The sequence below is a fragment of the Pelophylax lessonae genome, assembly GCF_965119305.1.
Source record: "Pelophylax lessonae genome assembly, chromosome: 1".
NCBI classification, from domain to species: Eukaryota; Metazoa; Chordata; class Amphibia; order Anura; family Ranidae; genus Pelophylax; species Pelophylax lessonae.
In genome coordinates this window covers 210,540,516-210,608,353 of record NC_138768.1, presented here as the reverse complement: position 1 = coordinate 210,608,353, position 67,838 = coordinate 210,540,516, and the positions used below count along the sequence as shown (strand labels likewise).

The 67,838-nt window shown below is 45.4% G+C and overlaps 1 protein-coding gene across 2 annotated transcripts; it reads left to right on the top strand.

The window, feature by feature from the left end:
• Positions 1 to 17,314: 17,314 nt before the first annotated feature.
• On the top strand, positions 17,315 to 58,646 carry LOC309567907 (synergin gamma-like). 2 transcript variants are annotated; one of them, XM_082273438.1, is made up of 6 exons: positions 17,315 to 17,524; positions 20,893 to 20,943; positions 29,532 to 29,628; positions 34,091 to 34,251; positions 43,821 to 43,928; positions 58,316 to 58,646. In XM_082273438.1, exons 1-6 carry the CDS (start codon positions 17,504 to 17,506, stop codon positions 58,475 to 58,477), a joined length of 600 nt encoding a protein of 199 aa, XP_082129564.1. In that variant the 5' UTR covers positions 17,315 to 17,503; the 3' UTR covers positions 58,478 to 58,646. The 2 variants fall into 2 exon arrangements, with proteins under 2 accessions (XP_082129564.1, XP_082129565.1); XM_082273439.1 differs by lacking the exon at positions 43,821 to 43,928.
• The last annotated feature ends 9,192 nt before the right edge of the window (positions 58,647 to 67,838 follow it).

Genomic DNA, 67,838 nt, shown 5'->3' with positions numbered 1-67,838 from the left:
TTTAGTTGCCCACACCTGAGATGGCAGCGCTGGACAAGAAATTTTCAAGGTAAGTATTTATTCTAAAAGGTAAGTGCAACCTGGGACAGTTCAGAGGCTATCCATTCTGAAATGCACTAGCCCTGACTGTCCCGGGGGTATTTTTATCTAAAAAAATGTTTTCAGGCCGGAACTCCGCTTTGGCATATTTACATACACCAAGCATTCACCATTGGTGAATTAATCAGTCATTGAAACACATGCACATGAAGATCTACCTGCAGTGAATGTTTGGTGAATGTCTGATTAACTTTTGTGGTATCAAGAAATATATAGCAAAATCATAACAGAAAAAAAAAAAAAGTTCCTGTCTGCTTTTTCATGGATTGTGATGTATTGGCAGAACATTCAAAATGTTGTCTCAATGCCATGCATAATAACTTACGGTAAGGCAATGTAGAGCATCGCATAAGTGGGAATAGGTACCATACCCTTTAGAATTCTGATGTGCCTCTGCATGGCAAATGTCAGTACTTGTGACAGATCCATGTACCAGTTGGAAACATGTACATGAATTTGAGACCAACAAGACATTTGCTGTGGGAACTTGCACTGAGCAGGACTGGATCTAACAGGACTGATATGAGGGTGCAGTAAAAGATTTTAGGGGAGCAGAGGATGGGAGGTTAGCAGGGCAGTGTACAGAAACAGGATCAGTACAGCAGTATACATGGGGTGGTAGGCAGGGCAGAGGATAGGGGTCATCAGAGCAGAGGACAGGGGCCAGAAGTTCATAGGGCAGTGTACAGTGGGTTACATTGAGACCAGACTGTATGCTCTGCCCCTCGGTGAAGCTGAGCTGCCCCCTACCGTTGCACTTAGCACACAGTCAGTCCAATGAGTTTTGTAACTGGGTGGACAGACCCTACTTAACCACCAGGTCTACTACCCTTATAAATAACAGCTGGTAGTAGTTAGATTCCACAGCCAATAGATAGCTTGATATTGGTTATGGAATCTGCTCACTGTTGCTGTAAATCACAAAGAGAGAGCGCACTTGATGGGGAACTAGTGTCACAGTTCCCCCATCAGGCTCTGCTCACTTACAGTGTCGCTGGCCTCTAGGCAGGGCTTTTTTTCTCAGAAAATAGATGCAGGAACTCAACCACCACCACCCCAAAACCTCTCCCCAGACACACACCCTCCAAACCGCATCAAATTGTGGATGTGGTCAAATTTCATTACCAGTGCAAGGGTCTTGAAGGGGCATTAAATACCAGGAGTGCATTACATACAGAGTTCTGGGGTGTGCTATGTACACAGTGCAGAGTTCAGGGGTGCACTGCATACAGAGTGCAGAGTTCAGGGGTGCATTACACACAGAGTGCAGTGTTTAGCCTTCTTCCACAGTTGCTTACCTCTGTATCCCCTATCCACATCTCACGTTCACCCCTCTTTAGCTCTGACCTCTGCATGCAACCCCACTTCAACTCTCCCCATTTTCTCCCTCCTTCCTTAAAAGCTCCACTAACTTGCAGATATCTTACTTGTGTTACTGTAAAAAAAAAAGGAAGCACCCAGCTGGCTCTAGTACCTTCCCGCACACTGTAGGTGGCTTTTCCTCTCTCAGTTGCAGGGAGATCATCCAGTAGGGGTGTCGGAATCTGCTCTGCGCCTGCCTCTCCTATGTCCGCTCAGGAGATCAGATTTGTGGGAGCCATTGGGAGACAAGCTGTATCTTGTAAACACAGAAGACAGACGTCTGGACAAGTGATAGTGGTGAGCAGCGAGCAGAGGGCCAATGCCGGAGGTATTGGAACTGAGTTTCACCAAGTTCCAGCTGAAAAAAAAACCCTGCTGCTAGGAGTCTGTTGATTGAGAAGACGTCAACATTCTTTTTTAGGAGGAATCGGGTGACGTCACTTCGGGTCTACGGCCGTGACTGGAAGTACATCTTTTATCTGCCACCGCGACTTTACGGAGCTGAACTATCAACTTTTAAAGTGTAAGTCTATATTTTTTTCAATAAGATGCTTTAATAATACTACACTATGAGGTCCCTTCTTATATCTTTATGAGGGAGAGTGACAGGCGGACCACTGAATTATCAGGAGCCATTTCTCTGCTACTTGGATTGGAGCCACATTAGAGACAGTGTCTCTATACCATTCCTAATACCATCACCTTTAAGGTAGAGTAACAGGCCGACCCCTGATGTAATAGGAGCCACCATCTATCCACCTTTCTGCAATTTTGGAGTGGAGCTATATTGGAGACAGTATCTCTTTACCATGTCTACTACCATCTATTTAGAGGTGAACGGCCATTTCACTCAGTGTCGGATTCACTGCGGAAATTGCTCACATCGGTGACACGTTTAGAATTGATCACACGTCACATCTATGCATATCACTATTATTTATTGCTGCATTAGCACTATTTACACATGAACTTGATTATAAACTTTTTATGATTGCTTTATATGAATATTCACGCCAGCACTTCACGGACATATTTTATTATTTATTATTAATTTTATGCTTGGACTAATTGTGATTTAATAATGTGTCACCCATTTTTACCAGCATTTTATGGATATAGTATATTTCGGCATCTAAGTAGTTCACGGATCACTTTATCTTGCACAATCAGCACTTTATTGATTATTTGCATAATTGCAGCTGATTCACTTTGCACTATTTTGTTCATTGAATTACTGTATTTATTTGTGATTTATTGTTTTTATTTCATATTTTGCACTTTATTCAGATTCTCATATTTGCACATCATTTATATGTTCACTTATGCACTGAATCTATTTATTCATTTATCCACTTTGAATTGAGCGCCGATTCTATTTAATACTTATTCCAGCATTGACAAAAATGCCGCCAGCTACACAATGTGCATTAGGCAGGCACTCTGCCTAGCTCTGTATTCCAACTTAGAGTTTGTCTTAATTACCTCCAGTATTATTATCTACAATTGGTGCACTATTACAGACTACCTGAATCTGACGCACTTTTCAAATTGGAAGTAGGACTATTTGAATCTGACAAAGGAATTTTTCAGAAAAGTGGGGCTGATGCTTTACCTAATTCAACCTATTTTTATATTTTAAATACACCACAGCCATGTCTAAGATGTATATCTGTTTGAAAATAAATATTACAAATACAACGTAATATAATCACAAGTGTATGCAAAATGTATCAGATGGGATTTTCATAAAATGTGGTAGACACAAAATAAAACAGGCAGCTCCTTTATGTCACTGTGACTTTGGAACTACTTAGATGGCTGATTTATTTATATATCTTGTTAGCTCTCAATGGGCAGCTTTACAGTTCCTGACTTGTTGGCATTTGTAGACCCTCTCTGTCATCATCATACAGTATGTCAAGGGACTGTTTGTCTGAAGGATTGCTGTTTGGGATTAGTACGGACCTGCCCTGGAACATTCCACAGAGAGTGCACAGAATACAGCAGCTGAGCTCCTCTTTTAGTGTCATGGCTGGCAGCTGTCCCTGACTTCCAGGTAACATCCCAAGCATTAAAGGTTAGTCCTTAGAAATGTCCCTGTTTTTCAAAACTGGCAAACTGACAGGTGCCTTATGTTTTCTTAAATCTTTGCTTTTTACATAATTATTTTACATTTCTGTTTATGACCTCACTGGGGGTATTGGGGGTGTGGTGGCCAATGGGACCGGAAACAGACAAAAAAAAAAAAAAAAAAACTGTCAGAGGTTCTAAACATAGTAAAAGTGTTTAGGCCCATTCATACTGATCTGGTACAATGTGGGGTGAGTGTAGTAAAAGTGGATTCCATGCAGTGGCGTAACTAGAACCTTCAGGGCCCCGATGCAAGAAACCATAAAGGGCCCCTTGGGCGGGGCCCCTCCCTCCCAGCCTGGTTAGGAAACGCCAGGGCCAGTCACAAGTGCAATGTTTGTGTGTTAGTTCTGCCATTGGTGTCAGAAGTTTTTTATTTTAATTAATTTTTTCTAGCGTTTGCTTTATTCATTTTTTTTTTATTTACAATATGGATGGTAGGAAGATGACAGGGGGTGGGATGGTAGGAAGATGACAGTGGGATGAAGATGACAGGGGGTGGGATGGTAGGAAGATGACAGGGGGGATGAAGATGACAGGGGGTGGGATGGTAGGAAGATGACAGGGGGATGAAGATGACAGGGGGTGGGATGGTAGGAAGATGACAGTGGGGATGAAGATGACAGGGGGTGGGATGGTAGGAAGATGACAGGGGGGATGAAGATGACGGGGTGGGATGGTAAGAAGGTGACAGGGGGGATGAAGATGACAGGGGGTGTGATGGTAGGAAGATGACAGTGGGGATGAAGATGACAGGGGGTGGGATGGTAGGAAGATGACAGGGGGGATGAAGATGACGGGGTGGGATGGTAGGAAGATGACAGGGGGGATGAAGATGACAGGGGGTGGGATGGTAGGAAGATGACAGGGGGGATGAAGATGACAGGGGTGGGATGGTAGGAAGATGACAGGGGGGATGAAGATGACGGGGTGGGATGGTAGGAAGGTAACATGGGGGATGAAGATGACAGGGGGTGGGATGGTAGGAAGATGACAGTGGGGGTGAAGATGACAGGGGGTGGGATGGTAGGAAGATGACAGGGGGATGAAGATGACAGGGGTGGGATGGTAGGAAGAGGACAGTGGGGATGAAGATGACAGGGGTGGAATGGTAGGAAGAGGACAGTGGGGATGAAGATGACAGGGGGTGGGATGGTTGGAAGAGGACAGTGGGGATGAAGATGACGGGGTGGGATGGTAAGAAGGTGACAGTGGGGGTGAAGATGACAGGGGGTGGGATGGTAGGAAGATGACAGGGGGGATGAAGATGACAGGGGTGGGATGGTAGGAAGATGACAGGGGGGATGAAGATGACGGGGTGGGATGGTAAGAAGGTGACAGGGGGGATGAAGATGACAGGGGTGGGATGGTAGGAAGATGACAGTGGGGGTGAAGATGACAGGGGGTGGGATGGTAGGAAGATGACAGGGGGGATGAAGATGACAGGGGTAGGATGGTAAGAAGAGGACAGTGGGGATGAAGATGACAGGGGTGGGATGGTAGGAAGAGGACAGTGGGGATGAAGATGACAGGGGTGGGATGGTAGGAAGAGGACAGTGAGGATGAAGATGACAGGGGGTGGGATGGTAGGGAGAGGACAGTGGGGATGAAGATGACAAGGGTGGGATGGTAGGAAGAGGACAGTGGGGATGAAGATGACAGGGGGTGGGATGGTAGGAAGAGGACAGTGGGAATGAAGATGACAGGGGTGGGATGGTAGGAAGAGGACAGTGGGGATGAAGATGACAGGGGTGGGATGGTAGGAAGATGACAGGGGGGATGAAGATGACAGGGGGTGGGATGGTAGGAAGACGACAGGGGGGATGAAGATGACAGGGGGTGGGGTGGTAGGAATTTTACATACATCCCCCCCCCAGCTTCACACACCCCTCCATCTCCATACACCCTCCCCCCCCCCGCTTTACACACCCCTCCATCTCCATACACACCCCACCCCCCCAGCTTTACACACCCCTCCATCTCCATACACACCCCCCCAGCTTTACACTCCCCTCCATCTCCATACACACCCCCCCAGCTTTACACACCCCTCCATCTCCATATACACCCCCCAGCTTTACACACCCCCCCTTGCAACTTAGTATTATATTAGTTATAAACATCACAGACCTAAGATCAGAGCGATGTTGCAGAGTGGAGAGAGCTGGTCCCACCTCCTCTCCTCTGTGTACTGTACAGGAAACACACAGGAAGGGGGAGGGACGGGTTCAGTGCTCGTCTCTGCTCTCTGCACTCACCACACAGGCAGCTGGGGAGAGAGACCAGCTGCCGTGTGTGTGTAACTCGCTGAGGATCGGGGAGCTCCGGTCTCAGCTGCGCTTGCCGCTCATCCTTTCTATACATACAGGGGGCCCTCTCAGGCCCCCTGCAGCATGGGGCCCAGTCGCCATGGCGACCCCTGTATGTCCGCCCCTGATTCCAGGTATAGCAATTTTTACAAAGTTCCATCTTGGATCAATGTAAGTACATTATATTACCAAAATTATTGGGATGCCTGCGTTACACGCACATTAAATTTAATGGAATCCCAGTCTTAGCCCGTACGGTTCAATAGTGAGCTGGCCCATCCTTTGCAGCTTTAACTCTTCTGAGAAGGCTGTCCACAAGATTTAGGAGTGGGTCTATGGGAATGTTTGACCATTCTTCCAGAAGTGCATTTGTGAGGTCAGGCACTGATGTTGGAGAGAAGGCCTGGCTCGCAGTCTGCGCTCTAATTCATCCTAAAGGTGTTCTATAGGGTTGAGGCCAGTTAAGTTCCTACACCTTAAACTCATTCATCCATGTCTTTATGGGCCTTGCTTTGTGCACTGGTGCGCAGTCATGTTGGAACATGTAGGGCCAACCCCAAACTGTTCCCACAAAGTTGGGCATGACATTGTCCAAAATGTCTTAGTATGCTGATGCCTTAAGAGTTCCCTTCACTGGAACTAAGGGGCCAAGCCCAACCCCTGAAAAACAACCCCACAGCATAATCCCCCCTCCACCAAATAATTTGGACCAGTGCACAAAGCAAGGTCCATAAAGATATGGATGAGTGAGCTTGGGGTGGAGGAACTTCACTTGAGTCCTGACCGTGACCCAAAAGAACACCTTTGGGATAAATTAGAGTGCAGACTGCGAGCCAGGCCTTCTCTCCAAAATCAGTGCCTGACCCCATAAATGTGCTTTTGGAAGAATGGTCAAACATTCCCATAGACACACTCCTAAACCTTGTGGACAGCCTTCCCAGAAGAGTTGAAGCTGTTATAGCTGCAAAGGGTGGGCCGACTCAATAGTGAACCCTACAGACTAAGACTGGGATGCATTAAAGTTCATGTGTGTGTAAAGGTAGGCATCCCAATACTTTTGGTAATTCAGTGTATGTATGTGCCGTACCCTCATGTCATGGATCCCTGTGGAAGCTAAAAATCAGTTTCCAGTTTTTACAGCACCACACTAGTGTGAAGGGGCCTTTTGTCCTTTTAAGAAGATTTCCCATTATTCCTTGTCCTTATAGAAATGAGGGTAATCTCAAAAAAAGACACAGAATGCAATGAAAACCTGACTGAGGATCTAACCCTCTACTGCACTATCCCCCCCCCCCCCCAAAAAAAAAAAAAAATTGAAGTTGGGCTTTTATAAAGAGCAAGGTTAAAAATGCAAATATTTCAATGCAATAAACATGGCATACATTATTTGGTAGTAAACTGTCTTTTGTAAAAAACTGCAGACAGGCAGAGTTCTTATTACAGAAGAGACCCTAGAGGGCTCTATTATGTACAAAGAGCAAATGACTCCTGCGCTTGAGGGGTGGCCTTGCGGCTGGTATCCTAAAAATGCGATTCAGGTCGAATTGTAGTAAATTCAGGCTGTGCTGCCACTCTCAGCGGGTCGTGGTAACCCAAAGCAGATACTGGAAAAGAGAAATGGACAGAGGGCGCACCAGCCTAGCACATTATCTTTAAAACAATTTATTGTAATAGACATGTATACACATTATACTCACAAAACAGTTATGGAACACGGGCAATAAGCAGTGAGGGACCACCAGGGGTCTCTACTGGGCATCCTCCGCTGCGGCAGGCCGTGGAAGGATGTAGACCTCCAAAAGACCACTTATGCGTTTTGGGGTGTTGCCCCTTCATCAGAGCTAGTTGGAGGAATGAGTGGTAGGGCTTTTGTATATTCCAAATGGTCACAATGACCCCCCTGCCTGTAAGTGGGTAATGCAATTTGAGCCGTGTATGCGCAGCTCAGACTGCATTTACGGCCCGCTCTGCATGCTGTGGCGAAGTGACTCATGTGTAGGAGTGATGTTATCTCACTCTGGCCATTCAAGAAACTGAAGATTTGGAACCCGAAAGGAAGACCAGGTTAAAATGGAAGTGCCATGGACCAGAGAGCGCCGTGACAGCCCAGCCCATATGGCTCTGTCTGCAGGTAAGCCTCTCATAATGTACTAGTATGCCATGCATACTAGTACATTATGACTTAAACCTGCAGGTGGGCACATTTTTTTACTCTCTTAATCAGAATTTACTACCACATTAATATTAGTAATAAGAGGTGGGAAATGTAATGAAATCTATGACAAAGGCAACACGGGATCTCCTAACTTTAACCAAACCTTTATTTAAAGTGGTTGTTGTTTTAAATATAATAGGTGACAGAAGCACTATCTATCAGTGACTTTTTTCGTGTCCCTTCATTTTCTGCCCTGGTGAAGGAAGTAAAAGGAAACCCGGAGAAATTTCCCCAATGGGGTTACATACAGTGGTAAAACATTTTTTTACAGTGGCAAAGGGTTAGCATCCCTGTCATATTTTACCTTTATTACAAATAAATTCATGACAGCGCGGCTGCTCTGTGTCCAATAAAGTGAAATAAACTAAAAAAATAACTAGACTAAATATGTGAATAAATAAATAAAAACTTGAAAAAAAAGTGTGCTTTAAACTTTAAATAATTTAAAGTGGTGTGCTTAATTCATATATAGAGTACAACAATCAATATAATCATAAATGTCAAAATTAATCTGAAACTACAACGTGACATCAAAAATCCATAAATGTTTTTATTATTATAGGTACTTATAAATCGCTGTCAATTTACACAGTGCTTTACATATCTATTGTACATTCACATCAGTCCCTGCCCTCAAGGAGCTTACAATCTAAGGTCCCTAACTCACATTCATATATAGGGTATATACTAGAGTCAATTAACCTACCAGCATGTCTTTGGAGTGTCGGAGGAAACCAAAGTACCTGGAGGAAACCCATCCTGGTACAGGGAGATCATGCAAACTTTTAAAGTGTCCAGTGCATGAAATGTCCATCAAAGTGACCTGTGCTCCAATTAGGAACATAAATCTTCTTCTTCCAAAATGAATCTTCCTCCAAAGTGCTCATACCTCTTGTGTGTCCTCCACCTTCCAAACTAGCAACTTACTCGAGAAAATGATCAACAGCTTTTATCTAGTATTACTTCATGGGATCAAGATCAGTTTTTTTACAACCTCTGCAGGATTAAGGCTGGGTACACACTGGCCAAATATCATCAGAAAACGATTGGTTCGGCAGGAACCATGTGACCTTCGGCCTGAGTGTACGTCTCCCTGTCCGACAGAATCCGATCTCACGATAATGGCTGCGAGCGTTTATCAGTGTGTTCTGGCAAGGGGGCAGTGCCCCAGTCAAAATACAATAGCTCAGTGGGCAAGATAGATGCACTAAAGTCACTTGTGTTAGTATGGTGATCTGTAGGTTTTTTTTTTCGTTCAGGATGCTGGGTCGAACAAAAAAACTTGTAGTGTGTACCCCGCATAATACACATCCCAAATTCCCCCTTATTGCTCCTTACTGAGCAAGTAGAACTGGCTGTGATACACTTTCACAGCCCACACTACCTCTGGCCACCACTAGAGGAAGGCTCCATTCCAATCCATCTGGCTGACCACACACAAGCCTTTACGAATCTTACATACAATCTGGTGCACTCAAAGAATTGGGGAGCAGTTTAGCACACACTTCTAGGGTTCCTCCAGCTGTCCTACAAGCTAGAACCCCGGTGTTAATCACTCTTCCCACTGTCCACACACCAGACACACAACACGCTATAGCCTGCTACCACCCAACAGTGTGTCCTCATACCGGTCTGCTGGGCCACCACACACACACACATCTCCATCTGGCATATCTGCTAGTTTACAATCTGCCAACATGCAGTGCAATTACATACAGATTGGCAATGAACTTAGACTGAGCACATAGACACTAAGGCCTCATGCACACGGGGTGTCAGGAAAAAACGAGCTGCAGAGCCACCTCTAACGCCAGGAAAAAGCAGCTGTAAAAACATGCTTTTTGTAGCTTTTTCCATTTGCGTTATTGCAAATTTGGCCACGTCGCTTTTAGCAGCATTTTTTCTGCTTCCATTCAAAATCAATTGTTCCCTATGGGAGCCTATTGATTTGAATGGAAGGCGCATCGCAAGTTGGATCAGGATGATCCGACTTGCAGTGCGACTTGCGCTCTGAGAAAATGGCAAAAAAAATGGCGTGGGGTTCCCCCCAGGTTCCAAACCAGGCCCTTCGAGTCTGGAGTGGATTTAGAGGGCAGCCCCACGCCAGAAAAAAAACTGCGTGGGGTTCCCTCGATATCCATACCAAACCCTTATCCGAGCATGCAGCCCGGTAGGACAGGAAGGGGGAGGGGACGAGCGAGCGGCCATACCAGGCCACATGCCCTCAACATGGGGGTTGTTGTTGCTTTGGGGCAGGGGGAGCTCTGCACCCCCCACCCCAAAGCACCTTGCCCCCATGTTGATGAGGACAAGGGCCTCATCCCCACAACCCTGGCCGGTGGTTGTGGGGGTCTGCGGGCAGGGGGCTTATCGGTACCTGGAAGCCCCCTTTAACAAGGGGGGCCCCCCAGATCCCGGACCCCCTCCCTATGTGAATGGGTATGGGGTACATTGTACCAGGCCACATGCCCTCAACATGGGGGTTGTTGGTGCTGGGCCCAGCAGATGTACATCAGCCTGCAGGGATGGTGACTGGACATCTGGTTGGTCCTCCTGGACATCACCACCATCAACATCTGCTGGTGGGGAGGACTGCTGCTCCTCTGAGGTGACATCCTGTGACTCCATAGCCAAGGCTCTCTCCTCCTTGTCTTTCTCAGCCAGGGTGCATATCATCTGATCCCTTGTCTGGCCCCTTGTGGTCGGGATGCCTCTGATCTCACACAGATTCAACAGGTCATCTCGGCTTTGCTTCAGGTAGCTGATCACTGCCTCAGTAATTTTGCCAAAATAAAAGATAGAAATGAAAAACAAGATGGGGTGGGGAGCAAATAGCCAAGTATGTCTTCTACAAAATAAAAATTATGCAATGAGTGAGCTTCTGTAGGTCACTTCTAACAAGCTTCCAACCTTTAGTACATGTGTTAAATAAATAAATGATGCGCTAATGTACTAAGCAGATCCCGCTCCCTGCTGACAATCTCTCACGATGGAAGGTTCTCCTCTTTCCACAGAGAAACACTGGAGCTCTGTCAGAGTGACCATCGGGTTCTTCAAAACAGGGTGGGCTCAGGGCCCAGTGACCCCCCCCCCCAGTTGCGTGACAATAGCGAATGAATATTCACTATTGTCACACTGATTCTGCTCCCAGCCAATCAGGAAGCGGGTCCTAAAACCCATTTCTCGATTGGCCGAAAGGAGAAGCCATGCTATTGGCGAAAGAGGAGGAGGAGGGGGGAAGAGACGGCCGCTTTTTTGATGCCGAGGAAATGCAGGGGAAGTCAGACCAACAGAGAGGGGATGTGGAGGAGACTGAGGGGGGAAGCCGCCGCCGCCGCCTCCACATGTCAGTCCTGGGGCAGCACAGGGTGAGTGAGCCGGCGTAAGGAACTGGCACAATGACTCCTTGAGTGAGAAGATGCTGCACCGCCCCCTTGAGATCGCTCAAACGAGCGGGAGTCAGATAGAGATTTGATGGAAAGAGCCTGTCTGCGGGACGAGAGCGAAACTCGATCTTATACCCTGAATGAATCAGTTCGTAAACCCACCTGTCCTGAATCCAGGACAACCAGGGTTCCTGAAAGTAACGCAGATGTCCCCCCATCCCGGAAACGGGTGAGGGCGTCCCTTCAGGAAGAGGCCTGACCAGCCTTAGGCTTACTGGACCATGGTTTCTTGTGACCACCTGAGGTCTTGAAGGATTTTCCTTTATCCTGTGCCCCAAAGGCAGGAAAGGACCCACGATGAGCCTTAAAGGAAGGACCCCGCCTAGCGTGGGGGGCTTTTCCCTTAGAGGCCTGGGGCAAAAGGGTACTCTTACCCCCTGTAAGCCCCTTGATCAACTTATCCAGAGTGTCCTCAAAAAGATGACTACCCACAAAAAGGACATCAGACACAGTCTTTTTGGAAGCGCGGTCAGCCGACCAACTCTTCAGCCAAATAATGCGGCGGACCACATTCCCAAACCGCAGACAACCGTGCGACTAAAGGAGCCTCGTCCAAGGCCATGTCACACAGATACATCACGGCCTGGGTCACTTGATCCACCATGTCACGCCGAAGCACCCTGGACCATTCTGTGAAAGCTTGAGAGACCATCACCGAAGCAAACACCGGTTTAAAAGCAGGGAGCCCGCCACCAAATACATGTGGAGGGAAAGCGTCTCCACACGCCTATCAGCCGGATCCTTGAACACCGGGGAGTCTTCCACCGGCATCAAGGTGGATTTATTCAACCTAGAAACAGTGTGGTCCACCTTAGGGGAAAACCTTACCCGACTTCTGGGCTTTGTGGAACCCGAAGGCAGCCCGCTTACTTGACGGAGAGGGCTCATCGTCAAGATTTAAAGCCTCCTTAACGGAGCTAACAAGTACATCCATTGCTGCGCATTCTCGCGCCGCCATGGAGGAAGACTCCACCTCCTCCCCATCGGAATGTGAGAACTGGGACCCCCCCGGGGGGACGTTGTCCGTGGCAACCAAATCAGGCTCTGAGTCAGAAGACTGGGAGGGCATAGGCCGTTTTTGAGAAGTGAGTTCAGACATCAGCAGATCCACTTTGGACGCCAAAGTCGCAAGAGCAGCAGATAAGGCCATGGAAGAGGATTCAGGAGTACCTGAAGCATGGCGGTTCCCGCGGACCCCCACCGCAAAACTGCACCTCAAGAAGAAACAGTTTTTGCAGGAAAATGCCCAAAAAAACGGTTAAAATCACCCCACAGTTTCCCAGTGTACGTGCCACACACGCTGCTGCAGTGAGAGAGAAAGGAGGAAGTGACCTCACTCACTAGAGGTCTATGCCCGCCCGGAGCCACAAAACATATGTTGCCTGATAGAAATTAAATGAGAGGAAGCATTGGCAAAATAGCCGCCGCCCTTACTAGGCGGTCGCCCTCATCCAAGATGGTGCCCAAACCGGCGCAAGAATGAGCTAAAATGGCTGCTGCCCACACAAAGAGGCCTAAACAGCCTGCCCACACACAAAATGGCGGCCGTGCGAACGGCACCAAATAGGGCAAAAAATGCATGCGCTGGCCCCCACAGGGAACCCCAGAGAGCACCCCCGGAATGTATGAAGCCCCCACAACCCCCAGTCATGGCAATATGTACCGCAGCAGGGGCAGAGAAGAAGGGGGCTGCACCACATGGCCAGGAAGGGGATACCAAGAAGCCACCATGTACTGCCATCCCCTAAGAGTGGACCCACGGAAACACCCCCACAGACAATAGCCCCCATTTCGGGACCCAGGGGTAGTATCACTCACCAGTCCAGCGAACTCAGGAACCGCTCTGATACGGAACCCCTCCCACCCCGAGTGGTGGTGCCGTCAGCCAGGAAGGATGCTAGCAATTTATGGGTGGTCCGGAGTTGAGACATCCCGGCGAAGAAGGGACTCCGCAGGCTCGTCCCCATCTAAAGGGGCAGTATCGTTGCGAGGCCAGGGCGCACCAATGACCTGCGACGCTCGGTGGCAGGCTGGAACTCCATAAGGATCTATAATATCCAGTGCGAGGCCCAGTTCTGCTGTCGCTTGTAGTCATCCAGGAATTCCCTGACTAACTAGCGATAGTGAGTGAAAATAAAAAGGCGATTTTCAAAGAGAAAAAAAATATAAAGAAACTGAGACACTAGGTCCCAGCAGGGAAACCTACCCTACTCCTGATGCTAGGCAGCATAAAACTGAAGGACAGTGGTAACTGGTTCAGGATAATGGCTGGGGGACGGCCCCCTGGAGGTGTGCCTAAGTGTAGAAAGTTTTTTATTAACATTTCAAGCTGCCTAGCTTGCTCCTGCAGAGAGCGCCATTACCCACTCGTGAAGGCTATATGAGGAGCTGCGACTGTCGGAGGACGTAAGAGAAAAGCGAAGCGCTGTGAATACTTTCCGGATTCACTGTATATCAATTATGTCCAGCCTACTCCTAATCTGAATGATCTTGAAGTTTGACAAACTAATTTGTGAAGATCCCCACACATTGACTTCTTCAGGTGACCCTTCAGTATTTACTATGCCCTGTGAGTAGGCACTGCTGTGTCACACATTTCACAGAGGCTGCCTTCTGAACTACAGAGGTGCTGAGAAGTTTCAGGAGGTGGAGTCAGTACAGGAATCACTGCTTGGGGGCAGCAAGGTACCATGGGATATATAGTCCTTAAAAATGGAAAGTAAACAGCAGAGGAGAAGCTGAAAAGCATGCAGGGAATCCAGGAAATTGTGGAAAGAGTTAGCTAGCAGACAGGCAGAACTCAGAAGAGCCCTGAATGCAGATAGTCTGAGAGAGCTCTCACTAGGCTTCTGCCTCTATGACTATGAGGACTGTGGCTCTCATACATGGAAGCTGCAGCTCTGCTTGTCTGCCTCTCCTCTTCCTCTTCACAGAACACTTTGTATTCTAGGACTCATTAACAAACTATAAAGTGTTCTGTGACTATACAAGGGGGGGGGGGGGGGGTGGCCAAACAACACTGTGGCTTCTGTGTACGAGAGCCATGAGTTCTGTTTTAGACTAGGTTCACACTTGTGCAGGGGGTTACTGTTACGGGACCACACCTGTTCCTGCACCCATCTGCAGGAAAAAACGAGCTGCAGTTTAGCAAATGCATGGGGGTGCTATTATTTCTAATAGCACCCCCACACACTGGGTACCACACTGTACTTGCAGGGACCTTTTCCCTGCATTTTCAGGGGACACAGCAGCCCAATCAAATGAATGGGCTTCCATGTCCACACAAAACACCACGAGCAGAGCCACACAAGTGTGAACCTAGCCTTAACCACTTGTTGACCAGTCACGTACCTGGTACGGAGCTGGACTTCAAGTGGTTATACCAAGATAATATATACCAAGATAATGCCTGTTTTACTGGTAATACTGTTTTTTAGAGCTGACATTTGGCTCTTTTGTAAAAGCAATCCTAGCAGCTAACTAGCTGCTGCATTGCTTTTACAAGCAGCAGGAGGGGAAGCACACCTCCCCCGCCGCCTTTCGTGGGTTTACCCATCTCCACTCCTCCCCCCCCCCCCCAGAGTCCTGATTGACCAGGAGTTGAACAAAGAACATATTGGCTTTGTTCAGCTTAGGGCTATGGTGAAGCATTGACCTGACATTACTTCCGGTTTACCCAGATGTAAACGGCGCCGTTTTCAAAAGTAGAGGAGGGATCTGGGGTCTTATAGACTCCAGATTTCTCCATAAGGAGTACCTGTCACATGCTTATTGCTGTCACAAAGAATGTTTACATTCCTTGTGACAGCAATAAAAGTAATTAAACAAAAAATGTAGGCGATAGTGTAAAAACAAAATTTAAAAAATGTAAAGTGCCTCTGTCCCTCGAACGCATATGACGCACACAAACAGCGAACGTCCTACACATGTGAGGTAACACTGTGAACATCAGATCATGGGCAGTAATTCCAGCAACATCCTGTGTAAATCTAAAGTAGTAACCTGTAAAGGCTTTTAAAGCATTGCCTATTAATAGTAAAATTTACGTTATTTGTCATATTTGGTATCCATTTACTTGGTGTAACATCATCTTTTATATTTTACCAACAATTGGGTTATGTATTGTTCTTTTTTACATTAAAATAAAAAAAGTGTATTTTTATTTTAAAAAAACACTGCACAAATAGCACATGGCATTAACTTCTTTGTGCCCGCGCTATAGCCGAAAGACAGCTACAGCACGGACCTTATTTGCCGGGCGGGCGTCCATGTATGTCCTCTCGTGCATGAGCTGCCTGCGCGCTCCGTGCGGAGCGTGCGCGGCTTGCCCTGTGATCACGGCCTTACCATGTGATTAGCTGTCAGCCAATAACAGCTGATCAGGTGATGTAAACAGCAGCCGGCGATCAGGTTTTTTTTTTCTCCTCACACTGTCAGCGTTGGAGGGCCATCGATCCCGAAGAGGAAGAGCAACTATGCCCACCAGTGCCCACTACCAGTGCAGGTCAGTGCCACCTACCAGTGCCACTAATCAGTGTCCACCAGTGCCACCTATCAGTGCCCACCAGTGACACCTATCAGTGCCAATCAGTGCCCCATCATCAGTGCTGCCTATCAGTGTCACCTACAAGTGCCTATCATTGCCCATCAGTGCCAACCATAAGTGCCACCTATCAGTGCCCATCAGTGCCACCTTTTATTGCCACCTAGTAGTGGCCTTCAGTGCCACCTACAAGTGCCCTTCAGTGCCACCCATCATTGAATACGGTGCCACCCATCAGTCCCACCCATCAGTGCTGCCTTATCAGTGCCCATCAGTGTCACCTATCAGTGCTCATCAGTGCAGCCTATCAGTGCCCATCAGTGCAGCCTATCAGTGCCAATCAGTGCAGCCTATCAGGGCCCATCAGTGCCGCCTCATCAGTGCACATAAATGAAGGAGAAAAATTACCTGTTTGCAAAATTTTATAACAAACTATAAAAACGGTTTTATTTTTTTTCAAAAATTGCAATCTTTTCTTCAGCAAAAAATTAAATTCCCAGTAGTGATTAAATACCACTAAAAGAAAGCTCTATTTGTTTGAAAAAAATTATAAAAATTTAATTTGGGTACAGTGTTGCATGACCGTGCAATTATCATTCAAAGTGCCACAGCGCTGAAAGCTGAGAAATGGCCTGGGCAGGAAGGGGGTTTAAGTGCCCAGTAGGCAAGTGGTTAAAAAAAAAAAAAATGTATTCTCTAGGGCCTCTGCTTTAAAAAAAATATGTATGTTTTGTGGGGTTTTAAGAAATTTTCTAGCAAAAAAATACTGATTGTTACATGTAAATAAAAAGTGCCAGAAAAGGCCTGGTCTTCAAGTGGTTCTAATGTCGGTTTCAGGAAAGGTCTTTGCTTTAGGTATTCCTCCATACATGTCAATATAAATGCATGATAAATACATGGCAAATGCATGTCAGACACATCTGAAGGAAAGTATGAATTGATGGTAACAGAAGGGCTGTATCTGAACTGTGTAGGCAAGAAAAATAGGAGACAGGAGAGGGGGCTGAGCAAGTTTTCAATCCTTTTCTGTTCTGTTCTATTAGAATCTGCACTGCAGGCATTATTTCTAATTAAGAACTTACAGATTTATGGCGATTACATGTGATTATGTGAATTCCCTAGAAGTTCAAATAAACGTCACAGTCCCTGCAGCCTAATGACCTGGGCGGGCCTCGTCAGGTAACGTGTCACTCCAACATGGCCACTCCCTGGAAACTTGCTCCAAGTCTCACTTTTCTACTCTGTTTAAGTGTAAGACAGAGGAGCTGCAATGGGGCCTGTCAGCCTGAACAGAGAAGCATGACTTTTATCATACAAGGCACAGCGTGGCATTACATTTCCTGCTTTATTTCCTTCTTCTCTACATCTCTATTACAAGGCAGGACAGGACTGAACAGCTATGGCTATTGAACCTTCCCTGGTAAGGATATTTAATATTTCCATACGGCCTGGTCAGTAAAGGCTCATGCATGCGGCGATATGAAAAATATGACCACTAGTGTGCAAGATCTTGCTGGCAGAACATGGCAACAAGATCCTTTGTGTGCATGTAATATTTACAATCGTACAGCATGACCTGTATACTGTATATGGCCCTGTTTCCAGGATGCAGGTTGCTTCTCAATGAAGCCACCTAGCTTCCTTTCATTGCTAGGACGCAGGCGGCCTCCTAATGAGGGTACTTAAGCCCAGTACACATGGGCCGAATATCAGGCGGTATTGGCTGGTTCAATAGAAACTGTCTGACATTCAGTCCCTGGGTACGGCAGCCGGTCCGACAGAAACCGACTTAACGTCTGGTTTCGTTCAAAGGGGCATGACCGAAAAAAGTCTGCTGATCGGCATCCAATTAGCACTCTCAGCCACCGGAGTGTTCTGGTGGAGGGGCAGAGCACCATAGCTTAGCGGGGACATCCCTGTACTAACATTGGATTGTTAGTACAGGATCTCCTCCTAAACTCTTTAGTTTTTCATACAGCCTGCTGGATTGAAGGAAAAAAAAAAAACGATAGTGTGTACTAGGACGGATTTGCAATAAAACCACACTGCGTTCTTCTGTTGCTAGGATGCAGGCAGCTCCAATAGAGTTAATTTGCGCTGTACCTTGCGTGCATTTATACATGATCACAAACTTTTACATGACTATGCATAAACTACTGACCATGGATCAGTACTGGATGTACTGTAAGTTTACTATTCTGTATTCCGCTGTATGCATGGGCCCATAATAAACTATATAGCTGCGGTCAAAAATATTTATGTTAACGCCGCTTTTATGAGGCTATGTGCATGAGCCCTAAAAAGCTCAAGCGGACCAGCTGTGGGATATGATCTTACATCTGTGCGATGTGTACACACACCATATCTTATGTGCACATACTTAAAGGTTTTGTCAGGGCTAGTCATACAAACACAAGCTCTGTCTAGGGCCCATTTACAGGCATCAAGCTCTTGGCCGATAATTCATTTCATCAGCCAGAATAAGAATGTATTCTGGGCATTGAAATAAATGAACGCTTAAGTGCTAAACATATGTTTATAAGCATCAAGCTTTTTTTTTTCTGCTGCTCCTGGACGCACTGGCAGTGTTTTTTTTTTTTTCTGCCTCTAAACTCTCCTGCCCAGGGCCGCCATCAGGGGGTACCACCAATACTCCATTAGAGCCCCCGGACCACAGGAGGATAGGACGGTTGGGCAGGTAAGAGCAATTGCAGAATGATGCTCTGTGCGCCTCTCCCTGCAGCAGCTAAAAGCCAGTTTCTCCCCCCTCCCCCTCTTGCCGGCTTTCAGATGCCACAGGGAGAGAGACACAGACAGGGCCGGATCCAGGAGGGGTGATCCAGATTTCAGTTGTGCCCCCTACACCCCCCCCCCCCGGCCAGCCCTCCATTCGATGCTATGCGTGAGTGGCCGTTGATCTGGAGCAGCGAGAGAAGTGGCAGATTTGAGAGAGCCGCTGTAATGTGCTCTCAGGGCTCTCCTCTCCTGTCAGAACTGCGCTCCTTCAGCACATGAGACAGGATTGCTCTTAGATGGCATTGGGCTGTACACACACATAGTTTGATTACCGCCCCCCTATCTCCTCCAAGGACTGCATGGTGTGTACAGTCCGAAAGTCATCTAAGAGCAATCCTGTCTCATGTGCTGGAAGAGCGCTGTTCTGACATGGGGATTTGTGCTAGGAGGAGGGATTGGGGGGGATTTGTGCTAGGAGGAGGGATTGGGGGGATTTGTGCTAGGAGGAGGGATTGGGGGGGATTTGTGCTAGGAGGAGGGATTGGGGGGGGATTTGTGCTAGGAGGAGGGATTGGGGGGGGATTTGTGCTAGGAGGAGGGATTGGGGGGGGATTTGTGCTAGGAGGAGGGATTGGGGGGGGGATTTGTGCTAGGAGGAGGGATTGGGGGGGGATTTGTGCTAGGAGGAGGGATTGGGGGGATTTGTGCTAGGAGGAGGGATTGGGGGGGGGGGATTTGTGCTAGGAGGAGGGATTGGGGGGGATTTGTGCTAGGAGGAGGGATTGGGGGGGGGATTGGGGGGGATTTGTGCTAGGAGGAGGGATTGGGGGGGATTTGTGCTAGGAGGAGGGATTGGGGGGATTTGTGCTAGGAGGAGGGATTGGGGGGGAATTTTGCTAGGAGGGGGGTTAGGGGGATTTTTGCTAGGAGGAAGGAGGGGGGCAGTGCTAGGAGCAGAGATTGGGCGGGGATTTTGTCCTGGGAGGCGGATTGAGGGGGGTTTTTGCTAGGAGTAGGGATTGGGGGAGATTTGTGCTGGGAGGGTGATTGAGGGGAATTTGTGCTGAAAGGAGGGATTGGGGGGATTTCTGCTAGAAGAAGAGATTGGGGGATTTGTGCTGAGAGGGGGAATTTGGGCGAGTAAATTTGTGCTAGAATGGAAAAAGCGCAGGATCTGTAGGAGGAGTTCTATCCTCCTCTCTGCTGCCTGATTGCCGAGACAAGGTGTGTGTGTGTGTGTGGGGGGGGGGGGGAGTCAGAGGGGGAAATAAGGGGGGATCCACAGCTGCAGGAGAGGTGTGAGGACCACATGAAATGGCATGGCGGACCGGATTCAGCCTGTGGGCCTTGTGTTTGACACATGTGCCTTAAAGTGAAAGAAAATATATAATTATTTTTTCTTTAACATATTACTTGTGGCCACTCTCCCTCTATGTAGTACAGATATAACTGCAAAATTTTTTTAAATATAATTCTTGTCCCCTGTACTTCCTCAATTTGGGTGACAACACTGCCTTTGCATGCCCTGTAGGAAGGAGCAGCATAGTCGGCCCTTCTATGTGTGTTCCCAAAAGAACTATTAGTGGACATGCCTGTGTGCAGTATGTTGACACGGCTACTTTATCAGCCAGCCTTCGGCCAGCCCTTTGATTGACAGTGAACCCTAGAAGGTGATGTGCCTTCTCTATGATCAGGAAACTGGCATTTCATATGGACAGTACAGCCTCTAGGCAGATCATATGCTTGACTGGCATCGGATTCTACTCTAAAAGGCCAGGCGTGTAACAGCTGAACCGGCAAGGGATGTGTAAAGCGCAGTGTCTTGGTCCAACCCCTGACCTGGCCATTGCGGGGCTGTACTGAATAAATGTGGTCACGTGACCTAGGGATAAATTAAAAAGAGGCATACATGACACAATTTAAGGGGGGGGGGGGGGGGTTAATTTTGGTATCTTTTCCTTGTGTGGACCTTGTCCTAGCACTGGTTACCAAAATTGTATTGCATTGACTTCTTGAAATGCTCTTTAGTTTTAATTTTGTTTTTCGTTTCAGTTAGACGCCTGCACCTCTCAACTAAAGACATGTTTAAAGAACATTCACAAGGTAAAACATTCAAAAAGAATCAGTCTGATTGCAGAAATTTTAGTTAGGACAAACATTGCTAGGTATGAATGTAATAATAGGTTAGATTTTTATTTTCTTCAGTGAATCGCTTTTCAGAGTGCGAGCCAATTGGCAATTTTTGATGGGACATCAACAGTTTCACAGCTGTACTGATTTGTAATATACAATTGTATAGCACTGAAAGTGGATGTAATCCCGGTGCATGAATTTTTACCTGTACCATCTATTTGTAGTGTTTACCTACTTTCTCTCCTAAGCCCTGTGTCTTTCTGCTACTCCGTTCCTCTGTTATCAGCATGATCACTTCTGACAAGTTCTCCAACACAGGAGATAAAAGTATCGGGGGATTTGTGACGGGGTGGGTGCATATAGATAGATCAGCAGAGCATTGGTCTATTCACAGCACAGCTCTGCATGTTTCTTCCTTCCTCTGCCTATGTGGAGGGGGGGGGGGGGTGTGCCTTTCCTCCAATCAGCTGTCACACAGTGTATGCCAAGACTCCACACCCAGTGCTGGAACAGGAAGAAGATATTCTAAAGCCCCGTACACACGCACAGATTGTTGGCCGACCGATCGGCCGTCTTTTGTCCAGTGTTGTTTGTTGGTTGAAATGTGCTCTAGACTTGCACTGGACTTTTGTTGGCCAACAAAAACCAACTTCAGAAGTGATGTCATGTGATGGTTGACTTTCCCTGTGTTTTTTTCTTCTCTGAGCATGCCCAGTCTTGCTCATCTGATTTTTGTCTGCCGAAATCTGTACTGACTGAGTTGGCCAACAAAAATTTTATAGCATGCACACCAGATTTTTTTCGGCCGAAAAGTTGCAGTTGGTTGTCGGAAGCATCATACTAACAAGCCTTCAATCGGCCGATCGGACGTTGGCCGACAATTTACGGCCAACAATCTGTGCGTGTGTACGGGGCTTAACACAATGTTCACTTTCTAAACAGTGTAGAAAGCTGAACACAGCAGATATACAAATAAAACTTATTTAGGGAGATTTGTTTAATCTCTGTGTATCATCTGAGGCCGTTCTCTTCACTGGGTATATGTGAGGGTTTACACCCTAACTAATTAAAACAGATGTTTTGAGTACATGGTCCATATAAGCAAACAGTTATTATGGAAATGGCACTCAGGATGCCTTAAACATTAAAATTAAAAACCCTTAATCTAATAAACCTGAAATAAATAAGACCACACAGGAAATTGGTTTGGACAAAGGCCGCGGCTGTTTTTTATTATTGGCTTAATAAATATATAAAAACTCAGATACTTTATTTATTCAACTTCACTTTTAAAGATAAAAACATCCAGCAGCCCAGCCAGACGGCTCGGGCTGACACTATGACATCAACATTTTAACTACCTCCCACCCGGGCCATAGTACATATACGGCCGGGTGGGAGTCTCGTCCTTCTGAATGGACGTTCCGGAACGTCCTTCAGAAGGAGAGAGATCGCGCCGCCGCGGGCACGCGCAGCGGCGCGATCTCGATGTGCCTGTGTCCCTCGGACACACGGCAACAACATTCGGCAGGAGGGCCCTGTGATTGGCCCTCCTGATCACATGACGGCTGTGTCCAATCACAGCCGTCATGTAATGTAAATAGAGCCGTTGTAACGGCTTCGATCTCTTCTCCTCCTGACAGATCCTGTCAGTGAGGAGAAGATCAGAGGATCGGTGCTGCTGCGGGGGTGATCAGTGAGTATTTCTAATTACTCACTGATCACAGGGGGGGTCTGTGCTGGTAATCAGAACATTGATTACCAGTGCAGCCCTGGGGGGGGAGGGGTGCCACTAAGCCACCAGGGATGCCCACCCATGACCACCAGGGATGCCCACTATGGCCACCAGGGATGGCAAGCAGGGCTCAGAGAGCCCCCCAGTGCCCTCCCTATCAGTGTTGCCCTTTAATGGCATCTATCAGTGCTGCCCACCAGTGCCATTATTGCCATCTATCAGTGCCGCCCACCAGTGCCCATTATTGCCCACCAGTGCTGCCTATCAGTGCCCATCAGTGCCCCCCATCAGTGCCGATCAGTGCCACCCATCAGTGACGATCAGTGCCGATCATTACCGCCCAACAGTGCCACTATCAGTGCCCACCAGTGCCCATCAGTGCCGCCAATCAGTGCCCATCAGTGCTGCCTATCAGTGCCCATCAGCGCTGCCTATCAGTGCCCACCAATGCTGCATATCAGTGCTATCTATCAGTGCCACATATCAGTGCCCATCAGTGCTGCATATCAGTGCTACCTATCAGTGCCCATCAGTGCTGCATATCAGTGCCACCCCATCAGTGCCACCCCATCAGTGCCACCCCATCAGTGTCTCCTCATCAGTGCCTGTCAGTGCGGCATCATCAGTGCTCATCAGTGCAGGAAAAAACATATCTATTTACAAAATTTTATAACCTAAACAAGAAACTTTTTTTTTTTTTTCAAATTTTTCAGTCTTTTTTTATTTGTGCACCAAAAAAGAAAAAACCTGACGGTGATCAAATACCACCAAAAGAAAGCTCTATTTGTGGGGAAAAAATGACACAAATTTGGTTTAGGTACAGTGTTGCATGACCGCGCAATTGTCATTCAAATTGCAACAGCGCTAAAAGCTGAAAATTGGTCTGGGAAGGAAGGGGGTTTAAGTGCCCTGTATTGAGGTGGTTAAAGAACATTTTCCACACGCACAGATAAATACCTTTTTTTTTTTTTTTTTTTTTTTTAATAAAAAAAAACCAAAGTCCACCCTAGCACCTTGGCTAAGGCGACAGCAACAAGCCAATAATTAAATAACTGGCCGCGACATAAAAAAGGGGGGGGGGAGGGGGAGACAGTAGTACACTGGTCCTGAGGAGATGAAGTGACCAGGAGACCCTCAGTCACCGCTTAAATAGCCCCCCGCCGAGCCAGCTAGAACTGGATCCTAGTCAGGAGCAGGGGAATTCAGGCGGGAGTTCGGGGGGCGCGCGCTAATCTGCCTAGCGATAGCTTAGATAAGGGCGGGAAAGCAGTCATAATTTGAATTCTGCCCAGATACTCTACCTAAGAGCGGGAGAACTTGACCCAATTATTTATCCAGGTCAAAAGTTCATTCACTGACTCCTGACTGAAATAACTAGGCCTCAATAAACCTATGACTAACTTTGATACCACCTGAATTATCTAACTAACTAACCCCTTCTGCCATTCCATATAGAAGATGAGGGTTATATGAAACCCCATCTTCTTTATATGGAAATGGCACTCAGGATGCCTTAAACATTAAAATTAAAAACCCTTAATCTAATAAACCTGAAATAAATAAGACCACACAGGAAATTGGTTTGGACAAAGGCCGCGGCTGTTTTTTATTATTGGCTTAATAAATATATAAAAACTCAGATACTTTATTTATTCAACTTCACTTTTAAAGATAAAAACATCCAGCAGCCCAGCCAGACGGCTCGGGCTGACACTATGACATCAACATTTTAAAGAACATTTTCCACCAGACAGGCACTACCTTTGTGCCTGTCCCCACCAACCCACCTCGCGGCCTGCTCAATACAGCTCCCAAAGCCATTATTTAAAATGTCCAAACCAATTTCCGATAAATGAACCCCATCCTTCCAATAAAGGCCCTCTAAACCCCCCTCCAACTCCATGTGCCTATAACAAACGATCCCTAAATCCCTCAACAGTTTTACTAAACCCCTATTTAATCTCTTCCTCATCCTTTCAAGCGGTTTCAAACCCTGGCATTTAAAAAATACCAGTCTCGAAACCACTTCAGAAAAAATTAAACGAGCGCTAGGGAGTTTACTTTGAATGATCGCTAGATCATTCCTAATCGCATATAGCAAATCGAGGGTCTTTAACTTTCCTAAATCATTTCCCCCTAAGTGGATGACTAAGATGTCGGGAGGGGGAAAATTTAACATCAACTTGGAAACTGCAGGAACTAGCTCCGACCAAACCATGCCCCTCTTACTGAACCACATAACCTTGTAACTGCCTCTGTCCAATCCCAAATTGTCCGAATACACTCTCTTCTTAGCTCGAAGATGGGCCCAGTGGATATATGAATGGCCGATGATCCAGATAATAATTTTTTCACCTGAAATTAAACAACATCATTAGGACGTATATAGGACTTGTAACAATTAGAAGTCCATCTACCAATCCTCTTAACATCCTCCGCTCCTAATCCCCACCTAGCTGCTTCTGTCGCAGCACCAATGCGAAATGAATGTGTAGACAGACTTTCAGCACTTACATTCAAGTGCTTCAAACACATCTTAAACACCGCAGTGAACTGGTAACGGGAAACCGGTTTACCCGACCTGTGAACAAATAAAATTTCTTCCTCTACTGGCCTAATTAAAAGGAAATTTTTTAGTAAAGCAACTGGGCAGACAGGTGCTCCCCTGAACTCATGTAGCACTATTTGCCTACCCAAACCCAGCTGATCTGTTTTAGAACGGGCCAGAAATATTGTTACACTGGATACATAAATATTTACATCCTGAACTCTCAAACCAGTATAACCCAACCTCCTGTCTGGAATAAGCTCTGAAATTCTAAAGGCACCAAAAAACATTGTTGAGAACAAAGCCCTGAACAACTGTGCTTCATAACTAGAGAAGCACACCGTCTCCAGGGCCCTGCAAATCCTATTCAATAATTCTAATGAAATGGGCTTTCTGTCATCTAATTTAAAATTTCTCTTCCTATATCCCTTCATTGCCTGGTGGACCGAGAAAAATGAAAAACAGGCCGGATGATTTTTTAGCTTCCCGAAAAAGGATACTCCCGCTAGAATTTTGCTCACATGCGACCAAGAGAATTTTTTCTTGAAAAGCATATTTAAAAATGATAACACCAACACTTCGGAGAATGAATCCTCCGATAAACCCAACGAATCCAGGTGTTGAAGCCATAAACCCCAAGCTGATCGATATCCAGCCATCGTGGACGGGGCCAAGGACTGATCAATGTTATCATAAATAAATCCTAAATCAATGTCCACAACCGGTCGGGGCAATGATGTCCAGCAGTGTCTGCCTCCGGCAGCAGATGAAAGAAACGTTCCATCTGGAAACGAGACAGACAGTCTGCTAAAACGTTGCTCTTTCCAGGAACGAAGGAGGCTTTGAGCCAGATGTTAAATTGCAAACACTTTGCCACCAAATAGCGCAACATAATCGTGACTGGAGGCGATTTAGAGGAGAGACAATTAATGGCGAAAAGTACGCCCTTATTGTCAGTCCTAACACAAATCCTTTTGTTCCTAAATTGATTACCCCATAACTCTATCGCCACTATTATTGGGAATAATTCTAATAGAACAATGTTGCGAATGAGGCCGGATGCTTTCCATCTGTCGCACCATGGTGCTGCGCACCAATGCTTGCGCCAGATTGCGGCAAAGCCCTTCGAACCCGCTGCATCTGTGAAGAGCAGAAAATCTTCATCCAGAATGAACTGCTCTTGCCAGATTGTGGATCCATTAAAATAAAGCAAAAATTGGAGCCAAACTAAAAAATCCTCCTTCATTTCACCGGTGATTCTAACATGAGACGAAGGGGATTTCAGACCTGCAGTAGCAGCGTAAATCCTTCTAGAAAAAATTTTACCCATTGGCATCACCCTTGAGGCAAAAGCCAATAAACCTAAAAGAGCTTGCAGTTTATTTAAACAAACCTTCTTTTGTCTGATCATCCATAACAGGGAGACTCGCAGCTTCTCAATTTTCTCCTCCGGCAGTCTGAATTCCATCTTTTCCGAATCTATCGTGATGCCTAAGAAAACTATACATTGGGATGGAAAAACAGTTTTTTCTTCGGCTAGGGGCACCCCGAATTTCATACAAATCTGCATAAAAACCTCCAGCAGATATGCACAAGTGTTAGAAAAAACAGGACCTATAAATAAAAAGTCGTCCAGGTAGTGGACTAAAAATTGTGAACCCGTAATTTGAGAAACCACCCATTCTAAAAAGGAGGAAAAAGTTTCAAAATAAAAGCAGGATAAAGAACAGCCCATTGGTAGGCACTTGTCAAAATAAAATTCATCCCTAAAATAAAAACCTAAAGAATTAAAGGAATTAGGATGGATAGGTAGCAGGCGAAAGGCTGACTTTATGTCGGCTTTCGCCAACAAAGCACCTTGACCTGCTGACCTAAGTTTGACCAAAGCATCCTCGAAAGTTGCATAGTGAACAGATGCCATGCTGTCATCTATCTCGTCATTGAGGGAGTCATGCACAGGGTATGATAGGTGATGGATCAACCTATATGTATTTGGCTCCTTTTTCTGAACAATTCCCAAAGGTGAAATCCTGAAGTGTGGAAAAGGTGGTTCAGAAAAAGGACCCGCAAACCTACCCTCCCTGAGTTCCGTAAGAATTTTTTCAGCCACGATGCTTTGTAAACCATCAACTGATCTAAGATTATTGTGGATAGTACAACCTTTGCCTTTAAAAGGCGGTAAAGAAAAACCAAAAGCAAAGCCGTCAATTAGTAGGCGTGCTTTCTCCTGGTCTGGGTACCTGACTAACCAGGGGAACATTTCTGGGAGCCTCACTGGGGTGGTAGCTTTTTTGAACAGCTTGCTGGTTGTTGGACAGCTTTTTAAAGCATTTAAAAACCGGATGTGGCCCGGCGCAAAAAGCGCATTCGTGTCTAAACTTACACGATCCAGGCCACCTACACTGCGATTCGTTAAAATTGAAGCAGATACCCTTTTTAAAGGTCTGCCCGCCTGTAGATTGTGGATTGACAGGCTGTCTTGGGAGAAAGGACCGTTGTGGCAAGAACAGATCAAGCCACAAACCAACGTCCTTTACTCCCCATTTTAGGGAAGGTTGGACTGCTAGCTTTTGTCTAAAGGCCACGTCATAGTGAAACCATGACGTTCCCCCAAAGTTTTTGTAAGCTTCCAGCACGATGTCCATGTGCTGGAACAGACCCACACTTTTCTTTGGGGCTTTTTCACACAAAACACTGGAAAATATCAGGAAAGCCTGTAACCAATTGTTAAATGATTTCGTTATAGGGCGTCTCCTCTCTTCTTCTTCTTTTTTCTCGGGTTTAGACACGAATTCTTTGGCAGAGGGCAACAATGACAGCATGTCAATATAAATTCCTTGCCAAATCTTCTCTTTCATTGATTCGGACAAGTGGTATCCTAGAGGGGATATCTCGCACACTAAAGGCTCTCTCAAACTTGTCTCGGGCAAATTTTGAGACTGAGCTATGTCAAAAGCAGAGTTATCCAAAGAGGGGTTGCTAATTGACAATTCCCCACAAGGTGGCGCCAGAGAGGGATTGCTAACTGACAATGGATTGCCAACAGCTAAACCACCACAAGGTGGCGCAGCCCAAACATTAGCAGGGGACGGTGACAATGTTTTTAAATGCCCGGACACATTCCTAAATTCCTGTAAAATATCTGACATCATTGAAAACATTCCTGCCATTTCTTGAGAAGAGGACTCACCCCTCAATGGCAAGGCTGGAATGCTGGCGTTAGGGACGTCTGCCGACGCTGCCCTGGTGGTGTTAGTGGCGGCCTCGGCGCGACCTGCTGCCTCCGGAACCTCTGCTCCCGTCCTGCGTCCCGACGAGCTCCGGCTCCTCGATGCCCTCCCGGTGACGACCGCATCCTTTCTTCCGGACGACCTCTTCTGCGGCGACCGCCTCCGTGAAGAACCGGAACCGCCACCTGTAGAGGGAGAAAAAGACTTCCGGGGCACCCTCGCTCTCTTTGCTGCCCCGGCCACCGTACCGGATATTACGGGCACTACGATACTGCGCATGTCCGGTGACCTCTCGTCTTCTTCCGATGCCGCTGCCAGGCGTGAACGGTCCTCCGTGGGTCTCCTCACTGCGCTCGCCGAAACGCCCGCGATGGCCATTGGGACCCGTCCTACTTCTGCTTCCACCGCGGCCGCACCGGATCCTGGCTCTTCTGACACAGGTAGCTGTAGGCAACGCCTGACCCAGGCTTCTCCACCCGCTTCACCGGCTCGCTCAATTAGTTGTCTGATAAGGCTCATGACGGCAGGGGTCCAGGGAGACAGTAGTACACTGGTCCTGAGGAGATGAAGTGACCAGGAGACCCTCAGTCACCGCTTAAATAGCCCCCCGCCGAGCCAGCTAGAACTGGATCCTAGTCAGGAGCAGGGGAATTCAGGCGGGAGTTCGGGGGGCGCGCGCTAATCTGCCTAGCGATAGCTTAGATAAGGGCGGGAAAGCAGTCATAATTTGAATTCTGCCCAGATACTCTACCTAAGAGCGGGAGAACTTGACCCAATTATTTATCCAGGTCAAAAGTTCATTCACTGACTCCTGACTGAAATAACTAGGCCTCAATAAACCTATGACTAACTTTGATACCACCTGAATTATCTAACTAACTAACCCCTTCTGCCATTCCATATAGAAGATGAGGGTTATATGAAACCCCATCTTCTTTATATCCTTTATATAGCATAGTGTGCTGCACAGTTTCTGTTGAATACAGTTACTGAACTTTATAAATTTGATGTTAATAAAAAGTTTTCTTTTCTTCTCAACCTAAAGGTGATCCAGAAAGCTAATGAAATTTTGTGTGGTATCAGCCAGCCCTCTGTATGCAGTGAAGTACTGATGTCCTCTCGAGGAGCAGATTATATCTCAGGTGTGTTTCTGTATTCTATTCAGCGTCTTGTTCATATAAGTACTGTAGCTCCATTACCATTTACTGTAATGCACAATAATGAGCAAACTGTTATGTGTAAACCATTTCTTAATTGGGAAATAAAAAATGTCTTTTGCTTTGCCAAAGCTTGCAAAATCTTTTTAACTACAGGATACTTCATTGCTTTATTGTGGGCCCTAGTTAAATAAAAATAATTTCCTACTCCTACATCTATGTATCACTATGTATCATTAAGCAATTGCTATTGCGTAAAATAAAATACTTTTTTACCTTTTGTTCATCCTTAGTCGCATCCCAGTACTGCTGATCTCCTGCAGCCCTATAGCAGCCACTTCATATCTACATGAATGTACTCCAATGATGGCTGCATGGTATTCCTCAGGGTGATTTGCCTGATAATTACAACAGTGTAACATGCCTGCACAGTACGTGTTGAAACAGTCCCTTGTAACCTTCATCAGAGACGGGTGTTGTCACCCTAAGGCTGGATACACACTATACAGCTTTTGTTGTTAGATTTCCTTTAGATTTACCTTTAGATTTACCTTTAACTATGTAGTGCAAGGGCCTGCCTGATTGCATACAAATTGAAAGTGTTTAGGTTTGACCTCATAATATATGGTTTTGGTAAGTCTAAAGGAAAACAAATCTAAAGAAAATTGTATAGTGTGTATCCAGCTTTAGCCTGTGGTCACACCGAGTACGATTTAAAATAGTGCGATTTAAAACCCGACTTCAACACTACTTCAGCACTACTTCTATGAGATTTATAACGATTTGATATGACATCAGTGCTACTTCAGTGAGAGGGGCCGTCTATGTCACAGGGAGGAACAGTGATGTTATTGAAAAAAAGTTTAACTAGCAAAGGGTTAATATTTACCTTCTTTCAGGCTCAGGTAGTGCTGATATAGACACAGGTATGATTTGCAGCACGAGTTACATTATAGTCTATGGCAGTGAAATTGCATTGAAGTCCTGAAAAAGTAATACGTGAACCACTTCTCAAATCGCACTACGTGAAATCGTATCTATTAAGACACTGCCATAGAAACACATTAGATGCTACTTCAGGTACAATTTGTAAATCGTATGTCGTACCTGATGTCCTACCGGTGTGACCGGGGGCTAAAACAAAATCTGGCTGAATAAGTACCTTCATGGGGAGATAACCAAGAAGTATTTTATTGAAAGCTGCACAAGGATTTTGAGGCAGCTGTAACCTCCAGCATGTGGTAGCGCTCTTTCACACAGACGTTGAAGTGGTTGTAAAGGCTGAATGTTTTTTATCATCATGCATTCCATGCATGATGGTAAAAAAACCTTGTGTGCTGCTCTCCCCACAGCCCCCCTAATCCTCACCTGATCCCCTCTTGATCGAGGGTTGTGCATGGGAGCCTCGGCTGTCCTGGATCTCTTTCTTCTCATTGGCTGAGAAACAGCAGCAGGAACCATTGGCTCCCACTGCTGTCAATCACAGCTAGTGAGTCAATGAGAGCGAGGGAAGGGGCTGAGCCACAGCTCTATGTGTTTTATGGATGCATAGAGTGGGGCTCGGAACGAGCACACAGCAGTACCCTATACAAAGCTGCTTGCTATTAGGGGAACTGGTCAAGGGTGAGGAGCCAGAACACCAGTGGGGGACCTGAGAAGAGGAGGATCGGCCTGCTCTGTGTAAAACGACTGCACAGAGAAGGTAAGTATGACATGTTTGTTTTTTTTTTTTTATTATTTAAAAAGAACCTTTAATACCGCTTTGAATTTTACAGCAGCCTTAATGTGCATTAATGCACCTAAAGTGTTAATGAGCATTTTGGTTGCGTTGCAAAGGCATTCATGTTGTATCATACAATGCTCCTCAAACGCCCTGTAAGATGTGTTTTCTTTCAAAGGGTAAAATGGGAAATTATCACTGTTGACGCTTTGCAACTGCACCTCTCATGCACTATAAACACTATATGTTCCTTTGACGGCGAGCTTGTGGTGTGATAATTGTATAAATTGCTGCGCTAAAATGTGATATTGTACAAGGTGACTCAATTAAAATGAAATATAAAATATAGAACAAACGTGTGTGTGTGTGTGAAAAAAGTGCAGATTAGGTCTTCCAAAACACTGAAGTGCAACTTTTCAGAAAGGGAATGTTCAATCCACTTTGACAATCACCACTTGAGCCTTCACCAACCACAAGCAATGGACTCTTACCAGAAACTGATGACTCCGCTACAGAGTCAAATCAGCAAAAATATGAAAATCCCTTTAACAAGAGATCTGGTTCATATTGTTTGGCTGGAGTTCAGCAGTATATCTCGTAAATCCAATCAATGGTAACCTCAATGGCGACCATAAATGCACCAAATTACACATAAAATTAAAATGGAAGAATCCACATAGTGTAAAACTGTCTCAAAGGTTTTATTGCACTTCAAAGTATGAATGCTACTCACATGAATAAAAACAATACACACTTTGTGTACAAAACAATCCCAAGATTCATAATAGAGAATCCAAACAGTGCTTCACAAAAATAAGCGGTCCAAGTAGATATGGCGACATCACGTGCATTTGCTCGGCCCAACGCAATTCGTCATATGTGACATCATCGGGGGCATAAAACATCTGCATTAACGCTTTATGTTCTGGTAAGAGTTCATTGCTTGAGGTTGGTCAACGCTCATATGGTGATTGTCAGAATGGATTGAACACTCCCGTTCTGCAAAGTGTCACTGCGATGTTTTGGAAGACTTTTTTTCAGTTATATATGTACATGTGTTTGTTCTATATTTTATGTTCTATTTATTTTAATTCAGTCACCTTGTACATTATCACAATTTAAAGCGGCAATTTAAACAATTATCACAGTTACATAGTTAGTTTTTTTTGCCAGCAGCTTTTTTCCTGTTTATTTACCTGCCAGCGCGTTTTCTATTATTGTTTTGTGCTATCTCCATAATAGAGGCAGTTGCGAAACATCAATGCCTGACAAACTCTGCAGACAGCGTTCATTTTGCCATGTGGCAATGCTACGATGCAGTGTGAAGACATCCATCCATTCTTTATTTTAAAAATTTTGAGTGCCGTTAGATGGTCAGGAAGTGGTAAAAAGGTGACCCAATCACTTATTTTCAACGCCTGTGTGAAAGAGGCCATGGAGGTATGGAAATAACCAGATCCCTCATTACTACCACTTGTCACAAAGAAAAACATTAACATTTGTTGGTGATAATGTAACTTAAAACTGTAACACAAGGGGCCTCAAGACAGTTTTTTCTTTACAAAGCCCAGGCAGTCTTTCGGTGCTTTAAAGCAGTTATGGATTTTATTGCATTGTTCCATTGGTTCAGCTTGGATTAATAATAAACAAGCAAAAAATTGGGGGAGCAAACCCTGAACATGTATATCTAAAGCCAGTGCAGCTATGGACCAAGCAACATGTATATTAAAAAAGAATAGCGCACACATGCAAAAGAAATGACTATCAAATATGGAGACAATCCATAAATAAAAATGGGGATTTAGTCTATTGGTGTCCACTATCAAGTAGATATAGGAGGAGTCCCCTGTAGTGCATTAGCACACCTTCCCAGCAAGGAGTGTTGTCTCCAAGGGTAAGAGAGGCTGGATTCACCCCTTTTTTATGGATAGTGTAGGACCCACTGATAATGGGGTACTTTGACGCAGTGGTGGGCTTGAGCACGATATGGCCATATGGTGGGACCAAATCCCCATTTTTATTTATGGATTGTCTCCATATTTGATAGTCATTTCTTTTGCATGTGTGCGCTATTCTTTTTTAATATACATGCAGCTTGGATTAATGTAAGAATGCTTATGCCATACCTGTGGGGCCACTGTGGAAGTAGAGAAGCACTGTAGTAGTCGCTGCTACTACTACAGTAATCATCATTATTTTATAGGGGTTCTACTGAGCAGCTGCCCTGCGGCATAGGAACCACAAGGCGTTGCTTGGTCCGCAAGAGCACCAATTACAAAACACCTTACATATTTCTTAATTAATTTGTTCTCTTAATGGTGAAGTAGGGATGGGATGGTGACATCATAATCTCCACCTTGTCCAATCAAAGACACCCTTGCATTCATTAAGAAAAATGTAAGGCAGTCTATGAATGGCATCCATGCCAAGACTCTGTTGTTACTACGCAGCAGAGCAGCAGAAGAAGACAGCAATCACTGTAATAGCAGCAACTACTACAGTGATTCTGTGCTGCCATAGTTGATCTACAGTTACAGTATGGCATATGCACACCTACATTGGTTCAGGCGGCAGATTGTGTGTGAGGAGCTCCGTCTCTAAATAAAGAAATGGAATCACTTTGCAGTTCTTTTGTCTGTCCTCTGATTTTGCACTAAAAAAGAAGAAAGATGGAACAAAAAAGTTATTCAGCACACCAACAAAGTGAGTTTGTTTTGCCTATTGCAGGTGTGATTGAGGTGTACAGAGTATCAAAAAGAATGGAAGGAGGAATGAAAACATTCAGTATTGATTGTGAGAGATTACAGTATATCCTACGGGATATTGAATTAGCATGGAATAATTTGCAGGCCTTTCTGTCCATGTGTCCCAGCGTGCTGCAGAAACTGGTAAGTACCAGCCACATTTTACACTTTTGGCAGCCTATCAGTTTATCTGACTTCTGACACGCTGACATTTACTACAGTTCTACTATAATCAATAATAGGCCCCACATCTTGTTATGACTGACGTTGTTTGGATGGTTAAAGTCTGTCCATATCCAATATATTACACATTTGTATAATTGTGTATAATCTAATTACAAAAGGAGCAAAACAAGCAGGTGATAGTTGAGGTTTGGCAATGTAGCTCCTAGTTCCAGAACTGTGACGCTTCAGTATGGGAGAATTTAATAGATTAGTATTACATACCTCCCATTTTTCTGAGATGGGAACGAGGGACACCTATTAGCAAAAGTATGTAAGCATGGTACACACCCTTTCCCTGCCTCATCTCCCTTAAAGGAGAATTATCCCAAAAAATGATTGCTTAAACCTACAAGTGCTTCTTACCCACTACTTTTCCTTTTTAATTGACTTTGGAAATTTACAAATGCAGCAGTTTAGGAATTGAATGAATGGTTCAGCGCAGTAAAACAGTGTTTGATATATAAATAGTGCATTTTACATACAACTGTATACACTGCCTGGCCAAAAAAAAAGTCGCCACCTGGAATTAACTAAGCAACTAACTAAACTAAAGGCTCATACACACTAAGGGCCCTTTCACACGGGCGCTCCGTATGTCCGCAAATCATCCTATTTTTTTGCGGATGATTTGCGGACATAATGTAAGTCTATGGCATTGCGGATGTCAGCGGAATACCATCCGCTGACATCCGATTTTCTTCCTGTCAGTTCTGTTCCGTTTTTTGGAACGGAACAGAACCCTATTTTTGTTCCGTTCAAAAAACGGAAAGGAAGGAAAATCGGATGTCAGCGGTGTCATCCGCAATGCCCATAGACTTACATTATGTCCGCATATCATCCGCAAACGGATGGGATGATATGCGGGCACACGGAGCGGATGACAGAAATGTCATCCGCTCCGTGAAAAAAAAAAAAAAAAAGTCCCGCAACGGAGCTCTCACACGGAGCGGCCGTGTGAAAGAGCCCTATAAGAAAATTGGGTGAACATTTTCGTACGATTTTCATATAGTGTGTACAGAACTTTCTACAGACGATTCAGAATTTTCGTACGAAAATTCTCGAAGGGACAAACTCCAAAATTTTTCTCATACGGGAAAAAACAAACGATTTTCGTTTAATGTGTAACTTTTTTGTATGATTTTTGTACAAGAAAAATCAGAAAAAGAAAGGCTGCGCATGATCAGAAACAATAAACAACAAAAAATGCCTTTGTCGTATGAGAATTTTCGTACTAATTTTCTTAAGAATTTTCGTTCATCGCTTCGGATTTGCTGTGAAACAACGAGGAAAATCGGGACAATCATTTGCCCGATTTTCTTATAGTGTGTACCCCAATTAAGTATGCAGTAACTATCCTATTGGATAGTTACTGCATGTGCCCAAAGAATGAGGTCAGCGGACTACCTGAATATACCAAATGACCAGGTTATTCCATCAATGGATTTTTTCTTCCCTGATGGCACGGCATATTCCAAGATGACAATGCCAGGATTCATCGGCTCAAATTGTGAAAGAGTGGTACGGGGAGCATGAGACACCATTTTCACACATGGATTGGCCACAGAGTCCAGAACTTAACCCCATTGAGAATCTTTGGGATGTGCTGGAGAAGGCTTTGCGCAGTGGTCCAACTCTCCCTTCATCAATACAAGACCTTGGTGAAAAAATAATGCAATACTGGACGGAAATAAATCTTGTGACATTCTAGAAGCTTATCGAAACAATGCCACAGCGAACGCATGCCGTAATCAAAGCTAAAGGCAGTCCAACGTGTGTGACCTTCTTTTTTTTTTTTTTTTTTTTTGGGTGGCGACTTTTTTGTGGCCAGGCAGCGTAGATCAGGCTAAAATTAGGGAAAAAATTAGGATAAAGAAGGGACAGAGGGACTTTGTTCTAAATCAGGGACAGTTGGAAGCTGTGGTATTATAAGTCCATGTGTCATTCTAAATGGCAAGTCTCATTTTAAGCTTTCAATAAATAAAAAAACAAAACAAGGGGCTGATTTCTTATTTATGGATAGTAGCCATTTTAATTCACAGTACTCATTTATAATGTACTGAACAGCTATGCATCAAAACCAACAGTCTGCACAAACACCATCTAAAAAAGAGAGCCATTTATTCTAACTTTTGTGTGGCTATTTCAGGTTTGTTGGCCTTTTAAATGTATTTATTTATTTATTACAGGTACTTTTATAGCACCGTCACTTTATGCAACGCTTTACATATTTTAATTATACATTCACATCAATCCCTGCTCTCAAGGAGCTTACAATTCAAGGTCCCTATTCATACAGGCACATACCAATTTGGACAGGAGCCAGTTAAGATACCAGCATGCCTTTGGAGTGTGGGAGGAAAGCAGAGTACCCGGAGGAAACCCACACAGGCCCAGGGAGAACATGCAAACTCCAGGCAGGTAGTGTGATGAAAATAAAAACAGTACTTTTGTTTGCACATGGTTGAAAGATAGAAGTCAGCAGAGCTTCACCTCATTACACTCCATACGCATGTGCCTGTAAGTGCAAGTAGCAGCGTTTACAGGCCATATAACTGCGTTCCTTCAATCTAGTCCTATGGGCAGAGCTTTACTCCAGCTGGGTGTCCTTGTGCTGCAAATACAGGCGTAACTTATGCTGTATGCCCATGTGCCTGTATTTACGTCTGTGTGCATGAGTCCTTACTGGCCAAAGAAAACATTCAGTAGGCATACAGGTCAGCTTTCAGCACTGCCAGAAAGAGTTGAAATTGGTGCAAACATTGTACTGCTGCACCCTGGTGTGGATAGGTCTCTTTAACCACTTTACCGCTGAGTACCGTAGTACTACTGCGGCAAAGTGGCTCTTGTAGGTCTGACGACGTAGACCTACGTCGCCAGACTCCTCCCCCTGTAGGCGGCGCTCGCGCGCCGCCGGAGGCGCGCTCCCGCTGTTTTCATTCACAGCGGGAGTCGGGCCAGGGGAGGAGCAGCGGCGATCGCCGCTGCTCTGCCCCGATCGTCGGGGAATCCAGTTTGGAGATCCGCCTGCCTGTGTAAACAGAGCGGGCGGATCTCCTCAGTGACAGGGAGTGACAGATCGGACTGTTCAGCATAGCTGGACATCCGATCTGTCCTTGTCTCACACAGTCGCCTCCCCCCCCCCACACGTCAGTAAGCACCAGGCATACATTAACCCCTCCCTCTCCAATAAAATTAACCCCTTCCCTGCCAGTGTCATTTTTACAGTAACAGTGCATACTTATAGCACTGATTACTGCAGTAATGTCACTGGTACCCCCAAAAGTGTCAAAAATGTCAGTCAAGGGTCCGATCTGTCCGCCGCAATGTCGCAGTCCCGCAAAAAAAATCGCAGATCGCCGCCATTACTCGTTAAAAAAAAAAAAACACCAAAAATGACATAAATCTTTCCCTTAGTAAACGCAATAACTTTTGCGCAAACCAATCAAAATACGCTTATTGCGATTTTTTTTTTTTTTTTTTTTTACCAAACATAGGTAGCAGAAAACAAATTGGCCAAAAATTTAAAAAAAAATCGATTTTTACATCTTTTTTGGGGGGAATTTCATATAAAAAAATGTTAAAAATATTATTTTTCCAAAACAAACGCTCTTTTTTTGTTTTATAGCGCAAAAAGTAAAAATCGCATAGGTGATCAAATACCACCAAAAGAAAGCTCTGTTTGTGGGAAAAAAAGGACGTAAATTTCGTTTGGGTACGGCGTCGCATGACCGCGCAATTGTCAGTTAAAGTCGCACAGTGCCGAATCGCAAAAAGTGGCCCAGACGTAAGACAGCAAAATGCTCTAGTGGTAAAGTGGTTAAAAATATACAGCCTGTCTTTCACAAAGAAATATATTACATACAGGGCTGGTTATGTAATAGGATGCAGGGCTTCTGAATGCCAGGTTCAGCAGTACATATACAGTGCATCCAGAAAGTATACACAGCGCTTCACTTTTTCCACATTTTGTTGCCTTATTCCAAACTGGAATAATTTCATTATTTTCTTCAATATTCTACAAACAATACCCCATAATGACAACATAAAAGAAGTTTGTTTAAAATCTTTGCAAAATTTATTAAAAATAAAAAACGAAAAAAAATCTATATATAAGTATTTACAGCCTTTGCTCAATACTTGAAGCACCTTTGGCACCAATTAAAAGTATTTTTGAGTATGATGCTACAAGCTGGCACACCTATTTTTGGACAGTTTCTCCCATTATTCTTTGCAGGACCTCTCAAGCTCCATCAGGTTGGATGGGGAGCGTCGGTGCACAGCTATTTTCAGATCTCTCCAGAGATGTTCAATTAGGTTTAAGTCTGGGCTCTTGCTTGGCAACTTAAACACATTCACACAGTTGTCCCATACCCACTCCTTTGTTATCTTGGCTGTGTGCTTAGGGTTGTTGTCCTGTTGGAAGATGAACCTTCACCCGTGTCTGAAGTCAAGAGTGCTCTGGAACAGGTTCTCAAGGATGTCTCTGTACATTGCTGCATTCATCTTTCCCTCAATCCTGACTAGTCTCCCTGTTCCTGTCACTGAAAAAACATCCACACAGCATGATGCTGCCACCACCATGCTTCACTGTGAGGATGATATTGGCCTGGTGATGATCGATGCCTGGTTTCCTCCAGACAGAATGCTTGCCATTCAGGCCAAAGAATTCAATTTTTGTTTCATCAGACAAGAGAATTTTGTTTCTCATGGTCTTAAGTGCCTTCAGGTGTCTTTTAGCATCCAGGTGGGCTGTCATGTACCTTTTACTAAGGAGTGGCTTCCATCTGGCCACTCTACTATACAGGCCTGATTGGTGGAGTGCTGCAGAGATGATTGTTCTTCTGGTAGGTTCTTCTCTCTCCACAGAAAAACACTGGAGCTCGATCAGGATGACCATCGGGTTCTTAGTCACCTCCCTGACTAAGGCCCTTCTCCCCTGATTGCTCAGTTTGGCCAGATGGCTCACCCTTGGAAGAGTCCTGGTGGTTCCAAACTGCTTTTATTTAAGGATGATGGAGGCCACTGTGCTCATTGGGACCTTCAGTGATGCAGACCTTTTTCTGTACCGTTCCCCAGATCTGTGCCTTGATACAATCCTGTCTCGGAGGTCTACAGACAATTCCTTGGACTTCATAGCTTGGTTTGTGCTCTGGCATACACTGTGTACTGCGGGACCTTATATAGACAGGTGAGTGCCTTTTGCAAATCCTGTCCAATCAACTGAATTTACCACAGGTGGACTTCAATCAAGTTGTAGAAACATCTCAAGGATGATCAGCGGAAACAGGATGCACCTTAACTCAATTTTAAGTGTCATGGCAAAGGCTGTGAATATTTAGGTACATGTAATTTTTTTTTTTTTTTTAATAAATTTGCAAAGATTTCAAACAAACTTCTTTCACATTGCCATCATAAAGTATTGTTTGATGAATTGTTTGAAAAAAATATTTGAAAATATTTGAAAAATTTAATTTAATCCATTTTGGAATAAGGCTTTAACATAAAATGTGGAAAAAGTGAATACTTACTGGATGCACTGTATAATCTTGGGTGCACATACATAAGGCAAACATTGCAACCCTGGAAACTACACAGTTCTATATTTTTAAGTGTTCATTACCAAGCCAAACTCTTGCTAGTATATTGTACTATAGTATTAAAGACTTGTTACAGTAATTAGGTAGCTAGGTTAGCTTGACAGGAATAGCAACTATTGTAAAGCTAAATGATTATTTGAATATGGGCCACAATGAAGGTGGTTTGTGTTTGGTTTCCTGGCTGTTGGAGAGCTGATAATATTTCAAAATACTAGCTTTGTGACTCCTAACTAAAGGATAATATTTAAAGATAAACTTTAAACTGATCCATTTTTTTAAGGGACCAGTAAGCAATCTTTTATGTATGATAGCATCATTTTCAAAGGTATCAATCTTATCAGGAGTCTGATAATATTTATTATTAATAATGATTATATATAATTATAATTTTTTTTTATTTAGAAAATGTTTGGGTTTTTCGAAAAACGACTAGTGTTATATTATTCTGCATTTTAAATAAAGATTTAGCTCAGTGTAGTTCATTAATTTGGAAGAAAGAATAGCATGTCATAAGAAAAACCGCATTCATTATTAATTTAGAATTATGTAAGGCACTTACTCATAGCAACAGATCAGAAGATAGCTTTCAGCAGGGGCGGACTGACCATTAGGGCACTCGGGCACTGCCAGGGGGCCCGGGGCTAGTAGGGGGCCCCATGAGAGGCTCCTGGCACCTACCTTCCAAAGCATCTGTGATGATCCCGGAGCCCAGTGCCAGAACAAGTTCCAGCACTGAGCTCCGGTAGCTGCCCTGACAGAGACACACTAGCGTGGGCACTCGGGGCACATTTCCTGCATCTCTTTCAGGGTGCCTGGGCTCCCTCACGCAGCGATCGTCCCTCTGCAGCAGCCGACACTTACATCTCTCCCCCAACTGATGCCTGCACAGTACACACAGAGCTCACCAAGGATCCTCCTCCATGGCTCTGAAGTATACAGACAGGAGGAGGAGGAGTAGCCGGGGAGGAGGGACATTAACTTCAAGAGCTGCACTGATTATCTGAGGTATGTACTGTACACAGTTTATGGATACGGAAGGGGGACAGATAACAAGGATGCACATTTGGAGAAGTGATGGGGGCGGGGCATATGCTAGGGGGATGCTTTTGGAGGGGGGTGACTTGTGCTAGAAGGTGAGGAGGTGGTGTGAGGGGATTTCAACTCTGACCTCTCCCCTCCAAATGCACCCCCAGCACATGTTCTCTTACTGCCCCTTCTCCCCAAATCAAAGAGGTGCAGATTGCCACTCATCCCAAGACCCCCTCTCTCCTCATCCCAGGACCCCTCTCTCCTCCTCCCAGGACCCCAGTCTCCTCATCCCAGGACCCCAGTCTCCTCATCCCAGGGCCCCCTCTCTCCTCATCCCAGGGCCCCCTCTCTCCTCATCCCAGGGCCCCCTCTCTCCTCATCCCAGGGCCCCCTCTCTCCTCATCCCAGGGCCCCCTCTCTCCCCATCCCAGGACCCCTATCTCCTCATCCCAGGACCCCCTCTGTGCTGTCATCCCAGGACCCCCTCTCTGCTGTCACCCCAGGGCCCCCTCTCTCCTCATCCCAGGACCCCCTATCTCCTCATCCCAGGACCCCCTATCTCCTCATCCCAAGACCCCCTATCTCCTCATCCCAGGACCCCCTCTCTCCTCATCCCAGGACCCCCTCTCTCCTCATCCCAGGACCCCCTCTCTCCTCATCCCAGGACCCCCTCTCTCCTCATCCCAGGGCCCCCTCTCTCCTCATCCCAGGGCCCCCTCTCTCCTCATCCCAGGACCCCCTCTCTCCTCATCCCAGGAGCCCCTCTCTGCTGTTATCCCAGGACCCCCTCTCTGCTGTCACCCCAGGGCCCCCTCTCTCCTCATCCCAGGGCCCCCTCTCTGCTCTCATCCTAGGGGTCTCTCTCAGCTCTCATCCCAGGACCCCCCTCTCTGCTCTCATCCCTGCACCCCCCTCTCTGTTCTAATCCCAGGACCCCCTCTCTGCTCTCATCCCAGGGGTCTCTCTCAGCTCTCATCCCAGGACCCCCTCTCTGCTCTCATCCCAGGACCCCCCTCTCTGCTTTCATCCCTGCACCCCCTTCTCTGTTCTAATCCCAGGACCCCCTCTCTGCTCTCATCCCAGGACCCCCTCTCTGCTCTCATCCCAGGACCCCCCTCTCTGCTCTCATCCCTGCACCCCCCTCTCTGCTCTCATCCCTGCACCCCCCTCTCTGCTCTCATCCCTGCACCCCCCTCTCTGCTCTCATCCCTGCACCCCCCTCTCTGTTCTAATCCCAGGACCCCCCACTCTGCTCTCATCCCAGGGGTCTCTCTCAGCTCTCAACCCAGGACCCCCTCTCTGCTCTCATCCCAGGACCCCCCTCTCTGCTTTCATCCCTGCACCCCCCTCTCTGCTCTCATCCCAGGACCCCCCTCTCTGCTTTCATCCCTGCACCCCCCTCTCTGTTCTAATCCCAGGACCCCCCTTCTCTACTCTCATCCCAGGGGTCTCTCTCAGCTCTCATCCCAGGACCCCCCTCTCTGCTCTCATCCCAGGGGTCTCTCTCAGCTCTCATCCCAGGGGTCTCTCTCAGCTCTCATCCCAGGACCCCCTCTCTGCTCTCATCCCAGGGGTCTCTCTCAGCTCTCATCCCAGGGCCCCCTCTCTGCTCTCATTCCAGGACCCCCCTCTCTGCTCTCATCCCAAGCCCCCCTCTCTGCTCTCATCCCAGGGGTCTCTCTCAGCTCTCATCCCAGGGCCCCCTCTCAGCTCTCATCCCAGGGCCCCCTCTCTGCTCTCATCCCAGGACCCCCTCTCTGCTCTCATCCCAGGACCCCCTCTCTGCTCTCATCCCAGGACCTCCTCTCTGCTCTCATCCCAGGACCCCCTCTCTGCTCTCATCCCAAGGCCCCCTCTCTGCTCTCATCCCAGGGGTCTCTCTCAGCTCTCATTCCAGTGTCCCCTCTCTGCTCTCATCTCAGGACCCCCTCTCTGTTCTCATCTTAGGACCCTCTCTCTGTTCTCATTCCAGGACCCTCTCTGCTCTCATCCTAGGACCCCCTCTCTGCTCTCATCCCTGGGGCCCCTCTCTGTCCTTATCCCAGGGGTCCCTCTCTGTTCTTATCCCAGGGGCTACTCTCTGTCATTAGTCCAAGGGTCCCTCTCTGTCCTCATCCAAGGGGTCCCCTAAACAGCAACTGTCATAGGGTGTTCAGGACAGCAAGGGCCTGTTTAAATTTACAGTTTGGGGGCAGGAAAACCTCAGAATTGAGCCCTGTATTTACTCACCCCCCCACCACACCCCCTTTAACTGCAAGGGCCAGGGGTGTACACATGTTGCAGCCCCACCAGGAATTCTATGTCCTGTCACGCTTGGCAGGTGTAGCACCTGCCAAGCATAACTCATTCAAGTGAATGTGGCTGCATTGCAAAGGCTGTGCAAACTTGTGCAGTACAGCAAAAAAAAAAGGGGTTAAAGTAGGCAATGAGAAGGCGTTGTATTGCCTCCTCATCACCTGCTTCAACTCCTTGAATCGCACACTAGCATGCTGAAACTATGTGCATTGCACATGGTTGCAGGGTGTTTGCCGAGTGGGCCTCATTCACTTGAATGGGTCACGATAACCCACCAAAAGCAACAGGGGTTTTAACTCCTGCTGCAACATGTGTACTCATGGACATGGACACAGGGGGGCCCCATGATCTCATATTGCCCGGGGGCCCCATGGGTTATCAGTCCGCCCCTGGCTTTCAGTTATCTTATTACTGCACTTTGATTGTACAACGTAGTTATTTATGTGCTTTACTGCACATTGATGCTGTTTTTCCCAATATTTCACTTCATTTTTACATGAGGCATTATAATAACTTTTATTATCGCTGAAAATATTTGTTTTCCACATTTAATTTTCACCCTGACAGCCTGCCCCATCAGCCTTTGATTATGAGGCTAAAGGAATGACGTCTGACTCAAGCCTTTGCATTCAGAGGTGCTGCGGTGTATGCCTGCTGGAGAGACTGGACCAACAGGTGAGCAATCAAGAATTACGTGCTTTCTGTGAATAGGAAAGAAAAATCTTTTTGTGACCTGCTGTCTTCTGTTGGATAAAAAAAGAAAAAGCTAACATAACAACCACCATTGATAATGAGAGTGTTCAGAATAGATCTGTACATCACTTTGCAAAAGAATGTTTTGTCATCTCCACTTCATTATCTTTCTACAATACAGTAAATACAAGAGGACATGGCCTGCACTAGACATTAAAACGCACGACGACTTATAACAAAGATCTTAAAAAAAAAAAACATACAGAAATACAGTATCTCACAAGAGTGAGTACACCCCTCACATTTTTGTAAGTATTTTATTATATCTTTTCATGTGACAACACTGAAGAAATTACACTTTGTTACAATGTAAAGTAGTGAGTGTACAGCTTGTATAACAGTGTGAATTTGCTGTCCCCTCAAGATAACTCAACACACAGCCATTAATGTCTAAACTGCTGGCAACAAAAGTGAGTACACTCCTAAGTGAAAATTTCCAAATTGGGCACAATTAGCCATTTTCCCTCCCCGGTGTCATGTGAATCATTAGTGTTACAAGGTCCCAGGTGTGAATAAGCTGTGTTAAATTTGGTGTTATCACTCTCACTCTCTCATACTGGTCACTAGAAGTTCAACATGGCACCTCATGGCAAAGAACTCTCTAAAGATCTAATAAAAAATAATTGTTGCTCTACATAAAGATGGCCTAGGCTATAAGAACATTGCCAAGACCCTGAAACTGAACTGCAGCACGGTGACCAATTCCATACAGCAGTTTGACAGGACAGGTTCCACTCAGAACAGGCCTCGCCATGGTCGAACAAAGAAGTTGAGTGCACGTGCTCAGCATCATATCCAGAGGTTGTCTTTGGGAAATAGACTTATGAGTGCTGCCAGCATTGCTGCAGAGGTTGAAGGGAAATGGGGCAGCCTGTCAGTGCTCAGAGCAGACGCTACACACTGCATCAAATTGGTCTGCGTGGCTGTCGTCCCAGAAGGAAGCCTCTTCAAAAGATGATGCACAAGAAAGCCTGCAAACTGTTTGTTGAAGACAAGCAGACTAAGCACATGGATTACTGGAACCAAGTCCTGTGGTCTGATGAGACCAAGATAAACTTATTTGGTTCAGATGGTGTCAAGCGTGTGTGGCAGCAACCAGGTGAGGAGTACAAAGACAAGCGTGTCTTGCCTACAGTCAAGCATCGTGGTGTGAGTGTCATGGTCTGCATGAATGCTGCCAAGACTGGGGAGCTACAGTTTATTGAGGAAAGCATAATTGCCAACATGTACCGTGACATACTGAAGTAGAGCATGATCCCCTCCTTTCAGAGACTGGGACACCGGGCAGTATTACAACATAACGACCCCAAACACTCCTCCAAGACAACCACTGCCTTGCTAAAGAAGCTGAGGGTAAAGGTGATGGACTGGCCAAGCATGTCTCCTGACCTAAACCCTATTGAGCATCTGTGGGGCATCCTCAAATGGAAGGTGGAGGAGTGCAAGGTCTCTAACATCCACCAGCTCCGTGATGTCATCATGGAGAAGTGAAGGAGGACTCCAGTGGCAACCTGTGAAGCACTGGTGAACTCCATGCCCAAGAGGGTTAAGGCAGTGCTGGAAAATAATGGTGGCCACACAAAAGATTGACACTTTAGCCTTAATTTCGAAACTTTCACTTAGTGGTGTACTTATTTTTGTTGCCAGTGGTTTAGACATTAATGGCTGTGTGTGGAGTTATTTTGAGGGGAAAAAAAAAAAATTACACTGTTATACAAGCTGTACACTCACCACTAGTATTGAGCGAACACGGACTGTATTATTCGGGTCCGTACCGGATAATTGTATTTTTGCTACCCTGACACGGACCCGAAAACTTTACTGTATGTTCGGGTTTAAAATCCGTGTTCGGTAATTTTATTTCCTGTTTTGTATGTAATGGCGCTCTTTTAATGGCGGGCTTTCAACAGCCAATCAACAAGCATTTAACTGATGTGCCTTAAGCCATCCCAGCTTTGCCTACTAATGTATTAGTAGCTGTGATTGGCCATCTGAAGCATGTGACCCATGTCTTTATAAGCTCGAGAGACACAGCGCGGTGCGTCAGTCTGCTGTAGTATAGGGAGAGAGCACACATCATACGTGCTGGCTGCTGCTGATTAGGGACAGACAGGGAAAAACAACATTGTGCCCGAAAAGAATGCAGGGACAGGTCGGAGTGTAGGCAGGGAAAGATATTTGAGCATTTTAGGGACAGGCTGGAGAGATTAGGCAGGGACAGATAGGAGACACAGGACAGAACAATCGTCCGTTAGCAATCTACATCGATTTTGCTGTGTGGAGGGTGGTGCAGTGAACGATCTTTTTGCCCTCACTTGAGCCCACTGAGGAGGAGGAGGGAGAAAAAAATATATTTTTATCAGTCTGTTGTGTGCAGCTTTCAGCTATATTTTACTACAGATTGCTGTTCTAATCTGCTATTTAAAAATTACAAAGTTAAAGGGGAATTTTTTTTTTCCCTTTTATAGCCTGCTGCTCACTGTGACATAAAACATAAGATACTGCTGTGTTCACATGTGCTATTGAAAAATCACCAATTTTATATACTTTTTTCTATTCCGCTATTCAATATACACCCTTTTGGGGTAAAAAAAAATTAAATTGCGGCATAGTCTGTATCGGTACGTGTGAGATATACCTTTTTAAATTTGTTTGGCGCATCTCCTTCCACCGCCAAGGATTGCAGGGCGCTTCAGTTTGCCTCCTGTTCCGAACTCCTCCTACTCCTCTTCCTCATCCTCCCTTTAGGGTACAAAAAATTGTAATCGGGGCCTAGTCTGTGTTTGTACGTGTGAGATACACCGTTTTATATCCTTTTTTCTATTCAGCTATTCAATATACACCCTTTTGGGGTAAAAAAAATTAAATTGCGGCATAGTTTGCATATTTGACTGTGAGATACACCCGTGCGATACTGTTGTTGTTTTGTTCCGCTATTCAATAAACCCCTTTCTAGGGCAAGATCATAAATTACAGAAATATGAGGAGAACGTCAAATAGGGGCCGTGGCCTGGGTCGTGGTGCTGCTGGTAGAGCTCCTGTTGCAAGGAGAGGACGTGGTCGATCTGTGCCAGCTACACGCACAAGTGAAACACCTTCCTCAAGTGTGAGTAGGCGACAGAACCTGCAGCAGTATTTGGTAGGGCATCATGCGCCTCTACAAGTGTTGAGGCAAGAACAAGTAGAGGCGATAGTAGATTGGTTTGCTGCTGACAGTGCCTCCAGTTCCTTCACATTGTCTCCCACCCAGTCTACTGCAGAAAGGTCAGAGTTGGCACCTGCAGCCGATGTCCAACCGCCTTTCACCTCACCCCCTTGCAAATCAAGCAAGCAGTCTGAGCCCAAAGTCATACAGCAGTCTCTTCTTCTTTTTGATGACTCTGTCAGCAGGGTTTCCCAGGGCCATCCACCTAGCCCTGCCCCAGAAGTGGAAGAGATTGAGTGCAGCGATTCCCAACCACTTATTTCTCAAGATGAGTACATGGAAGGACCATAGCAGCACGTCTCCGATGATGACGAAACGCAGGTGCCAACTGCTGCGGCACTCAGAATTGTGGAGACCGACAAGGAGGGCAGGGGTGAAGACTGGGTGGAAGATGATGTGGAGGACGATGAGGTCCTCGACCCCACATGGAATGAAGGTCATGCAGGTAACCTGAGTAGTTTGGAGGAAGAGACGGTGGTCGCACAGAGCCACCAGCACAGCAGAAGAGGGAGCAGGGTGCAGAAGCGGAGCGCCTGTGCACTAGACACTACCCCTGCTACTGCCCAATGCAGCAAGGGACCGAGCGCACCAAAGCCAGCTCAAAGGAGTTCTCTAGCGTGGAAGTTCTTCAGACAATGTGCTGATGACAGGACACGAGTGGTTTGCACCCTGTGCAATCAGAGCCTGAAGCGAGGCATAAACCTTCTCAACCTGAGCACAACCTGCATGATCAGGCATCTAAGTGCAAAGCACGAGCTGCAGTGGAGTACACACCTTCAAAACCAAGAAAGGTCTCTGGCTCCTCCTGCTTCCTCTTCTGCTGCAGTCTCGGCCTCTTCATCCACCTCTGTATTGATACCGGCACCTGCCACCCCGCAAACAGAGGATCTGTCAGCAACACCACCACCTGGGTCACCAACCATCTCCACAATGTCCCGTGGAAGTGTTCAGCTTTCCATCTCCCAAACACTTCAGAGTAAGAGGAAGTACCCCCCTACCCACCCGCGATCCCTGGCCCTGAATGCCAGCATTTAAAAATTCTTGGCCTTTGAAATGCTGTCATTCCGTCTGGTGGAGACGCACAGTTTTAAAAGCCTTATGTCGGTGGCTGTCCCACAGTACGTCACGCCCAGCCGCCACTACTTTTCCAGGCAAGCCATCCCTTCCCTGCACAACCAAGTGGGGGAAAAAAATCAGGTGTGCACTGCGCAACGCCATCTGTGGCAAGGTCCACCTAACTACCGATACGTGGGCCAGTAAGCACGGTCAGGGGCGTTATATCTCCCTAACGGCACACTGGGTGAATGCAGTGGCGGATGGGCCTGAGGCGGATAGCAATTTGGCGCATGTCCTTCCACCACCGAGGATTGCAGGGCGCTTCAGTTTGCCTCCTGTTCCTAACGCCTCCTACTCTGCTTCCTCATCCTCTACCGCCTCCTCATCCCATCAGCGTAACACCTTCAGCACAGCCAGGGGTAAACGACAGCAGGCAGTTTTAAAACTTGCCTGTTTGGGGGAAAAACCACACACCGCGCAGGAGTTGTGGAGGAGCATGGAACAGCAGACAAATGAGTGGTTGCTGCCAGCGAGCCTCAAGCCCGGCCTGGTGGTGTGCGATAACGGGTGAAATCTCATAGCAGCTCTGGGCCTAGCCGGTTTGACGCATATCCCTTGCCTGGCGCATGTGCTGAATTTGGTGGTGCAGAGGTTCCTTAAAAATTACCCCGATGTGTCAGAGCTGCTGCAGAAAGTGCGGGCCGTCTGTGCGCACTTTCGACGTTCTCACCCTGCTGCTGCTCGCCTGTCAGCGCTGCAGCGTAACTTCTGCCTTCCCGTTCACCGCCTCATATGTGACGTGCCCACAAGGTGGAACTCCACCTTGCACATGCTGGAAAGACTGTGCAAGCAGCAGGCCATAGTGGACAGCACCACTTCACCACCAATAACTGGGCCTCCATGCGAGACCTGTGTGCCTTGTTGCGCTGTTTTGAGTACTCCACCAACATGGCCAGTGCCGATGACGCCGTTGTCAGCTTACCTATACCACTTCTATTTCCCATTTTAGTTATGCTTTATGATAATTATGTATTTATTATGTAATTTTCATTGTTATTTCCCCATACTTATTGCAAGATGTATACGGTTATGGATCACAATTCCCATTTTTTTGTGACAATTGGGATAAGTGATCATATATATATGTAGACATGCAGACATTCCTTGGGCATCATGCAGCATTTTTAGTTGTTTCTATTTCCCCCATTAAACGATATGGGCTTGATTCTTGATTGAATTCATGAGTATAAAGCTAGGGCAACGGTTCCATTAGATGTGATGGTTGCCGCTGCACTTCGGGCATAAACAGACATTGCTGCTGCCCATGGATTGGCTGCCTGTGGTATTTAATGTGAAGTCAGCACGCCGCCCGCATCCCCATTTTAGTCTGTGAGGACGAGTGCGTAGGGTACGGCGTGCTGACGTCACTACGCTGCCCCGCGGAACGGGCTACATGAGAGCCGGCCGGCTTATGTTTTTCTGCGATTTTCCTGTTTGGAGACTGTAAGTGTGATTTTAATTATGTGGAATAAAGCTTGATGGTATTATACTATCTAGTCTTTTCTCTCCTACCCAATACATTTGGACTATTCTGCTATCGCTGTCTGATGTGATTGAGTGTTCCTGGAGTATGGTGTCCCGATCCCTTTGAGCGGGTCTGTGAGGATTTCATTCCATGCTTGTTTGGCTTTATATCTGGTAAGGAGATATGCGTGTCTTCTGTGTGCAGCACCGTGGTGATTAGCCCGACTGGATTTCTCCTCACTCCACCCATCTTGAAAACTCTCTGGGACTTTGTGAACTATATATGAGCTGTTGTTCTTTATGATTTTGTGCAATCAATGAACTGTTGTTTTTTATGATTTTGTTTAATCAATGACATTTATGCTGAGGTACAACTTTATGTTTAGTTTCAGCTGATTGGTTGCCCATTCAAAACATTTTTCTGCTTCCAATAGAAATTTTTCTCTCAGAAATTTTTCACTCATTATCTTTATCAAATTGAAGTAGCGCGGCTTTTTTCTCTGTATCCTACTTCTATGCCTCCTTGAAAAAATGATTCGGGCGATGATGGAAGAGGATGTGGCACAGGAGAAGGAGGAGGAAGAGGGATCATTTCCAAGGCTTTCAGGGCAGTCATTCACAAGTGGCTCCGAGGGTGGGTTCCTGCACCCACAAATGCCAGGTACACAATTGTCCAGCAGGGGCACAGTTCTGGAGGATGAGGAGGAGGAGATGGAGGAGGAGATGGAACCATGTTCACAGCAGGGTGGCACCCAGGCCAGCTCATGGCCATCACTGGTGCGTGGCTGGGGGGATACAGAGGACACAGACGATACACCTCCCACAGAGGACAGCCTTTCGTTGCCTCTGGGCAGCCTGGCACACATGAGCGATTACATGCTGCAGTGTCTCCACAACGACCCCCGAGTTGCCCACATTCTAACTTGTGCTGATTACTGGGTGGCCACGCTGCTGGATCAAGTAGTAACACAAAAAAACGGGTATGATGGCGCTCCCGGACAAAATGGCACAAAAAACTTGGATGCTGCTCGGGATCTTAAATAATCAGACTTGTTTATTAAAATCAGTTTAAAATGAGCTCCTAGTCAGGGAAAGCCAATAGTGTGCCAGGGGTGCAGTACTCAGCCAACAGATGTGATACCAGAGGAGACCACTCAAAAGCAAGGAGGACCCAGAGGCAGGGAGACAATGCCTTACCACCTGTGAAGCCTGGACGGTGTGGCACTTGTAGATGGACTGGCCGCCTCGATCGAATCGGGAACCTTCACTGCAAATGTGCCTCCGGGCTGGGCGATGCCTGGGGTGAGGAGAAGAGGTTGACGGGGGGGATGAGATGCTCAAACCCCGGCAAACAACTCCGGTGGCGGTGCGTGCCCGAGGTGGCAGCGGCCGCTGGTCGTCAGTCCCTGCTGACGTGGCGCTGGAAGATGACGTCACCAGGCGCCTAGCGCAGACGTGCGCACCGGGGACTGCAGCACCGATGTAGCCGGGAGTATGGAGGCAGCTCACCGAGGGCACAGCTGTTGAGTGCAACCAAGGGTCACCTGGCGGAGCTATTAGGTAATGCCACAGATAGAGGGGATGACACGTCAGCAGGGACTGACGACCAGCGGCCGCTGCCCCTCGGGCGCGCACCGCCACCGGAGTTGTTTGCCGGGGTTTGAGCATCTCATCCCCCCCGTCAACCTCTTCTCCTCACCCCAGGCATCACCCAGTCCGGAGGCACATTTGCAGTGAAGGTTCCCGATTCGATTGAGGCGGCCAGTCCATCTACAAGTGCCACACCGTCCAGGCTTTACAGGTGGTAAGGCGTTGTCTCCCTGCCTCTGGGTCCTCCTTGCTTTTGAGTTGTCTCCTCTGGTATCACATCTGTTGGCTGAGTACTGCACCCTTGGCACACTATTGGCTTTCCCTGACTAGGAGCTCATTTTAAACTGATTTTAATAAACAAGTCTGATTATTTAAGATCCCGAGCAGCATCCAAGTTTTTTTTGTGCCATTTTGTCCGGGAGCGCCATCATACCCGTTTTTTTGTGTTACTACTTTCTCCTCCCAGTTGGGATCTGGGTTAGGGTAGGCAGCAGCCCGGACATGGACGTGTAATTCATGGTGGACCCCTTTGGATATTGTCTGACCCCATTGTTCCAGCCCTGCCGTCTGATCACCGGCACCACAGCGCCAGGATTTTCTGTTTACACGCTGCTGGATCCCCATTACAAGGACAACGTACCGTCCTTAATTCACTCACTGGAGCGTTATCGCAAGCAGGGCAGCCATCAGAAATTTTGAGGCCCCTTACACAGTTTTAGGCCTGCCCCCCCCCCCCCCCCTGGCCTGACCACCAACAATTCCCAGGGCCCGCCTACCATGTCGTCATCCTCCTCCAGTTCCATGTCCTTCTGCATCCCATGTCCTCCTCCCCCAGTCTCATGTCCTCAATCCCAGGAACATAAAGGTGAACGGTTCTAGTAAATGCCACTCCTCCTGTCCAGGAGTGAACAGGGGAGGGCAGGGTCTACAGCTGTGTGTGAGGGCTAGTGAGGGGCAGGACCCCCCACATAGTGCCAGTCTGTGGAGAATGGCGGAGCTTGAAATTAAATGGTATTGCAAGGACAGGTGGCAACCCTACCGTGTTTGGGGCCCCTCGGGACGCCTGGGCCCCCTACATGTGTATGGGCTGTACCCCCCTGATGGCAGCCCTGATCGCAAGATGCGGGAGTACAAGCGCACGCTGGTAGACGCGATGCTGCTGGCATTCCCACCTGACAGCGGGGCCACAGTGGAAGCACAAGGCCAAGGCAGAGGAGGAGGAGGAAGAGGTCGCCAACACAACCAGGGCACCACCAGCACCTCAGAAGGCAGGGTTAGCATGGCCGAAATGTGGAAAAGCTTTGTCAGCACGCCACAACAAACAGCAGCACCAGCAGCTCATATGGAACGTCTTAGCAGGAGGCAGCATTTCACCAACATGGTGGAGCAGTATGTGTGCACACGCCTACATTTAGTGAATGACGGGTCTGCCCCCTTCAACTTCTGGGTCTCCAAATTGGGCACATAGCCTGAGCTTGCCCTTTACACCTTGGAGGTGCTGGCGTGCCCTGCAGCCAGTGTATTATCTGAACGTGTATTTAGCACGGCTGGGGGCGTTATCACAGACAAGCGCAGCCGCCTGTCCAGAGACAATGTGGACAAGCTCACGTTCATTAAATTGAACCAGGCATGGATCCCACAGGACTTTTCCGTACCTTGTGCAGAATAGAGATGGATACCGACCTTACCCAGCCATTGTTATATTTTTGATCTTTCTCACTCTTTTGGGGTGTACCCTAATTTAAAATGACTGAAAAAAAGCAGTGTTGGCTACCTCGTCCCCCTCCACCGCCGCTTCCACCTACACTGCCACCTCAACCTCCCTCGTACTCCATATGGGCCTCGTCCTTCACAGATGAAGAAAATTGTTTTATATTTTCTGTTTTTTTTTTTTTTTTGTTTTAAGTTATTTCCCTATCCACATTTGCTTGCAGAGCACTTGCCATGCTCTTAACTACATTTTACTGCCATTTGCAGCACTCTAGCCCTTTCCATTGGTTTTTTTAGAGTCATTTTAGTGCCTGAAAGTTCGGGTCCCCATTGACTTCAATAGGGTTCGGTGTCCGGGTAAAGTTCGGCCGAACCCGCCGAACACGGACATCCAGGTGTCTGCTCAACTCTACTCACCACTTTACATTGTAGCAAAGTGTAATTTCTTCAGTGTTGTCACATGAAAAGATATACTAAAAGATTTACAAAAATGTGAGGGGTGTACTCATATTTTTGTGAGATACTGTAGATGCAAACATTCCTATACTGTGATATAATTTGTAAAACTTCAACTTGAGGACTATCCAATATATAAAAATATGTATTAACCACTTCTGGACCGCCCACCCCATATATACAGTGTACGTGATTTTGTACGGGGGTTTTTGGGGGTGCGCGCACATCGCCAGAGCGCCACTCCTGCTGTGATTGGACACAGCTGAAGCCAATCAGTGGGTCCAGCGGCCGTGATGGCCGTCGGGACCCGCCGATCGTTCGGTGGAATGACAGAACGGCGGCCTGCCTATGTAAACAAGGAACGCTGTTCTGTCACAGAGGAAGAGAGAGATCTTATGTTTCAGCTAAGCTAAAACACAGATCTCTCTTTTCCTCTAGTAAATCCAGTCCCCCCCAGTTAGAAAACACTCCCTAGGATCACACTTAACCCCTTGATCACCCCTAGTGTTAACCCCTTCCCTGCCAGTGTAATTTATACAGTAACAGTGTAATGTTTTTAGCACTGATCACTGTATTGGTGTCACTGGTCCCCAAAAAGTGTCAGATTTGTCCTCTGCAATGTCGCAGTCCCGCTAAAAATCGCTACATTGCTAGTAAAAACAATAATTAATAAATAAGTCCATTAATGTATCCCCTAGTTTGTAGACGCTATAACGTTTGCGCAAACTAATCAATATACGCTTTTTAGGATTTTTTTTTTTTACCAAAAATATGTACAATACATATTGGCCTAAATTGATGGAAAAATTGGATTTTTAAATTTTTTTTATTGGGAATGTTTTATAGCAAAAAGTTTAAAAATATTATTTTTTTTTTTTCAAACTTGTGGTTCTTTTTTTGTTTATAGTGCAAAATATAAAAACCGCAGAGGTTATCAAATACCACCAAAAGAAAGCTCTGTTTGTGGGGAAAAAAAAAATATTTTTTTTTTGGGGGTACAGCGTCGCACGAGCACGCAATTGTCAGTTAAAGCAACGCAGTGCTGTATCGCAAAAAAATGGCCTGGTCATTAAGGGAGTAAAACCTTCCAGAGCTGAAGTGGTTAAAGGGATATTAAAGTCTCTCTCTTTTTTTTTTAAAATAACAAACACATTATACTTACCTGCTCTGTGCAATGGGTTTACACAGAGCAGCCCAGATCCTCCTCTTCTTGGGTCCCATGCAGGCGCTCCTGGATCCTCCCTCCTGCCGGGTGCCTCCACAGCAAGCAGCTTGCTCTGGGGGCACACTAGCAGGTGCACTCCTAATCTGTGCCTCTGTGTCCCACCCTAAAGTTTTTTTACAGGTTACCAGTTTGGAGTTACAAAGGAGATCTCACCTCACATGTGTGGTGCAAACACAGTTGACATATGTGTGTGCAACCTCTGTATGCATTCACATGGGGGGATGGGGGCGCTTACATTTTTTTTTTTTTTTTTAATTATTTATTTTATTACTTTTTTTTTTTTTTTTTTTTTGCTGTCACAAAAATTTAAACATCCCTTGTGATAGCAAAAAATAAATAAAAAATAAAAAAACATTGATCTCACGCTTTCCAAAAAAAAAAAAAAGTTCAGTTTGCATTTTCCCTAAACGGAAGTGAAAAAATGCTTGTCGCTTCCAGTCTCCGATCATAGAGATGGTCGGGGACATTCTGGTCCCAGATCACCTCTATTGATATTGGCTGCAACTACCAAATCGGATGCTGGGCTCCCCTGTGGGACAGAAGAGCCCAGAAAAGCACGGGGAGGCGCGGCGACTCCTTCTACTTGTAAAAGCGATCCAGTGGCTAATTAGCCGCTAGGATCACTTCTATGGTGTAGAGTATCGCCGTCAGAAAACAGAAAAAAAATAATACCAGGGTTATGGCTGACAGCTGCAGCCATGATCCCAATATAGTTGCTTGAACACAATGACGTACATGTACACGATTGTGCGTCAAGTGGTTAGGAGTGGACATTAAAAGGGTGTGCATGCGCAGCTCATGGACATTTTGTGTGTGTGTGTGTGTGTGTGTGTGTGTGTGTGTGTGTGTGTGTGTGTGTGTGTGTGTGTGTGTATGTATATACACTGAATAAAATTATAAACGCAACACTTTTGTTTTTGCTCCAATTTTTCATGAGCTGAACTCAAAGATCTAAGACTTTTTCCATGTACACCAAAGGCCTATTTCTCTCAAATATTGTTCACAAATCTGTCTAAATCTGTGTTAGTGAGCACTTCTCCTTTGCCGAGATAATCCATCCACCTCACAGGTGTGGCATATCAAGATGCTGATTAGACAGCATGATTATTACACAGGTGTGCCTTAGGCTGGCCTCAATAAAGGCCACTCTAAAATGTGTAGTTTTACTATATTGGAGGGGTCCGAAAACCAGTCAGTATCTGGTGTGACCACTATTTGCCTCAAGCAGTGAAACACATCTCCTTCGCATAGAGTTGATCAAGTTGTTGATTGTGGCCTGTGGAATGTTGGTCCACTCCTCTTCAATGGCTATGCAAAGTTGATGGATATTGGCAGGACCTGGAACATACGTATACGCCGATCCAGAACATCCCAAACAGGCTCAATGGGAGACATGTCTGGTGAGTATGCTGGCCATGCAAGAACTGGGATGTTTTCAGCTTTCAGGAATTGTGTACAGATCCTTGCAACATAGGGCCATGCATTATCCTGCTGCAACATGAGGTGATGGTCGTGGATGAATGGCAAAACAATGGGACTCAGAATCTCGTCACGGTATCTCTGTGCATTCAAAATGCCATCAATAAAATGCACCAGTGCTCATTGTCTATAACATACGCCTGCCCATACCATAACCCCACCGCCACCATGGGCCACTCGATCCACAACGTTGACATCAGCAAACCGCTCACCCACACGACGCCATACATGTTGTCTACCATCTGCCCTGTACAGCGAAAACCGGGATTCATCCGTGAAGAGAACACCTCTCCAAAATGCCAAACGCCATAGAATGTGAGCATTTGCCCACTCAAGTCGGGTACGATGACAAACTGCAGTCAGGTCGAGACCCTGATGAGGACGACGAGCATGCAGATGAGCTTCCCTGAGACGGTTTCTGACAGTTTGTACAGAAATTCTTTGGTTATGCAAACTGATTGTTGCAGCAGCTGTCTGAGTGGCTGGTCTCAGACGATCTTGGAGGTGAAGATGGTGGATGTGGAGGTCCTGGGCTGGTGTGGTTATACGTGGTCTACGGTTGTGAGACCGGTTGGATGTACTGCCAAATTTTCTGAAACGTCTTTGGAGATGGCTTATGGTAGAGAAATGAATACTCAATTCACGGGCAACAGCTCTGGTGGACATTCCTGCAGTCAGGATGCCAACTGCACGATTCCTCAAAACTTGCGACATCTGTGGTTTTGTGCTGTGTGATAAAACTGCAAATTTAAGGCCCCTTTCACATATGGGAGTCCATCGGCGGACTCTGTTTTTCTCAGCGGGGGAACGATCCGCCGATCCCCTACTGAGCAGGCGGATGGCAGCTCTTTCTCCGCGCTGTGTGCGGAGACGGAGCTGTCAGGTCCCCGCTGTTCTCTATGGGGGAATCAGAGGAGAATGGACCGCCTGACCGTTCTCATCCGATCCGCTGGACAGATGGAAAATAGGGCTTCCATCCGTCCAGATTTGATGGACCAGATCGGATCGGATGTCAGTGGACATGTCTCCACTGACATCCGATGCACCATAGAGATGCATGGGGTATCCGTTCAGATCTGCCTGAAAAACTGACAGGCGGATCTAAACGGTCCGCTAGTGTGAAAGGGGTTATAGAGTGGCCTTTTATTGTGGCCAGCCTTAGGCACACCTGTGCAATAATCATGCTGTCTAATCATTTGTGCACCTGTGGGGTGCATGGGTTATCTCGGCAAAGAAGTGCTCACTAACACAGATTTAGACAATTTGAACAATATTTGAGAGAAATAGGCCTTTTGTGTACATAGAAAGTCTTAGATCTTGGAGTTCAGCTCATGAAAAATGGGGGGGGCAAAAGTGTTGCCTTTTATAATTTTGTTCAGTGTGTGTGTGTGTGTGTGTGTGTGTGTGTATATGTATATGTATATGTATATGTGTATATATATATATATATATATATATATTATAACTATAATAGGAAGAACAAGAAATACTGCATGCACTTTTAGGATTCCCTACTCCAAACCTTCTATCATCCCTCCTTCAAAAGTTTATCACTTGCTCACTACTATTCCAAACCTCTGTCATCTGTGAAACTTGCTCCCAATACTTCCTCTTTTTTCACACCACTGTCATTCATAAAACCTCTCATCTCTCATCCTTTCTCTTCCAAACCTCTCACATCCTTGTCCCTCTTCCAAACCTCTGTCACTCATACACTTTTGTCCCACCTCCAAACCTCTGTCACTCATACACTCTTGTCCCACCTCCAAATCTCTGTCAATTCCTCCTCCAATTTGTTGTCACTCAACATGCATTCTAATCCTACCTCCTCCAAACCTTTGTCACTCACAACTTATCTTTATCCCTCCTCTCTCAACCTTTTGTCCCATATCACACATCCTTGTCCCACATCCTCTTACAAATGTTTGTCACTCAACATACATTGTTTCATTCCTGCTTCAGTCATTGCCATTGTCCAAAATGTCTGTCTTACATACCCCTCTTTCCTAGGCTATAGTGTTATTACACAGTAAATAATAGGACTTATGATTTTCCTTTTTCCAGGCATCACCTGAACACATAGGGAACATGCTGCAGTTTGGGGGACGCTACTATCATCCAAGCTGTGCCAACTTTTGGCTACACTGTGTGGACTCCAGCTTGCCTGTATTATCCTGTCGAGGAAACTGTTCAGCTTGTGTTAAACTAAAAGAAGACATAAAGTGACCTCACAAAGTTTTAGAATTGGACAAAGGCCAGCTTATTTATTTTATTCTGTGGTGCTGTTACACGTATAAAAAATGGAGGTTGAGTCAGACACCACCATGGAAGACACAAATATGAAGATGTGGATGTAATGCTCGGGGAACATACACCATACTTGGCATTGTTTACAGTCTCCAGTGCAATGTTACATTTTAATACAAACTTTTGAATGTTTTATCTGGACATTATTCAGAATTGAAAATTCCAATTCCAACACTCCCTTTAGTTCAATCATATACCATTCTTCTATTACTGCCAGCATGATCTTAAATTTTACTTCAGTGCTAAATGAGTACTTTTTTTTGGAGGTCTTATGATGTATGCCCTGCGATTTACAGTGAGAAAAATGAATGAAAACTTTGATACAAAGGAAATATGTGCAGGTATTCTATAGTTTTTTTTTAGACATGAATAAGGACATGATAAGGTTAAAGAAAACCACCGATGACTGGGAGTATATGAGAATCCAAATATTTGGTCTTAAATTATCACCTCAATTCCAAAAATGTTGGGAAGATGTAAAATCTACACAAAAACAGAATGCAGTGTTTTGTAGATATCAAAAAAACATATTTTATTCACAATAGGAAAAAGGAAACATCAATTTTAAAATTGAAAATGTACCATTTTAAGAAAGAAATAAGGTCATTTTGAACTTGAGGGCAACAACACATCTCAAAAAAGTTGTGACAGGCAACACAAAGCTGGCAAAGTACAACCCTAATTCCAGTAAAGTTGGGATAGGGCCATGTTCACCACAGTGTATCATCCCCTCTTTTTTAACATGAGTCTGGGAATTGAGGAGACCAATTTCTAGAGTTTTGGGAGAAGAACTTTGTCCCCATTCTTGCCTGAGCATATGTTGCTTTAAAACCTGGATATACAGTATCTTTCAGCATTGATGGTGCCTTTCCAGATGTGCAAGCTGCCCATCCCATAAGCACTAATGCACCCCCACACCATCAGGGATGCCGCAATGACTGTAATCCATATACAGTAAAACCTTGGTTTGCGAGCATAATTCGTTCCGGAAGCATGCTTGTAATCCAAAGCACTCTTATATCAAAGCAAATTTCCCCATAAGAAATAATGGAAACTCAGATGATTCGTTCCACAACCATTTATTCATAAGTCCTTCAGTTTATAGTCCATATAAAAAGATTATAGCATTGCGATAGGTTATATAACCATAAAATGTCCATCCACAAATAGCCACTTCCACAAGGGGATAAGAAGCAAAATCCAGTAGGAGCTACAGAGTATCAAAGAGAAGAAAGGCGCCTCTAAGTGTAGCAATATGGTTCCATTTAATGAAGGTACAACATTTAGCAACTCACATGGTTGATGAATAAAACAGGCACATCTAAGTATGCAGGCATGCGGGGTAAATCTGTCCACATGGACTATCTTCTGCACTGCCGGCTGCCAGTCTGTAATCCTGACCGGGAAGACCACCTTGCAGTAAAGGGATCTAAAAGCGAGGGGCAGCATGGAAGGGATGACGTAGATGGTGGTGTAGAGGATGGTCTATGTGGACAGCTTTAGCCTGGATGCCTGCATACTTAGATGTGCCTGTTCCAATCATCAACCATGTGAGTTGCTAAATGTTGTACCTTCATTAAATGTAACCATATTGCTACACTTAGAGGCGCCTCTCTTCTCTTTTATACTCCGCTGTGACTTGAAGCTACTTGTATATCAAGACATCGCTTGTAAACCAAGTCAAAATTTATTTGAAAATTTTGCTTGTCTTGCAAAGCGCTCTTAAACCAAGTTACTCTCAAACCAAGGTTTTACTGTATTCTAAAACTCAAAGTTGGAATCCACCACAAGGGCTACAATCTACAAACAGCTTAACATCTACCTTTTCTCTCAAATATCTGCTTATTTTCCATTGTCCAAGGTAAATGGTCAATAAAGCAGGCTATGCAGGGCTCAAATTTAGCAGGAAGCTTCCTAAATTTAACCACTTGCCGACCGCTCACTGAGCTGGTACTGCAGCAAAGTGGATCGTTATCGTCTGGCGACGTAGACCTACATCACCAGACCCTCCCCTCTCTAGGCGGCGTGTCCGTGCCACCGGAGGCTCGCTCCCGCTGTATTCAGACACAGCAGGAGTCGAGCCAGGGGAGGAGAGGCGGTGATCACCGCCGCTCTTCCCCGATCGTTGGGGATCGAGTGAGGAAATCCGCCTGCTTGTGTAAACAAAGCGGGCGGATCTCCTATGTGACAGTCACAGATTACAGGATTCAGCATAGCTGAACCTGCGATCTGTGTCTCTGTCACACAACCCCCTCCCCCCACACACGTCGGTAAGCATCAGGCATTCATTTAACCCCTTGATCACCAACTGTGTTAACCCCTTCCCTGCCAGTGTCATTATTACAGTAACAGTGCATGTCACTGGTACCCCCAAAAGTGTCAAAAATGTCAGTCAGGGGTCCGATCTGTCCGCGCAATGTCGCAGTCCCGCAGATCGCTACCATTACTAGTAAAAAAAAATAAACAATAAGAATGACAAATCTTTCCCGTAGTTAGTAAACACAATAACTTTTGCGCAAACCAATCAAAATAAGCATATTGTGATTTTATTTACCAAAAATATGTAGCCGAAAACAAATTGGCCTAAAATGTTAAAAAATTTTGATTTATACATTTTTTGTGTGGGAATGTTATATATCAGAATGTAAAAAATATTGTTTTTTTTTTTTTTCAAAATTGTTGCTCTTTTTTCAAAAATTAAAAATCGCACAGGTGATCAAATACCACCAAAAGAAAGCTCTGTTTGTGGAGGAAAAAAGGACATTAATTTGGGTACAGCGTCGCACGACCGCGCAATAGTCCGTTAAAATAACGAAGTGCCGAATCGAAAATACAGCCTGGTCAGGAATGGGGTAAAATCTTCCGGTCTTAAAGTGGTTAAAAATACACTCATTGAGAATTTTTTTGTCAAAGACATGTAGCTAAATACATTTTGGCCTAAATATATGACAAAAATTGAATACCGGTATGTTGGATATTTTTTAACTGTGAAAGTAGAAAATGTCAATTTTTTCGCAAAATTTTCGCTATTTTTTTATTAATATCGCAAAAAATGAAAAGCACAGAGGTGATCAAATACCACCAAAACAAAGCTCAGTTTGTGGGGAAAAAAGGACGTAAATTTTGTTTGGGTACAGGGTTGCATGACCGCGAAATTGTCAGTTAAATTTGTGCAGTGCCAAGTTGCAAAAAGTGGCCTGGACGTAAAACAGGAAAATCCTCCGGTGGTAAAGTGGTTAAGGTGGCCCTCTCAGCATCACCCAGCTAAATAACCTACCAGCATGTCTTTGGAGTGTGAGAGGAAAAGCACACACAGGCACAGAGAGAACATACAAATGCGGTTGGGATTCAAACCAAGGACCCTAGTGCACTTAGACGTATGTGCTAACCACTTAGCTACTGTGCTTTCATTTCAGTTAATACCTAATGCCAGCAGCAGGTCAGGCAGTTGACATAGCATTAACTGTCAAACTTCACATAACCTTTTGGACCTCACAAGCTGAAGTTAGAGGCACGTAGAAAGTAAGTGTAAAATGGGGAAATATGGGCAAAATGTAAAATTGTATACTGTATATGATACAGACTATCATTAGCTTAACACAGCCTTCCTGCCTGTTAAAGTTTTCTTAGATGTAAGACTTCATTGAAAGCAGCTGCTGGTGTGCACTGTCAAGAACGGGGTACCAATGATCTGAAAACAGCACATTGCACTGTAACCTATTAAGTTCTGTTCACCACAGCGTTTATGCAATGCGGTATACTGGATCAAAATGCACCCTGTTGAAAAAAGTACTGCATGCCATATATATATATATATATATATATATATATATATATATATATATATATATTTTTTTTTTTTTTTTTTTTCAGCACACACCTTTGTGGGAACTGAACCAAACCAGGGTTCCTTGTCTATGCCTTGGGACTGCACTGGCAAAGGTTGCCTAGGGAAGCCCAATGTATTTGGTATAAGCATAATACTGCTAGTAGATCTGGTATTTTGGTATTTCTTTTAACAGCACTGCTAGTTTTGTAGTGATATTGCATAGCAGCATTGTAACCTTGTTGCTAGATTCACAAAGCCTTAAAGTGAATGTAAACGATCACCTTGTAAAACAAACCATTCAGTTTAAATTGACAATAAAGGCAAAACATTTGTGCATACAGCTGTGACCAAAAGTTTTGAGAATGACACAAATATTAATTTTCAGAAAGTCTGCTGCCTCAGTGTTTTTAGATCTTTGTGTCAGATGTTACTATGATATACTGAAGTATAATTACAAGCATTTCATAAGTGTCAATGGCTTTTATTGACAATTACATTAAGTTTATGCAAAGAGTCAATATTAGCAGCGTTGACCTTTCTTTTCAAGACCTCTGCAATTCTCCCTGGCATGCTGTCAATCAATGTCTGGGCCACGTCCTGACTGATGGCAGCCCATTCTTGCTTAATTAATGCTTGGAGTTTCTCAGAATTTGTGGGTTTTTTGGTTCACCCGACGATTGAGAATTGACCACAAGTTCTCAATGGAATTAAAGCGGAGTTCCGCCTTCCCCTCAAAAAAATTAAAGTCAGCAGCTACACATACTATAGCTGCTGACTTTTAATATTAGGACACTTACCTGTCTTGGAGTCCAGCGATGTTGGCACTTACCTGTCCTGGAGTCCAGCGATGTCTGGTGCTGCTGCCGCCATTGCCGGTGAGCACCCTATGCGAAGCGCGCTGCGCATTCCTATTGGCTCGGCGGTGGGGGAAGGAGAAGGGTGCCGAACCTCTGGGACACTGCGCCACAGCGCGGTGTCCCGGAAGGGGGGAAGGGGTACCTGTCAAAAACGGGTACCCATTCCCCCCCCCCCCTCCCTCCTGAAAGGTGCCAAATAGTGGAAGTTCCATTTTTGGGTGGAACTCTGCTTTAAGGTCTGGGGAGTTTCCTGGTCATGGACCCAAAATTTTGATGTTTTGTTCCCCAAGCCACTTGGTTATCACTTTTGCCATATGGCAACGTGCTCCATCATGCTGGAAAAGGCATTGTTTGTCACCAAACTGTTGCTCTCGGATGATGTTTTTGGACCATTCTTTATTCATGGCTGTGTTCTTAGGCAAAATTGTAAGTGAGCCCATTCCCTTTTCTGAAAATCAACCCCACACATGAATAGTCTCAGTCTTTATTGTTAATCTAGTCTTTATTGTTGGCATGACACAGGAAAACCTGTCCGGAGAAAAAAAGGTGAGTGCTACCATCATTCTTCTCCGGACAAGGTTTTTTCCAGATGTCCCAAACAATCGGAAAAGGGGCTTCATCAGAGAAAATGACTTTACCCCAGTCCTCAGCAGTCCAGTTCCTGTACCTTTTGCAGAATATCAGTCTGTACCTGATGTTTTTCCTGGAGAAAAGTGTCTTCTTTGCTGCCCTTCTTGACACCAGTTCATCCTCTAAGGCTCGATTCACACCTATGCATGTTGCTTTTGAGCGTTTCTGTAGTGCTTTTTGCTGTGCTTTCCACGTTTTTTTTTTTACTGCAATTTAAACACTACATGCTATTCTGCAGCTTCTCCAAAAAAGCAAAAAAAAAAAAAAAAAGCACAGTTTTGCGTTTAAAAGTCCCTGACTCTTTCCAAAACTGCAGAGGCACAAAAAAGCATTGATGTGAACGTGTTCCATAGGAACCATGTTAAAAAATTGTCCTGAATTTTGCAAAAAGCATGAAAAAACGCATTGGTGTGAATGGAGCCTAAAATTCTTCACCTCACTCTGTGTGCAGATGCACTCACACCTGCCTGCTGCCATTCCTGAGCAAGCTCTGCACTGGTGGTGACCCGATCCCGCAGCTGAATCAACTGTAGGAGATGGTCCTGGTGCTTGCTGGACTTGACTAGGGGATTAAAGATGATTTGTCTCCATACTGCTCTGACCATCACTCTCCTCCTCCATTATAAATAACCACAGGTTGGAGTTAAATGGCCATAGCAGCCTTTTATTAACAAACTGTATACATAACAGGTAAATAACACATTAAACCCAGTTTTTTTACTGGAGCCTCAAGGTCCCGGTAGGCATCAAAGAAGGAGGTACCTGCGTCCGACTTAATTAGGCCTCTAGTCGCCACAGCACCGGCTCGGAGACAACCAGTCGCAGGTACCAACATACCAACTACTGGGAGCCGTACCTCAGACGGGTCCCTAACAAGTATAAGTTTGCACCATCAGGGAGCCGTACCTCAGACGGGTCCCTACCAAGTATAAGTTTGCACCATCTGGGAGCCGTACCTCAGACGGGTCCCTACCAAGTATAAGTTTGCACCATACTAACCTACCAGGACCTTGTACCCCGCTTGCTGCCATGACAAAGAACCACCCCAAAAGAAGAAAGCCTCTGTTAAAACGAAAACAAGGGCGGTGGACCGCACAACCAAAAGTCCGAAAAAACAAGAAAATACAAGAAAATGGGAGGGAGGGTGGGAAATATTCTCCAATGCAGCTTTCCTCTGACTGAAGACTTCCTGAGGCCCCTAGCTTGACCTCTCCCTGTAGCTCCACCCTTTCCTGGCCAAAACACCATTTAAAGTCCCACCACTTATATTTTCTATTGTACTGGGCTGAAAACTCCTCCTTGTCCCAAACCCCTTTAACCCCTGTCATGCCGGCCCTCCGCCCATGTCTTTTCTCTCCTTTACTCCGGGCCTCTCTTTCTTGGGCGCCCTGAAGCCTTCTTCACAAATGCAGTGGAAATCTTTTTTTTATGGAATTAATTTCATTTTTATGGCAAAGAGGGACTTTGCAATTAATTGCAATTCACCTGATCACTCTTCATAACATTCTGGAGTATATGCAAATTGCCATCATAAAAAATGAGGCAGCAGACTTTGTGAAAATAATTATTTGTGTCATTCTCAAAACACCACAGCTGAAGATATAAAAAATAATTATCAATACCTTTTTTCCCCCTTTTGTTTTTTATAAGTGATCACATACCCTGTGTTCCCTCTATTCTCCGCTGCATGAGAGCTGGGGGAGGAGATGCAGCAGCACACTTTACAGTGAAGGGTGTCAAGACAATTCTGGTCATTGGAAGAAAGCACACTGAATTCCCAACATAGCTAGAGTACTGACCACGATGTGTTCTCCTGCTTTGTGTGGTCAGTTTTTGATAGGAAATCAGAGAGACTGGAGAGAACACCAGGGATTTCACACAAAGGAAGCAATGCAAAGAAAGCAGGATAATTTGTCATACAAGTGCATGGTACAGCAGACACATATCAGGAACAGGAAATGCTGGGGTAACAAACACTAAAAGCCTGTGGATATTGAGTAATAAATTAACTTTAAATTTGAAATGTATGTTTACCTTGACTTTAAATATTTGAGTTTGTTGTGTGTGCTGTACTATACTACAGTAATATCAGCTACATACAATATACAGTACTATGTTCCTGATGCTTCAGTCATTCGGGAAAAGCTTTGTTTTTCTGTCAGTGAATACAAGGCTTCCTCCGAATGGCCAAGATACATTCACTCCGACTTGATTGGGTTCTGTTAGCAGATAGGAGCTTACCATTACGGATATAGAAAAACAGTGGCACTTACTAGTGTATGTATGTAGATGATGCTTCTACAATATAGTATAGTGCACACGGTTGTGTTGAACAGAGCGGTTTTGGAATGGTTAACCTCTGTTAAATTTACTTGCTATCTATTTTCAACTGTGGACATTTTTCTGGAACTACAGGAGCAGACGCTGGAGCAGGTGTCACTATGGGGATATTACCCTTATCCCCTGTTCGTTTTGGTTTTCCATCACCTGCCAGGAGTGTGGTCCTTTGCTTTCAGATGCTGGATGTGGATATGATGAGAGTTTTTTTGGGGAAGCAAAAACGATTCAGCCAATTCCTCAAAGCCAGTTTTAAGGGGTCTGGAAAGATTAGTGAACAAAAGCGATGTTGGCTTTAAAATGGCTGCTCTGTACCTGATAAGGGGAAGGTGACACGGGCTTTGTAAGCCAATCACATTATTTGTGTGCTTTGGCTATATTAGTAAGCCACTGCTCATTGGCCTATGCTGTGTACAGCCCTTCCACAGCTTTGGCTTGTAGGAGCTTCTTGAGGTGTTCATTGCCCCCTACTACTTCACTGCTGCCTCTGCATTAATGCCTGCCTGCCTATTTTGTTATATTTGCAGCTGTATCCACTAAATAGTTTTATTTTTCCTATTTAGCCCAATAGGGCTTTATCTCACAGAGGGAATCACAAAATGGAGCTTCCATTTTTGGCAAAAGGAGGCGCCAAAGTAACTGCATATAGTTTTTGAAATCCTACAAATCATAAAGCGTTTCAGTAAATTGAAAAGTGATCTGCCAATCTGCTAATTATATTTTTATTAGGCTTATAGAGACATTGTCACCAGCTTGCAATGTGCTTTTCAACTTGCTAGCAAATATAATTGCTCCAGGATGAGCCAATTCTGTAGCATAGTTCCTCGTTCTGTAAATCATAGCCCTCTTTTCTTCTACAAGTGTCTAATTACTGTACATGCTGGCCCAGTTCCTCCACTTATCACTACAATACCTAATAATATAGAACAGTCATTCCCAACTAGGGTTCCTCCAGAGGTTGCTAGGGGTTCCTTGCACAGTGGCTCATTGGCCTCCCATTTGATGGTACCTGCATAGTTCCAGGACAAGTGCCAATTGGCAGCATGGGATATTTTTTGCTGTGTGTAAATTGGCATTACTTTTACTCATTCCCAATGTAAGGGGCCATTTTTTTCAACTGACCTCCAATGTAGGGGGCATTTTTCCTCTAACTTACCATAATTGTAAAGGGCCACTTCTTCAATAACCCCCTTTACTAAACCCTAATATTAGGAGGCATTTCTCTTTTGACCATCAATGTGAGGGAATATATTTAAATTTTATTTTCTCTAATTTATTTTCTCATTCTTATTTATTTTAATTCTGTAAATATTACTGCAAAAAAATGTAATCAAATACTCTAGGTATGCCACAGTTTTATTATTTTATTTACTATTACATTTACAGCATGCTAGACTTACTTTTGGTTACATGTAACAATCAGTATTTTGTGCTATAAAATGTCTTGGAACCCCAAAACATTATATATTTTTTTCAAGTTGAGGCCCTAGAGAATAAATTGGCGCGTTTTGCAATTTTTTATGTTACATATTATTTGTGCAGTGTTTTTTCAAATGCAATTAGCAATACACTTTTTTAATTTTTATTGCAAAAAACACAATATATAACCCAATTTTTTGTAAAATTT

Coding starts and splice junctions, on each gene's coding strand:
- LOC309567907 (XM_082273438.1), top strand. CDS start 17,504: ATGGCTATTGAACCTTCCCTG. Junction 17,525..20,892: donor TGGCTATTGAACCTTCCCTG/GTAAGGATATTT, acceptor TTTTCGTTTCAG/TTAGACGCCTGCACCTCTCA. Junction 34,252..43,820: donor CCAGCGTGCTGCAGAAACTG/GTAAGTACCAGC, acceptor TCACCCTGACAG/CCTGCCCCATCAGCCTTTGA.